Genomic DNA, 72,089 nt, shown 5'->3' with positions numbered 1-72,089 from the left:
CAGGCTTCAGTAGTTGTGGTGCATGGGCTCAGTAGTTGTGGCTCACAGGCTTAGTTGCTCCGCGGCATGTGGGATCTTCCCGGAGCAGGGATCAAACCTGTGTCCCCTGCATTGGCAGGTGGATTCTTAACCACTGCGCCACCAAGGAAGACCCCTCTACTCATTCTTAACTTTTCAAGAGGTCCCACAATTTCTAAGGCACTTAATTAAAGCTAAGGAAAGAGGATATATATAATATTTGGTGACAGTAGGTAAACAGTGAGTCAGTTAGTTGAGTGCCAGGAGGCATGGGACTTTGTATCCATGAGTCAAGTGTACTATGGGTCCCACCCACAGCTCCCACTCAAGGAGCAGCCCTTAGACATGCATTGTTCAGCCCTGTGATATCCTGCTAGCCACATATGTTTATTTTTTTAAAGATTTTTTTGATGTGAACCATTTTTTTTTGATGTGAACCACTTTTAAAGTCTTTATTGAATACGTTACGATATTGCTTCTGTTTTATGTTTTGGTTTTTTGGCCACGAGGCATGTGGAATCTTAGCTCCCCGACCAGGGATCAAACCTGCACCCCCTGCATTAGAAGGTGAAATCCCAACCACTGACCACCAGGGCAGTCCCGCCACATATGTTTAGACTGAAGGTCAGGTACTCATTTGACCCAAAAGCAACAAATTCATAAGACAGGCTAACAATTTAGGATTTCACCTGCTAAGAGAAGATTAGCTGTGTGATATTCCACTCTGAGGAGTTTAACTGGGAAATACCAAAATAATTGGACAATTGGTGGCTAAGTTGGGCCATGTGTAAGGGGAAATTACGAGAGAATAGAAACTATGAATAAGAGAAACATGAGATACTGAAATGATATAGACTGAGGAGGCAAACTGGTAGTCGGATAGAAATAAGCAGACATACGGAAAGTAGCTTAAGCATAATAAGAGCAAAGCACTAGGATAAAGGGCCACAAACTCCTGCCGTCCCTCCTGACATCTTGGATTCCTCGCACTAACCCCCAATAGATGTCCAAGGCAAATGCTCCAACACTGTGTATGGAAGGAGCTTTTTCTCTGTTCATAAACAATGCCTGAAGAAACTTTTCATTATTATGACCATAATATTTAATCCAGTGATTTTTTTCTGCTTATTTCCCAATGCAGCTAAGAACCATAAGAAGAGAGAAAAAAACTTATCCTCTTGGTACATTTCCCAGGAATAAGGAAAGGAAGCATAAGTAAGACTGACTCCTCTAAACTTCAAACCAACAAAGAGAAATATGAAAATTAAGTTTATATTATTTTGCTTCGAGGCAATTGTGTTTACTTTGCTCAGTTCTTCCCTTCTACTGACTCTTAAAGTGACAATACCCCCACAGAGCTACAAAGGGAGATTTTATGAGTTTTCCTAGCCACCCCAAGAGAGAACTCTGGCTACCATCATAATCGAAATGCCAACTGCCAAGAAGAGACAGTTGTGTGTTTGGAATACTGATTCACAAAAGAGCTGACTCTGGGCAGAGATGTGGCTCCTCTTCCCTCAAACCTTCCTCTATTTGCAATCGCCTCAGAGAGGTTGGGACAGGTGTACCTATTCAGTGATGAATCCTAGGGCCAGTCCACCCAAGTCTCCTGGGTCTTAGCACTCTGAATAACAACAGAGGATGCCTTTTGTTAATGTTAAAAATAAATCTACTAAGATTCAACAATACAATCTCACTTTCAGATTTCAGCTTAGGAAACTGAACAGGACAAAATCCTCCACTTTATATCTCCTGGAGAATGATGCAATTGTATGAAATAGAAATAGCTAATTGACCTACATACACCAGAAATTTAGGATTCTCTCAACCTGGAAAGGCAGAGGCAGAGGTAAGACAGTACTGTCAATAAGTATAGACACACACACACGCACACACATCATAAAACCACTGTGAATGAAAGGCATCTGTGGGGTAATTCAGGTTGAGGCAGGTGTCACAGGCCTCTCATTGCTTCCTCCCACTTCCTCAGGACAGGAAAAGCAGGAACCTGTGGAAAAGGAAGCTTCTGAGACTACACAGGCATGGGCTGCCCAGCTCCAGGGCCCTCTTCCTACTTCTACCCACTCTGCCCCTCAGGAGGGAATGCATCTATTTGTGGTATCATCATCTATTCATTTCCCTTGGACATCAGTTTGCTAGGGCTATCACAGCAGAATACCACAGACCGGGTGGCTTAGACAACAGATATTTATTTTCTCACAGTTCTGGGGGCTGGAAGTCCAAGATCAAGGTGTCGGGTTCCTTCTGAGGCCTCTCTCCTTGCCTTGCAGACAGCCGCCTTCTAGCTGTGCCCTCATATAGTCTTCTTTCTCTGTGCATAAGCATGTCTGTGTCCTAATATCCTCTTCTTATATAGACATCAGTTCAGATTGGATTAGGGCCCACTCGTATGATCTCCCTTTACCTTAATTACCTCTTTGAAAGCCCTGTCTCCAAATACAGTCAAATTCTGAGGACTTCAGTATGTGAATTTGGGGGATGAGGGAACACAATTCATCCCATAGCACCTTGCAAGAGTATTTATTTTGTATAAGAGGATGTCAGAAGCCTCCTGTTATCCCCTTCGTGACAAGACCAGCAGCCTCCCAACATTATGCCAATGTTCGGAAAGTCATAGCAGCTGCCCTTTATCCTGAGGCAAGAGTGTGAGGGATATTTTTGTGGCTTGTCAAAGGTAAAACCCCCTTAATACTCCTTGGTGTGTGGATCAAGTTCAGCTTTGGCTCCCTGAGATGGGTGGTTAGAGAACCTCATCGCTGTGGACCTGGGTGACTCCAATTAAGAACTGCTTGTGGGAAAGGACGCCAGTGATCCCAAAAAGGAACTCACTGGGAAGAAAGGAGAAATTGGGATGAACCCAGACCCACATTAGGATAAGAGTTGGTGAGGCCGAGGCTCACTGGTGTGGTGTTCCATCAGAGAGAGTTGCTCATATGTGAATAGGAACCACAGAGCCATAACTTTTTTTTTTTTTTTGCCATAACTTTTGAGCCCATGGGAGGGACATCACCGAAGCCTGTACAAGGATGTATACATACATGAGCGTTTTTCCAGAAAGGACGAATATCCACGGGACTGGGCAGGACCAGACTTCAAAAGCTACTCTGGGGGGTTTTGGAAACAAGAGCAGCAGGAAACTGACCCCACTTTCCAGTTCTTGCTGGACGTATCCTAAGTAGTAGTTACCACTTATTATGTAACCTTGGGCAAGTTATTTTCTGTGTTTCATTTTCCTTATCTGCAAAATGGGGATAATAAAAGTCTCTTCTCATAGCCTTTATAAGAATTAAATGATTTATTAACTTGGAATTGTGTTTGGCACATTGAGTTCAATAAGTAGTAGTTATTATTTCTATACTTGGTTTCAAAATTATTACTTTACCTAGGTTTTTGTACACAGGACTGGTGTGCCCTTTGACCAGAGCAAGCCTCAGCGTTCTTGAAAGGCTGGGAGTTGGAGTGGGGAGATTTATGGGGACAGATATTGGATTACCTGCTTATAAGGACAGAGGAAAGTTCAAGAGAACAACTGCAAAATTAAAAAAAATTTTTTAATGTGATTTTTTTTTGGATGGACCTAGAGTGTCATACAGATTGAAGCAATTCAGAAAGAGAAAGACAAATATCACATATTAACACATATATGTGGAATCTAGAAAAATGGTATAGATGATCAAAGCAGAAAGAGAGACAGACGTAGAGAACAAATGTATGGATACCAAGGGGAAGGGGGGTGGGGTGGGAGGAATTGGGAGATTGGGATTGACACATATACACTATTAATGCTAGGTATAAAATAGGCAACTAATGAGAACATACTGTATTGCACAGGGAACTCTACTTAATGCACTGTGTTGACCTAAGTGGGAAGGAAACCCAAAAAAGAGGGGATATATGTATACATATAGCTGATTCATTTTGCTGTACAGGAGAAACTAATATATCATTGTAAAGCAACAATACGCCAATAAAGACTAAAAAACAAAAACAAAAGATGTGATTTTTTTAACTTAATTTGGTAAAGCAGGTTATACCTATAATACATGCTCATTTTGATTTGGAAACTACAAATAATGAAATAGTAATCACTACATTCCTACCATCCACAGACAGCCAATTAATATTTTAACATAGTTCCTTGAACATCTTTCGAAGCTCATATAAATTTTACATTGATTTTTTGCATATCAATATGTAATTTGTGTTCTGTTTTTCATCATAGCATATACAAGTATTTTTACACACATTTTTAAAATTTTGTCAACATAATTTTAAATGCCTACATGATAGCCCATAAAATGGCTGTAAAATTCCATAAAATTCCCAACGAGCTCAAGTTAATGAATATTCAGTGTATCCATTTTCATTTATTATTAAAAATATCACAATAAAAATATTTGTTCATAGTTTTTTATCCCCATTTCTGGTCATTTCCTCAAGTCAGATTCCTAGAAATGAAGTTATTGGGTCAAAGGGAATAGACATTTTAAAAGCTCTTTTTATATATTGCCAATTTACTTTCCAGAAAAGTGATACCTATATGCCCTGCTCCATACTCTTGACAAGCCTTTGCTAATTTAGCATTGTTTTAATCTTCATATTTTCATTATTAGTGAAATTAGAATGTTTTCAATATTTAATAGTTGATGGCATTTCCAAGACTGTGCCCATTTATTTGCTGCTCATTTTAATCAAATGCCACGTATATGAAAATACTAAAGGAATGCGAGTGGGAATTTGGGAAAGAAAACAAGGGTGCTGTGATCCTGGGAGTTGGAAGACACACTCTGATTTGCCCCCAGGTAAATTTTTTCCACATTCTCTCTTCCACCAACACCTTGGACTTTGTGTCTGACTGGATAGCAAGTGAAATGTGTGTCAAGCACGAGGCAAAGCCAGACCTGTCAGATTCTATTGGTAAAGATATAACAAACCCTTTTAGATCAGACAGTTTACTAATCACAAAGACAGCGAGAGGAGGAAAGGCAGTCAAAGGTGCGGGCTCCCATGGCCCTGGAGCAGGGCAGGACCGAAACAAAAAGGGCCAAATGATTGCAACACAGATAATAGGACACCCTGTTGCTGAGCAGCCTGCAGTTGAATGTTTTCTTTGCCTGCAGCTTTGCCCTAAGGGGCACGGCAGAAAGTCTCTTACCCATCAGAACCCAGGAGACCATAAGGAACTATGTTATCCCAAATGGAAGGATGTCCTTATTTTCCATGGCTAATAGCATACACACACACACACACACACACACACACACACCACATCTCCTGTATCCATTCATTTATTGATGGGCACTTAGGTTGTTTCCACAACTTGGTTGGACCTTGAAGACATGATGGTAAGTGAGGTAAGTCAGACAGAGAAAGACAAATATTGTATGGTATCACTTATATGTAGAATCTAAAAAAGCTGAACTCATAGAAACAGTAAAATGATGGTTACCAGCGGGTGAGAGTGGGAGATAGGAGAGATGGTACTTAAGGGTACAAACTTGCAACGAGTAATAAATAAGTCCTAGAGCTCTAATGCACAGTATAGTGAATAGACACAATATTGTATCATAATCATCATACTTGCTCAGAGACTAGAACTTAATTATTCCAACCACTAAAAAGAAATAAGTAATGTGATAGGAATGCTAATTATTGCTGCAATGGCAAGCATATTATAATACATAAATGTATCAAATTAGCATATTGATTTGACAAACTTACACGATATTATATATCAAACATATTTCCATAAAAAAAGAGAAGACTTCCCTGGTGGTGCAGTGGTTAAGAATCTGCCTGCCAATACAGAGGACACGGGTTTGATCCCTGGTCTGGGAAGATCCCACATGCCATGGAGCAACTAAGCCCGTGTGCCACAACTACTAAGCCTGTGTGCTGCAACTACTGAAGCCCTCGCAAAGCAAAGAAGCCCCAACGCAGCTAAAAATAAATAAGTAAAAAAAAGAAACTATTGTATGACAGCTTCCTAAGCTGGTATCTCCCAAGGAAGACAGGGAGGTGAGTGGGAAAATGGCTTCAAAGCAGCTCCTCGCAAGCCTCCCATGCTCTCATGTTCCAGAATGATCAGAGGCATTCTGTCAAGACTTAGATCCAGCTGTGGTACAAGCCCTGACTCCCTAGCCTATGTGGATACACACGAGGTTACCAAGGCACCATGGTGGAGCCACTCCTTTACAATGTGTAGGTAAGGAGTCTTGGAATTCTGTCTAGACCTTTTTTCAACTTAACAGAGTTTTGAGAAAAGTTCATTAGTTTCAAACAGGCCACTGTCTTCACTACATACAAGAAGATCAAAGAAAAACTTGCAGCTATAGGGATTATTTTCTTGCCAGAGAGATCCTAAATGTTGTGGATCAGCAGTTGCTGAAACTGGTTAACACTATACCCTCCTCAGATCCTTCTGTGTCTTTAAAAAAAATTTTTTTTATTCAAATATAGTTGATTTACAATGTTGTGTTAGCTTCAGGTGTATAGCAAAGTGATTCAGATATATATATATATGTATATATATACACATATATATCCTTTTTCGTATTCTTTTCCTTTTAAAATATTTGTATTGAAATGTAGTTGTTTACAATATTGTATTAGTTTCAGGTGTACAGCAAAGGGATTCATCACACATATGTAAACATATATAATCTTTTTTTTACATTCTCTTCCATTATAGGTTATTACAAGATATTGAGTATAGTTCCCTGTGCTATACAGTAGGTCCTTGTTGGTTATCTGTTTTATATATAGTAGTGTGTATATGTTAATCCCAAACTCCTAATTTATCCTTCCCCCCTTTTGGTAACCATAAGTTTGTGTTCTATGTTCTATTTGTGAGTCTATTTCTGTTTTGTAAAGAAGTTAATTTTGTATCTTTTTTTTAGATTCCACATAAAAGTGATAACGTACGATATTTGTCTTTGTCTGGCTTACTTCACTTAGTATGATAATCTCTAGGTGCATTGCGTTACTGAAAATGGCATTATTTCATTCTTTTTTTACAGCTGAATGATATTTCATTTCAGATTCTTTTCCCTTATAGCTTATTACAAGATATTGAATATAGTTTCCTCTGCTGTACAGTAGGTCCTTGTTTATCTGTTTTATATATAGTAGTATGTATCTGTTACTCCCCAAATCCTAATTTATCTCTCCCCCTACCCCCTCTATCTCCTTTGGTAACCATAAGATTGTTTTCTATGTCTGCTTCTGTGTCTTTGAGCCATAATATGGCCCGGGAAGCAGGTGCATGGAGCAACACCAAGATTACCACATCGTATTTGTCGGTCTCACAAAGGCCTCTGATATTCTCACTAACATTCCTGGGTCTTAGTATGCATTGAAGATGTTAGGACTTATCTTGAAGAAGGATGGCACATATAAACTAGTGTGGCTAATGTGCTAACTGAAACATTTTTCATTATAAATGGAGTGAAACAGGACTTCAGAAGTTGAAATACAATCCCTATTCGGTGTTTGTGTTTTGGTTGGTTGGTTGGGTTTTGAGTTTTGGTTTTGTTTTGTTTTGTTTTTTGCAGGCCTGTTTCTTCAGAACTAAAAGCCAGTGTTAAGATATATTTCTTGTCCTTTGGGAAACTCTTTAAACCCAGCAGGCCAGTCTAAAAGATCCCATGACTCCTCTGTTGATAACTGTGTTCCTAACCTCTCACACGGAAAAGTACTGCATTCTGGTCACAAGCCTAAACAAAATCAAATCATCACTCCACATGATTGCAGGAAGGAAGCCCCCACACACAGCCCACATACAGCCTGTATTACTTTGCTAGGGCTGCTGTAATAAAATACCACAGACAGGGCGCTTCAACAACAGAAATTTATTGTCTCACAGTTTTAGAGGCTGGAAGTCTCAGATCAAGGTGTCTGTAGGATTGGTTCCTTGTAAAGGAAGGATCTTTCCAGGTCTCTCTTCTTGGCTTGTAGGTGGCTGTCTTCTCCCTGTGTTTCTTCACGCGGTCTTCCCTCCGTGCATGTCTGTGTCCAAATTTCCTCTTCTTATTAGGACACAAGTCATATTTGATTAAGGTCCAACCTAACGACCTCAGTTTAACTGGATTACCTCTATAAAGGCCCTATCCTCAAATAAGGTCACATTCTGAGGTCCTGGGGGTTAGCACTTCAATATATGAGTTTTGAGGGAATACAGTTCAACCCATGACATAGCCTAAGATTTTCCTGCTTGTGTTGTCGCTCAGAGCCATGGCTCAGTTTGGCTAATTTGGCAGTACACTCTTAGACAAAGAGATTAGAAGAACGAATCATGAAGTACCAATTTTTACAACTCTGAAACCCAAAGAACAGAACCAACAAGGCTTCAAACTCCAGACCAAAATTTTTGAGGGGCACACTAATGCCAAAGTGCAAGTCTTATGATTTAGCTGTAGGTTACAGGAAAATAGCAGCAATCATATTGCCTAGGAGTAGTGTTAAGAAAAATTAGACGGGGGCTTCCCTGGTGGCACAGTGGTTGGGAATCCGCCTGCCAATGCAGGGGACATGAGTTCGATCCCGGGTGTGGGAGGATCCCACATGCTGTGGACCAACTAAGCCCATGCACCACAACTACTGAGCCCATGTGCCACAACTACTGAAGCCCCCGAGCCTGGGGTCTGTGCTCCACAACATGAGAAGCCACAGCAATGAGAAGCCCATGCACTGCAATGAAGAGTAGCCCCAGCTCACCTCAACTAGAGAAAGCCCACGTGCAGCAACAAAGACCCAACACAGCCAAAAGCAAATAAATAAATAAATAAATTAATTAATTAAAAAAATTAGACAGAATGTGAAAGCAAGCAAGATAATTGCATGGCCTTTCAATGCTTTTCTAGAACACTGCCCAATAAGCCTAAGTTTCAGCTAACTCTCTAAGGGAACGTAACTTGCTTGACCTATAATTTATTGATTGGGACTCAGATATTTTATGTCTGTGAGGTTAGAGGTTAACTTATAGAAAACTGGTCCCGTGTGATGATTTTCTTTTCTGCCCATAGGAAAGATCTCAACGCTTATGGTTTCGTTGTCTCCTAGGACATTAACTAGTCTTGTATCCACGGTAGCAATTTTATTTCAACATTCCTTTTTCTTCACTGACTATCTAAAGCCCCACTTCTTATATCCTCTTTGAATCAGCTTGTTGACCTTTTGGCTTCCTCATTAATGAATTAAATCAATATTTGATACTGGCTCACTGTCAATTTGTCTAGGAATTATGTTTTTAATATTTTGAAAATTATACCTTGGTTGCACTCTTTGCATGCAAAGCTTATCAGCTAGGAGGCAGTAGGGTAAATAACTACAGAATAGAATATTGTCATTGTTACAATTAAAAGCTGGACAAGAGCTGTAAGAATTGAGTTTATTTCTGCCAGCAGGGAGGAATGATATAACAGGTTTGATAAGAACTTACACTGTCTCAACAGGAAGTATAAGCATTAGTTTTCTAAACAGTGAGAAAAAGAAAAATTTGCAATCACACTAATTTAAAATTAAAATACCAGGCCAACATATAAATTTCAAGATTCTAACTTATCCTTCTCATAGGAAAGTTTTAAAAAAGAGTTTGACCAAATTTGCACCTCTGATCATCTGAATGTCTGTTTATCTAGTTGTCTCTGTGGATTGTTAACTGGTCAGTAAATTTTGCATTAGAAATTTTGTTTTTTGCAGGACTTCCCTGGTGGCGCAGTGGTTAAGAATCCACCTGCCAATGCAGGGCACACGAGTTCAATTCCTGGTCCGGGAAGATCGCACATGCCATGGAGCAACTAAGCCCATGTGCCACAACTACTGAGCCTGCACTCTACAGCCCATGAGCCACAACTATTGAGCCCGCGTGCTGCAACTACTGAAGCCTGCACACCTAAAACCGGTGCTCCACAACAAGAGAAGCCACCGCAATGATAAGCCCCAGCCCACCACAACTAGAGAAAGCCTGTGCGCAGCAACAAAGACCCAACACAGCTAAAAATAAATAAAAATATGTAAATAAATGTTGTCAAAGAAATTTTGTTCTTTGCATATTTGACTCTAGTAGCTCATTTTTGATAGGTTTTCATCAGCCTGCACCTATGGGTTTCTCTGTTCCCGTTGAGGTTTTTCATAAATGGTGGCAAATCTGCAACATCGCCAGGAAAATATGGTCTTCTTGGTCCTGTGTATCATGTGCCGTCCTGTATACATTCTGAAGCCAATTAGTATATGAAAAATATGCAGTACGTGTGAATTTAGGTCCTGACTCCCCAAGAAGTAATATCCCTAATACTTTTGGACAAATGGCTTATAGTACAGCAAACGGAATGGAAACTTTAGGGCCCTCCATTTGCATGGGTCCTGTACACACCCCAAGAAGGGCCTTAGCAATTTTGTATTCATAATTTGTATTATTTTTCTTAGAAAGGACCCAACCTAAATTGTATAAACTGCAAACCCCACAAATCCTGGATTTCTCTCTTAGAGTGAACTGTTGTTAATTAGATGCCGTTCTTAGCACCACAAGAATTAGTGAATGAATGAAAGAAGTGCTAAAGAGATGTTTTCCTCCCTGATTCGTGCTGCTGGGTGTTTGTAGTGGGGAGGTGAGGAGGTGGGAATTGTACAAAACCCAGCAGAGCAGCTCTCAGGGAAGATTTTGTCTAGAATGAGCCCTGACTTTTGTTTTTACTTTTGTCAGGAACCGGGGGAGAAGGGTGAGTAGGAAAGAAATCCTACTCTTTTTATATATATATAAATTTACTTTTACTTATTTTATTTATTGGTTGCTTTGGGTCTTTGTTGCTGCGCGTGGGCTTTCTCTAGTTGCAGCGCACATGCTTATTCTGGTGGCTTCTCTTGTTGTGGAGGTCGTGTTCTAGGTGCGCAGGCTTCAGTAGCCGCAGCCATCGGGCTCAGTAGTTGTGGCTCTTGGACTCTAGAGCTCAGGCTCAGTAGTTGTGGTGCACGGGCTTAGTTGCTCTCTGGCATGTGGGATCTTCCTGGACCAGGGCTCAAACCCGTGTGCCCTGAATTGGCAGGTGGATTCTTAACCACTGCGCCACCAGGGAAGTCCCAAGAAATCCTACTCTTAAAGGTCTCAGGGACTTTCAGGCCAGCTTAGGTTTTGGCCATCTGTATGATATTAACCACTTCCTCATGTAAGATGTAGGAAATGTTATTAAATATCCTTTTACTAAAACTTTTGTCTTGTGGCATCAGTTTTCTTGCCCAAATCTTTCTTGTTGACTATTTTGGAATCTTATATTATACAATTGTTGATGAGTAGCAATTTTGTGGGTTGAGATCTTCTTGATGTCAGATTGAGAGCTTATTTTTTATCTACATGCATAGAGGAAACTAGGAAATAAAATCTCTAATTTACCTTGGGTAAAATGGGACGTAGATCTTTTATTAATAAAATCCCAAAGGCAAAAACAAACTTTATGAACTAGCACACTCTGATTAGCTCTGAGGTTTTAGTTTTATCACAGTTTGTCCCTTTCCTGAAAAGTATTGAAATGAGTGTTTGGAAAATGGAAGTTCCACTTGAAAAAGATTTTTTTTTTAGTCCAGAAACTATTTTTTAAAATAGTTTCCATTGGAACTGCTTTGCTGTAAAAGTTACTGGAATGATTTTTCTTTTATGCTGCTAAAACCACTCCCTTCTGAGACTCCTTTCTTGACTTTTCCACCCTCCTCATCCCTATTTGAGTTAAAAGTCTGTTTCCTCTGTTATTTCTTTTCTGTACTAACTTCCGAATATTTTTTGCTTGGCTTACATTAAGAATTTTACCAACAACAGTGAACAAGATACCCTATGCTAAGAGCAGTTGGAAAAATATACAGTCTTTATAACCTGATTACACACAATTTTTGATGCTTTTAAGAAATCATTAGAACTGGTTGATAAGAGGGTAAAAGAAAATTCGTAAGAACTACCTAAGAGTTAAAGTACAAGAAGAGATATTGGTTCAAAAATCTATTAAACTCCATGACGGGTGATGCCTTAGAGGGCCAGGACAGGGAGGGTGGGAGGGAGTCGTGGGAGGGAGGGGATATGGGGATATATGTATAAATAGAGCTGATTCACTTTGGTGTACCTTAAAAACTGGCACAACAATGTAAAGCAATTATACTCCAATAAAGAGCTTAAAAAAAAAGAAAAAAAGAAAAAAAAAGTTATCTGCTTGTACAATTTTTTTAAACCTCCCAATTCTCTTCTTCAATACATTAATACTATTGACAGAACTGACTCCCACTCTGGTAGGCAGCCTCTGAGAGGACACCCAGAAGATCTATGCCTTCCAGCATTCATTCATTTGTTTAGTCCCCTCCCTTAGGGAGTCAGGGCCAGCCCTGTGTGACCAATAGAATCCAGTGAAAGTGATGTGTGATTTCTGAAGTTATATCATAAGAGGCCTTGCGGCTTCTGCCTTGGTCTCATGGAACCCTTATTCTTGGACCCTTCAGCACGATATATGAAATCTGACTATCTTACGGCTACCTTGCTGGAGAGATCACATGGAGAGGCTCTGAGATTTCATGTAGAATGATTGAGCCATTTGAGTCATCCTGGCTGAGGCTCTGGATGCAGCATGAAACCAGAGTTGAGCTGTCCCCACTGAGCTCTGCTTAAATTGCAGATTCACACGGAAAATAAATAATCATTGTTTTAAGCCATTATGTTTGTTATGTAGCAATGGGTCATGGAAACACTCCTCTCCTCCCGTCTCCTTCACTTGTAAAGTGTTTCCTTAGGTGAGTGTAGAGTGAGCAAGTGTGTGTCAGGTCAACTCAAGAAAAGAGACTTTTCCAGCCACTGTTGCTGGGGTCATTGGCTTATTCATGCTGTGAAGATATATATCGCCAGGGCTGTCTTCTGAGAGGTAACTTTGTCACTTCTGTGGTCAGGAAACACAGGGGACCCAGACCATGTCTGGAGCCTGTGGCCGGGTGCAAACCCACAACCCCACCTTTTAATACAGATGAACATCTATGTACTTGGCTGAACACGAAGGGCAGCTTTCTATAGAAAAGAAGCCACAAGAGTATAAGTAGGAAGAGAAATGTAGGCAGAAGGAGCCACCAATTTCTGTCTGGACCCTGCAGAGTTAGGGCTGCCAGCACATGTGCCCTTTTCAGGATCTGCTCCTCACTCATGTTTGCAATACAGTACTCATCCTTGTGGCTGCTACAGTTAGACCAGGGATGTACACCTGAACAATGGGTAACCATTCTATTACTGATTGGCCAGCAGTTTATCTGATTATCTCCCTTGAGAATCTGAACTAAGATATAAAGCGACTGTAGAGGGTTGGGGAGAAATGAATTGGGAGATTGGGATTGCCATATATACATTACTAATAAGAAAAAAAATACCAAATTGTACACTCTAAATATATGCAGTTTATTGTATGTTAACTGTATCTCAATAAAAGTTCTTTAAGAAAACAAACACAAACAAAAACAAACCAAAAAAAGAGATTGTAGCATGGAGTTGGACAGAAAGGCCATGAGGAATCAGGGTGGGATGACTGTTCTCAGCCATGTGTATGCTGATGAGTAAGTAAAGAGAGCTGGTTTGCAGAAAAAAGTGGTGATGAGAATCCATTGGCAGTGGCAGGGAGGGGGGGAGAAAAGAAAGAAAAAATAAGGAAGAAAGAAAGAAAACGAAAGAAAGAAAGAAAAAGAAAGAAAGGAAGGAAGAGAGAAAGAAAGAGAGAAAGAAAGCATGAACAAGTTCTAGCAGTAGCTCTGTTCATTGGCTTTGAACATGCCTCAGTTTAAATAATTTAATTTATTAAGTAATAATAATTAAATAACTTAATTTAACTATTAAATAATAATTAGTAAAGTATTTTATTTTATTTTTGATCAGGGGTGATGGTGGGATGGGATTTAACAGAAAGGGGATTTCATCTTCACTTTCGTTTAAGGATCCCTGAAAAGATCACTGTTGGATATAGATTTTGTTTTAGGTTTAAGTTTCTCATTAATGAATACTTCAAAACTACAAGAGTTTCAGGGATTGTTTCTCTAAAATTAGTTTTGTTGTTCGTTCATTAAGAGGAACAGCATCACTATGGGATACAGCTCTCATAGGCATCAGAAGGCCTAAGCAGATACTTCTTTACTACTTTCTTTCAGATGAATCAGAAAGGAACAAATTTAGGAGGAGGTAGCACTGGACAGCACAGGCTCTGGAGTTTTCTAGATCCTGTCTAACCACTCTCATTGTGACCACAGATTCGTCCCTTCACCTCTGTGGACCTCTGTTTCCTCCACTGTAGTACATGGTGGTCACAATTTTAACCTTCTATGAATATAAAACATTTAAGGGTCTTATCTAAAACATCTTCACATAGACTTTTCATCTCACTCTGTAGAAGAAAAAGTGTGCACCGGGTAAAGACTCTATGGCCTAAGATCTGGAACTTAAATTTACAGTAATTTCTAATACTTGAGCACATGCACTTTTCTTCCTGATTGTGCAATAAAAGGCAGGAAGTGAAAAAGGGAACATTCTTAATGCTCAAGTTAAGTCAGAGGTTCATTTAGGATATACAGTAGATGTAAGTGTGGGAAAGTAGAAAGATAACCAAATCTGACCCTAAACTAATCTGCATTTGATGTCCTACCAAATGCCAAAATACTGGGCTCAGAGAAATAAACCGACAACTAACCTTTTCTATTACACAAGCAATATGCGAATATTGTAGTAAAATTCAACCTAAGAATAGCAAATGTTAATATTTTGTACATATTTTTAAAAAAATATCTTCAGACAAACCCTATACCATTTGCTGAGAACAGATCTGATAGTTTATATGGCAATGCTCGTTTCCTCCACCAGGCTATAAACTCCATGAGGAGAACCCGTTTACCACTATTCCCGCCCCCCCCCCCCCGCCCCCGCCCCACCTTTAGTCACTTTCTTTGGAAAAGAATAGGGAAAGGTTGTAAATGTTTCCTTCACTAGTGTGCAAGCATTCATTTGACAAACGTCTTACTGAGCAACTAGTGTGGAGTTGAGCGGGGCTTGAGGGATTAAAAAAAGAAAAAGACAGGCCTTTTAGTCTCAAGAAATTCACAGTTCCAATGAGGAGACGATACAAAAATAATTATTTTTCTAAGTTCTTGTTTGATTTTACAGTCATTCGTGGAAGTTCTAAGAAAGCACAGAAGAGAGGGCAAACAGAGTCGGGAAAGTCTCTGGGGAAATTTCCTGAGGGGGTGACACTGGCCGAAGGTGGGGTCGGGGAATGGGTGAGGCATGCGAATTTCATGGCCTTTCTGCGTCGGCTGGAATTCCTGTTCCCTCACCAATTGCATCATAAAACTGAAGTCTAATGTTCAGCTAGGGAGCCCTCCCACGTCTAGAACTTGGAAACTGAGAACCCAGGGCAAAAGACCTGGCTGTCAAGTCCCGGCAGCGGGACAGCCCAGCTGAGTCCTAGGAGGGGCAGGGCAGGGTTGGGGGGCGGGGTCGGCTGTGAGCTCACAGAAGCCGGCCGGGCCCGCCCCTGGGGGCTGGCGCAGGAGCCGGGCGTGGATTGGCTGTGTACATACGTCGACCTCTCTTCATAGGCCGCGCAGGGCTGCTAGCGGGACTTTGATTGGCTTCCCGGGCTCTGAGCGGTCATTGGCTGCGGTGGGTCGTCAGGGCGATTGAGAGGAAAAGAGAAGGGGTGTCGGGCCTGGCGGGCGAACCGAGGCTGCGGGCTGCTGGGCGGTGCCGCGGGGCGGTGTCCGGAGAAGTGCAGGGTCCGGACGCTCAGGGTTCACGCCACAGCTCCAAAAGGTGCCTGAGCCAGCGCGCCGGCTGGGAGTAGCGGCTAGTGAGACCCCGCAGGCCGGGACCATGGGCTGCTTCTTCTCCAAGAGGCGGAAGGGTGAAAAGGAGTCGCAGCCGGAGGGCGGGGAGGAGCAGCCGAAGCAGTACAGCTGGGACCAGCGCGAGAAGGTAACCAAAGTCCAGTAGCGGCGGGTCTCAGCCCTCCTGAGCTACTCGGTGAGGGTCCCCCGCGGCCGGGCGGCGCTGATGGGGCGGACCCAGCCGCTGCAGCTCCTGCGCGCGCGCTCTCTCCCGCGAGTAGTTGAAGTCAGAGTGAATGACTTTTGGGGGAGCCGTGAAATCGAACACTAGAGAGGGCTCCAGGGAGGGGGTGCAGCGCTGGAAGGGGCCCTAGAGCTCATTGTCCAGGCAGATGGACCCTGCGGGCTTTCCCTCCTCTCTGCATCCTGCCCTCTGGTCCGGGGATGGACTCCAGGGAAGGAAGGAGAGCCCGGAATGCCCCAAATCTCACATCTGCTCGTTTCACTCGCAGCGCCGAGCGGGGTTTTGTCCTGTCCTCGAGTTACACATGGGACTGATCTCATCTCCTTCGCGGCTTGTGTTCTTTCTGTGGCTGTTTTCTCTTTTGTCTGCCCTAGCCAGTAAATCTCTTTGGTGCCTCCTGATATATTCCACTGCTGAATTTTCTCAATGACGAAGCGGACCGTTTGACATACAGCTTTGTATGACCTCTTCCAGTTACCCGAAAGGAATAATGAAAATCGAATCAGCCTTGGAATGTGTATTAAGACTGTAAGGTGAAAATAACCAGCATAAGCCAGGCAATATTTAACTGTTGCTTTCATGAATGCAAATGCCCTTATTTTTACTTTTCTATATAGCCAGAAACGAAAAAGCTTTGAACACATCCACTAGTCTTACACAAAGCACACTTAGTCATAAATTTCATAATGCTTCCTCTTTCTGCATAGTTCTCCATTTGTGTTTAGTAAAATACTTTGACAGATCCGTCAATTATTTTTCTCTTCCAAACGAAAACATTTTAAATGAGTGTTATGAACGGTTAACTCCTTGCTTAATAAAATATATTTATCCATGATACTTTATAGTAAATCTTATTAATGTTTTGATCTCATAGACCATCCTACATGATTTCCAGACCCCAGAAGAATTTATTCACATAAACTCCATTCTCCAAGTGTCAAATTTTAAAAACTGGACGCTTTTTACAGACTTCTCAGCCCCATCTTTCTGCCCCTCTTTCACAGGGTTGCATGGTCTGTTTATTAGTTCTCTCTTATCCATACTTGATAGCAGCCTTTTATAATGTAGGAGTGGAAAGTACTGTAGTTTCTGTCTGAAAACAACCCCTTTTAAAAATCTTCTGGACTATTAGAGAAAAAGAATTACCAGCTTACATTTTGAGACAATGGAGATACCACATTTCCCAACATTGCTTTTTCTTTTGGGAATTTTTTTCTTTTTCTTTTGTAATTACTAAGAGTTCACTCTAGGGTACCTCTAATTTATGATAGCCTGCTAAATTTTATGTGATTTTAAAGATTTTTTCTAGCTCCTTACCTCTCATGAGGTCAATATGGATAGTGTGCAGATGTTCTGTATTAGTCCAGTGATACTTTTACTGAGTTTAGCATGGTCTAGCTTGCTCCTAGAAGATTTTAATTGTACCTTAAAAGGAATAAGATGCAAATGCAGCCCAGAGAACATAAATATGTTGGATGTATATTAACAGAATGGTTTGTATTAAAAGTTTAGATCTCTAAGGTGATCATGGAATATAACATCAACAATTTTAAAGTTATATCAGACAATTACTATTCAACTTGTAAGACTTAGCTACACGTAAAAACAAAGTGCCTTGCCTGAAAAGTTTCCTTGCAACTTGGAGAAGTGGTGTTTAGATTTTTCCTTAGGTTGTGTAATCAGAGTATCTTTATTGAGAGGCACCCTCTGAGTTTTGGGTTTTGAGTTGTGTAATTGGGTCAGTCTTAGGGGACTGAAGCTAGAAGAAATTGTCTCAATTAGAAAGAATGTTTGGGGACTCAGTGTTGTCATGACAACTGGTATACTGTAATCAGCAGTGTAAGAAGCTCGTTTTCTATTGCTGACTTTGAAAAAGAAAAAAGCTTATTGTACAATTTCTACATTGACATGATGAGAAATATTTTTGGATTGTAAGATCTGTGTTTAAATCATTATTTGGGGGAAGAAATGCTTTTATCCTTGTTATCTGTATGCTGCATCCCATAGCTAGGCAAATTATTCAATATATATGTACTCAAACAGCAAGGAAGACTCAAAATTATAAGAATTATTTTCCCTGCCCTTGAAGAGCTGACTGGCTTTTTTGAGTTAAAACAGGAAATATTTAAGTATGAAGGGAAGATAGTAGTACAGAAAAGTAGCTTTCATTTTCTAGTTATTCATACCAGTCCTCTTTCTAGATGATAGAAATGATGGCATAAGTATCAAAATTGTGATTTTGAGTATGGACAACACATCTTGTGTCCATTCAGGTTCCTCAGTTATAAAATGAAACCTGGTAAAGATTTCTCTACTATTTAATAAGGTAAAGGCCAGTCATGAGGAAGAGGGGTTAGACAGTACTGGTCACCTCTGAGGATAGAACTTGGACCAGAGATTGGGCAGGACAGAACCAGTCTTGGGCTAGGCAGATCATAATTCCGAGTTGTTCTTCAGTGGAAAGGGTGGCTTTGTGAAGAACTGGTCTCCGTGTTGGTCAAAACATTCATTCAGGCAGAGGGTGACCTACTAGAAAGAAGTGTCTGCATTGAGTAGGGGGGTAGATGCTGTTTTTAGCCTTTTAAGTACGTAAGGTATTCTAGTTATCCGTTGTTGTGTACCAAACCACCCCAAAACTTCATAGCATAGAATAATGGCAAGTACTTATTTTGCTCACAACTCTGCAATTTGTGTAGGGCTTAGCTGGGTTGGCTCTCTGCTTTATGTGGCATCAGCTGTACCAGCTTGACTGGGGGCTGGAGGATCTGCTTTCAATATGACTTAATCACAGAGCTGGCTGGCAAGTTGATGCTGGCTTTTGGCTGGAAGCTCAGCTGGGGCTAAGGGCCAGGGGCCTCTTCATGTAGCCCGGGCTTCCCCACAGGTGTGATGGCTGGGTTCCAAGGGTGAGTGTCCTAAGAGAGACTGGCAGAAGCTGCATGGCTATTTCTAACTAGCCTCGTAAGTGATGTAGCATTACTTCTGCTACATTTTGTTGGTTGAGGCAATCACAGATGTCCACTCGCATCCAAGGGTAGGGGACCTCTTGATGGGAGAAGTGTCAAACTTGTTGACATGTTTCAAATCCTTTACATAAAGTTGTTGTCGCTTAAAGGAAATAACTAGTTCTTTGTTTATTCATTTAAAAATAGCTTTATTGAGATATAATTCATATGCCATACAACTTACTAATTAAAAGTATAGAATTCAGTAGTTTCAGCAAGTTCACAGGGTTATGTTACTATGACTATGATTTACTTATAGAACATTTTCATCCCTCACCAAAGAAACCCAGATCCATAAGTAGTTACTCCTCACTCCCCATAGCCCCTAGAAACTACAGTTTTACTTTCTATCTCTACAGATTTGCCTATTTAGGACGTTTATCAGTGGAATCATACAATATGTGGTCTTTTGTTACTTTCATTTAGTATGATCTTGAGGTTCGTCCATATTAGAGCATATATCAGTATTTATTCCTTTTTATTTCTGAATAACATTAACATAGAGTAGATATTTCATTTTATTTATAAATAAGTTTTTATTTTACTGTCCGTTTTGTTTATCCATTCATCAGTGGATGGACATTCGGCTTGTTTCCAGTTTTGGGCCATTACAAATAATGCTGCTGTGAATAATTGTGTACAGGCTTTTGTGTAGACATATGTTTTAATTTCTCTTCAATGTATACTTAGGAGTGGAATACATGGTAACTCTATGGTTAACTTTTTGAGAATCTGCCAAACTGTTTTTCAAAGTGTCTGTACCATTTACATTTTCACCAGCAGTGTATGAGGGTTGCAATTCCTTCACTCATGTGAAGTGGGAAAAGGGGAAAAGCACATGGAGTGGAAAGTGTTTGGGACTGGGGTTTTAATTTGCATTCTGCCCTGTACTGTATCTCAGCCATTAAGCTTTCCAGCCCTCAATTTCCTAAGGTCCCTTCCAGTTCTTTAATTCTTTGAGCATCTCATGAGAAGAGGTAAGCACTGACAGAAGCTTTCAGGCAAATCTGAGTGAACAGAGGGAATGTGATAGGATGTGAAATTAGATTAAAAATCAATTAGATGATATGAAAAATCCTTTCTAATCCTAAAATTTTATAATTCTATTTTGTGATTATATATTTAGCAAGATGGTATGTTATAAAAATTATGATACTTCACCTTCTCTTGCCATCAGTGTGTATAAGATCAAGGTAACTGGTATTTGTTATTTTCACTTGTGAAATTACCTTTCAGCTATATAGCTATGTTGCCTTGAAACTGACTTAATAATGTTTACATTTTAAGTAATTTGTTTATTTTAATTGAAGTGTAATTTACATGTATACTTAGGAGTAAAAGTAAAATTTACCCTTTTAAAGTGTACAGTTCTGTGAGTTTTGACAGACAAATACAGTCATGTAACTATCACCACAGTCAAGATATAGAATATTACCATCATCCCCTCAAATTTTCTCATGCTCCTTTGTAGTCAACTCTGCCTTCAGCCTCTGATCAGTTTTTTATCCCTACAGTTTTACCTTTTTGAGAATGTCCTATAAATGGAATCATGTAGTAGATAACCTTTTGAGTGTGGCTTCTTTCACTTAGCATGATGCATTTAAGATTCATCCATGTTGTTGCACGTGTAAGGAGTTCCTTTTTATTGCTGAGTAGTAGTCCATTTTATGGATGTACCACATTTGTTTATCTATTCGCCAGTTGAAGGACCTTTAGGTTGTTTACAAATTATGGTAATTATGAATAAAGCTACCATAAACATTTGCATATGGGTTTTTGAATAAACATAAGCTTTCATTTCACTTAAGTGAATACCTAGGAGTGAGATTTCTGAGTCATGTGGAAATTGTACATTAAACTTTATAAGAAACTGCCAAACCCTTTTCTAAAGCAGCTGTGCTATTTTGCATTCCTGCCAGTAATGTATGAGAAATTCAGTTTCTCTGCATCCTCACCAGCACTTGGTATGGTCAGTTTTTTAAAAATTAAAAAAAAAAATTTTTTTTAGCCATTCTAATAGGAGTGTAGTGGTATTTCATTGTGGCTTAATTTGCATTTCCCTAATGACTAATTATTTGTTGAGCATTTTTCCATGTACTTATTTGCCATCTGTATATTTTCTTTGGTGAAGTGTTTATTAAAATCTTTTGCCCATTTTTACTGGGTTATTTGTTTTCTTATTATTGAGTTTTGAGAGTTTTTTATATATCCTGGATACAAGTCCCTTGTCATGTGTGTCTTGAAAATATTTTTTCCCAAGTAATGACTTGTCTGCTCTTAATAGTGTCTTTTTTTTTTAAAGATTCACATTTTATTTTATTTTTTTAAATTTATTTACTTTTTGCTGTGCAGCATGGGGGATTTTAGTTCCCCAACCAGGGATCGAACGCATGCCCCCTACATTGGAAACTCGGAGTCTTAACCACTGGATTGCCAGGGAAGTCCCTTAATAGTGTCTTTTTTTTAAATTTTTTTATTTTTTGGGGGGTACACCAAGTTCAATCATCTGTTTTTATACACATATCCCCGTATTCCCTCCCTTCCTTGACTCCCCCCACCTCGAGTCCCCCCCCCCCCCCGCCCCGCCCCAGTCCTCTAAGGCATCTTCCATCCTCAAGTTGGACTCCCTTTGTTATACAAGAACTTCCCACTGACTATCTATTTTACAGTTGGTAGTATATATATGTCTGTGCTACTCTCTCGCTTTGTCTCAGCTTCCCCTTCACCCCCCGCCCCCTCCCAAACCTCGAGTTCTCCAGTCCATTCTCTGTATCTGCGTCCTTGTTCTTGTCACTGAGTTCATCAGTACCATTTTTAGATTCTGTATATGTGAGTTAGCATACAATATTTGTCTTTCTCTTTCTGACTTACAATAGTGTCTTTTGAAGAACAAAAGTTTTCAATTTTGATAAAAGTCCAATTTTCAATTTTTTTCTTTCATGGATCATGTTTTTGGTTTCACATCTAGGAAATCTTTGCCTAACCAAGATTATGAAGGTTTTCTCCTCTGTTTTCTTCTAGAAATTTTAGAGTTTTTGGTTTTATACTTAGGTTCTATGATCCATTTTTAGTTAATTGTTAAATATGATACAAGGTATGGGAGATTCTTTTTATTTTTTATTTTTTCACATATAGATGTCTAATTGTTCCAGCACCATTTGTTGAAAAGACTATCCTTTCTCTATTGAATTGCCTTTGCACCTTTGTCAATCTATACATGTCTATTTTTGAATTTTATTCCATTGATTTATTCACCTAGTAAACATTAGTTTCTGTTTGAATATGGTTGAATATGAAGAAGCAGCCAAAAGAATGTACTTAGGAGCTGGACTGGCTAGGTCTGAGACTCAGCTCAAGCACTTAGTCTGTGACCTTGAGCAAGTTATTTAGCCTCTGGGTGCCTCAATTTTCTCATCTGTAAAATAGAGATAATTATAGTATACAACCCTCATAGGGGTTTTTATGAGGATTGAGTGAATGATTATAAAGCATTTAGAATGGTGCCTGGTACCTATATAGTGCTTCTTATACTCCTGAGTCTTATTTTGAATTTCTGCCCAGACCAGATTTTCATTAAAACTAACAAATTCCATTATTTCATTTCAGATTATCATTATGGATGTTTAACTGTAGAGGTGAATTTTAATTAAAAATGTGCACAACTGCTCAGTGAAAGAATAAGAAGTTCACTTTTGTTTTCTGTTAGGAAAATAATAGTTTATTAGCTGTATCTGGTAAATTCCAACTCCTGAAATGTTTCTTTGATTTCTGAGAGTATATCCACTGCCTTTCAAGGATCCTAGTTAGAAATACAGCCTAAACTAAGCTCACTTCATAAGTGATTCTTGTGAAAAAATAGTTTAAAAACTTGACCTTTTGTGTTTGTGATTTGGGGCACTTTTGCAAAATTATTATGGTACTAAGCTTCAAGTTTTTTATCATCACTTTTTGTTTTGAAGAGCTTTCAGGAATTGTTGAGAAAGTAAGTACAGCAACATAATTCCTAAGTTTCTCCTTTGTAGATTATATTAATAGTCCAAATAATTTTATACTATAGAACTCTTTAGCTATAGGATTAATTTCACCCAATGAACTATTAGAACTGAGGTGTCCAGATAAAATACATAGAATAGTAAATTACATTTAACTCCTCAGCATTGGCAGCTGTTAGGGACTGAATGTTTGTGGTCCTCCCCTCTCCAGATTCATATGTTGAAACCCTAACTCCCAGTGTGGCTGGTATTTGGAGATGGGGCCTCTAAGGAAATAATTAAGGGTAAATGAGGTCATAATGGTGGGGCCCTGATCTGATAGGATTAGTGTCCTTATATGAAGATACATCAGAAAGCTTGCTGTGCACGCACCCAGAAAAGACCATGTGAGGATAATTAAAGAGGGCAGCCATCTATAAGACAAGAAGAGAGGTCTCACCAGAAAGCAACTCCAATGGCACCTTAATTTTGTACTTCCTAGCCTCCAGAACTGTGAGAAATAAATTTCTGTTGTTTAAGCTACCCAGTCTGTATTATTTTGTTATGGCAGCCAGTCTTAGTCTGCTCAGGCCATTATAACAAGATACCATAGACTTGGTGGCTTAAACAACAGAAATTTACTTCTCAGTTCTCGAGGCTGGGAAGTCCAAGATCAAGGTGCCAGCAGATCCAGTGTCTGGTGTCAGAGATAAGTACAGCTGGACATTAGTTAAAGCAGTGAAAACAGATTTTGTTCAGTAACTACTGACAGGGGAAGGATCTGAGCTCCATTCTGATTTGTGCAGAGGTGATTTAAGCCATTTAAGGAAGAATGAGGGAGCAAGGAGAGCAGAGGCTCAGTAAGAGTCAGAGAAGTGAAAAATTACAAAGTTGGTCCATGTAAATAAGATTAGGCCAGCCGTGTTAGCTGGCAGTTTTAGAAGTTAGGATCTTATCTTCCCACAGAGACTGGTAAACAGAGGCCCTGTCCTTCATAATAATTACATTTCATAGGAATGGCTCTCAGGTCCTTGAGAAGGACCCTTCTCATTAGTAAGAGATGCAGTCACAATTGTAAGCCCTTTTTAGTAAATGCTCTAAGAGAGGGAGGCCTATCATCAGATGTTGGCTAGAACAAATAGTAAAATTTCCTGCAGGGTTGAGCTTTCTCAGGCAGGCATTTTAATGGGGACCTGGGGTCATTCTAGGGACAGAGCCTTGTGCTAGTAGAAGCTACGCTCGAGTTTGGTCAAGTCTGTTAATGCAGGGATTTGGATGGACTTGCAGTGTACCAAGAGTTCTGTAGTTCCTACTGGTGAAAGCCTGCTTCCTGCTTGTAGTCAGCCACTTTCTTGCCGCGTGTTCACATGGCCTTTCCTCAGTGCCTGTCTGCATGGAGAGAGAGATCTCTTCTTATAAGGACACTAGTCCCATCATGAGGGCCCCTCCTTCATGGCCTCATCTAAATCTAATTACCTCCAAAAGTCCCCACCTCCAAATACCATCACATTGAGGGGGGGTTAGAGCTTCAACATATGAATTTTGAGAGGACACGAACATTCAGTCCATCACACAGCACAAACAGACTAAGACAGCAGCTCAGTAATTTTAAAGTTAAGAATGGATTTTTCTTTCTGCATTTGCAAGTCTTAACTACAACTACTAATATAGTACTAATTATATTATAATTAATATAGTTGAAATTTCTGTTTAAGACTGTACATTTATAATATATATCATTTCCCATGCCAAAAAAATTAGCTGAATTCCTTTAGGTGAGAAGTATTAACTGTTTTATTTTTTAATCTTTATCCAAACAGTGATTTCTTTCCTATTTAATTCTGAGTTAAATATGCCTGCAAACTTTTGAAGTTGCTGTCTGTGTCTCAGGCAAAGATAATTTGGCCAGAATCTTGAAGCCCAAATCAATTCCCCAAGAAAATGCACACAAAATTTTACATAAAAGTTTTAAGGAGTTTCTGGTACAGTGAGAAAAATCGTAAACTGAAGCACAAAGATTCCCCTTGCTCATTGAGTTTGAGTCCTTGGTAGAGACAGGCCAACTCCTGGGCTCCTTTTCAAAAAAACCTTTTGGTGGCACTCTAGATCATCTCACTCCCACTGTGGGAGGTGGACTGGTGCCAAGAAGACAAGCTGAAGAAGACCGGAGAACATTTTTTATCCTCCTTAAGGCCTAAAGCAGAATCGACTTAAACCACTCTTGCATGTTCCTTACTAGATCAAGATCCCATTAGTCTGCTCCATGACCACATTCCCATCCCCTTCCACTGGCTCTACCAAGTGGAAGGCAGCCTCAGCTTCCTTTTACTGCAGGTAGGTACAAAAGAGTATGTAAGATGGAGAGACCCAGGACTGACATTAAAAGGAGTGCCTCTGCCTGGCTTTGTGTATAATTATCTTCCTACTCAGAAGTTGGCCAACTTGAACAGTGACTGAATGTCCCTAAAAATACCATTTCAGAGTCTCTCTTCTTTGGGGATGAAGTAGAGAGATGGGGTGTGGAGAAGTGTCTAATTATCAATCTCAGTTACCCTTCACATTTGTTTATTGAAGGATACCTGGAGACCACCTACCTCTGGTTATACCTCTTTGTTCTGGAGTAACGAAGATTAAGTAGTTAAAATGGATTCAATAAGGATGTGCGCAGGGCCTCTGTGGTGCCAGGCACTGTTCTAAGTGCTGGGGAAAATAGGGGTGAACAAAACAGATAATCCCTTCACTCATGCAGTTTATGTTCTAATGGAGGGCAGCAGGGAAACTGACAATAAATATAGTAAATTCATATATAGTGTGTTAAAAGGAAGCTAAGTGCTTTGGAGAAAAATAAAGGAGGGTAAAGAGGTAATGTTGGAGAAGGTGTTTCTGTTTTAAATAGATTGGTTACAGGGTTCAAGCCCAAAGTTTTAGGTACATCAGAGACTGTAGATTGGTTTTTAATGTCATGTAGGTACTCAGAAAAAGGAGAGCAGGCTTCTGGTTGAGGGAACTGGACAGCATCACAGGAAAAGTTTGACAGGTGGGCAAGTAGAAGAACTAGGAGAGAGCCTCCTGGGCAAGGGAGAATCAGAGGGCACAGACAAGTTACAGCAAGCGCGTCAGATCTACTGAAGAATAAAGTTCCCATAGGAGGGGTGATAGGAGTTAGGACTAAAATGTGAGTTGACATCACAATGTAGTGACTTACATTGGAAGACTGTCTAATAATGAACCATTTTTACACAACCTGAGACAAATCCAACTTGGTTGTGGTATTTTCTCTTCTAATAGGATTGATTTAATTTGCAGTTTTTTGAAACATCTATAGGCATGAGTGAAATGTACCTAAATTTTTCTCTTGTTATATCTTTGTTTTTCTTATTTCTTGCCAGACAGACTAGTAGCATGAATTAAGACTATTCTTTCTTTTTCTGTTGTCTTGAAAGGTTTGCATAAAACTGAGATGAATAGAACTAGAGTCTGCTTATAAAACCATCAGGGCCTGGTGTTTTCTTTGTGGGAACACTTTAGCCACTGCTTCTGCTTCTTTAATGCTAATAGCTTTTTATTTAAGCTTTTAACTTCTTCTTGAATTTGCTGTGGTAAGTTATTTTTTAAGATATTCATTCATTTTGTGGACAAAAGGTTTTTTAAATTGTTGGTATATAGTTGTTGATATTATTCTCTTTTTAACTTCTATTTTAATTATACCCCCCTTTCATTCATACTTTTTTTGTTCTTTTCTTGATCATTCTTGCCAGAAGTTTGCCTAATTTTTGTTTTTGTTTGTTTGTTTCTTTGTTTATTTTTGGCTGTGCTGTGCAGCTAGCAGGATCTTAGTTCCCTAACCAGGGATGGAACCCATGACCCCTGCAGTGGAAGGGCGGAACCCTAACCACTGCACCACCAGGGAATTACCAATTTTTAGTTTTTTCTCCCCCAAAAAACCTTTTTGAGGCTTTGCTGATGTTTTCTACTGTATATTTGATTTCTAAATCATTAATCTCTCCATTATATTTTATCTTTTCTCCTTCTACTACAGAAAGTATGTTTATTCTACTATTTATTGTCTATTTTCTTAAGATGGACATTTAACTCATTAATTTGAGAGTTTTTATTGTAGCTGTTTAAGCACCATTTTTGCTGCATTCCATAGATGGTGTTTTAACATTTAATCCGAAGTATTTTTAGGTTTTGATTATGATTTCTTTAACTCTTGAGTTATTTAGCAGTGTGTTTTTTAAATTTTCAAATAGGCAAGGATTTTTAAAGTATCTTTTGTTATTAACTTCTAATTCAATTGCATCTTGGTCCCATATAGTAGCCTGTAAGTTATCTATTACTTAAAATTTATTGAGGCTTTCTTTATGATCTAGTACTAGTACATGAGTTTTTAAAAATCCTTCAATGTGTGCTTGAGAAAAAAAATGTGAATATACTCTACTGGTTGGATGCAGAACTGAAACTTATTCATTGTGTGGTTTGGGTCTCCTAGATTCTTGTTGATTTTTTTTTTTTTGGTCCACTTGACCAATCAATATTGAGAAGCAGCATTAGAAGACACTCCTTAGATTTTAATTCACCACTTCTGAGGATTTGGAGCAGTCCCGAACCACTGTCAAAGTTAATCCCCACCCATTTTTCTCAGCTCTTCACCAGCACAGGGTTTCTGCCCTGCCCTGAATTTGCTCCTGAGGAAATCTGGCCCAGAGGTCTGAGACCTAGCAGGTGTAGGGAAAGCATTGTTGTCTCAAGATTTGGGAGGGGGAGAAGCAAGAGCAGAAATCTGAGTTTCCTTTTCTGTTTTATCTTCCCACACCCATCACAGGGGTTTCTCATAGTTTCCCCTTTTCTTGGTGTTTTTATTACTTGGTCCATTTGAGATTCATCTTGGGCAGTTGGGAGCCAGCAGCTGTGCTAGTTCAGCATCTTGATAGAGACCAAACTGGAACATTGTACTTTATATGTGTATCACCTGTATAATCCTAGAAATGGAATTGCTTGAACACCTCTTCCCACATGAAACCTGTGTTGCCTCTTATATTTTCTTTTTCTTTCTTTCTTTTGTGTGTGCTTGTGTGTGCGGCACTACCAACATCCAATCACATAAACCAGAGTAGTGCTTTTTCAAACCTGTAGGTGGAATAATAGATAATATTAGGGGTTTAACACAAAATGAAGGTAAGTATTATTTTGTGAACCTTTTATTTCATTGGTATGTGTACATGTGCAAATACTCATAAATATCTGTACTAGGCTGTGCCGGAGAACGTACTAATGTGGAATATAGTCAAAAAGGTTGAAAAATACTGGATTAGAGAACTAGGAATCATTTTTGACCCATCCTTCTGCCTTACCTCCTATAGCCGTTGAATTACTAAATCTGCTGATTCTACTTCCTCAATATTTCTCAAATTCATCCCATCTTCCTCTTCCCTGCTAACCACTGCTCTAGTTCCAGCCCTTTCTGGATGACTGCAGCCACCTCCCTGATCCACACGCCACTTGTCCTTGTTCTTACCAGAATAATCTTCCTAAAATATAAATTTTGCTTATTTAAATCCTTCTGTGGTACCCTGTTGCCCATGGATAACTTCCAAGCTTCATAATATGGCCCCTGCCTACCTCTGTATTTGCTCCCATTGCAGTATCACTGGTAATACCAAACCACTTCCAGTTTTCCTCACACTCCCTGAAGAGTTTTATTTTGTTTCATTCTTCTGCTTTTGCCTAATATGGGAAGGGAGGATGCTTTACTCCTACCCCTTTTACCTGGTGAACTTCAGCTTTTTCATTCTCACTTTGTGCAGGAAGTCTCACACCCCTACCTCCCCTGCCCCTGCTGTCCCTCCTCTGTATTTCCAGAATATTCTGGGCATCTCTCATTACACAGCCAGGTTGTTTTTAAATCATTTCTTAAGGTTAGTGTTCACTTCTTTTATGGAAAGAGCTGGTCATATTCATTTTGGTGCTTAAAACAATGTCTGGCACATATTGGGTGTTCAAATGACTGAATGCTTGAATGACTGAAGATCTAGAAAGTTAAAGTGCCTTTTTCATTCATGTTGCTCATAGGTGACAAAATTGAGACTAGAAAACAGGTGCCTCTTTTATTGCCTTATGCTGCAGACCAATAGTACTTCTAGTACATTGTGTAAAACTGGATGAGTACAACGTTTATTGTGTAATATTGAATGTCACTTTAAGCTAGTTTGCTAATGATTAAGATGATTAAATTATCCTTTGTAAATAATCAAGTTTTTATATACTGTACCTATGGGAGCCTGTTGCTGATACATAAAGAGTTTTGTATGAAATTTAATATTCACAAAGAGTGAAGTAGATTTAAAAGTAATTTGGAAAAATCAATATGGTCTTTTAATGACTATATTTTGAGAGGTCAGCTAAAATTTAAAAAATAATGTGACAGATTCCAGGCACACTGTTTAAAAGATACTGTGAGCTTTAGTTTAAAATATCTAAAGATGGAAACGGTGAAATTTGAAAAAATTACATTGTAGGAGTAGCTCAATAAATGTTTGAATCAAATTTGTAGATGCAAATTCTGAAATATAGTGATTCTTGTGCCCTCAGATTCTTCCATTTTCTGTAGCATATTGCAGAAATCAGTCGGGGTTTAGAAACTAAGACTGAGGCATCAATTTATGGAAGGATAGAGAGACATAGTCCAATCTGGGTGTATTTCCAAGTTCAGCAGTTTTAAAGAAGCAGAAGTTTTTTAAAAGTGAAGCATCAGAAAAAGAAAAGGGTCAAAGCTGAAATATTCCTTAATATCATCCATCCAATATGCTGTGTGTAAGTATGAGAATTTCCCCAATTGTTTCCAAAAAGTATTTTTTACAGTTGATATGTTGAAACAGGATCCAACAATGTCTACATATCATTTGGTTGGTATGTTCTTGAGTCTTTCTTTATCTATAACTCTCCCTCCCCCCCCCCATGCCTTTTATTTATTTATAAAAAAATTTTTTGTCCTGTTCATTTTCTTACTATGTTACAAAGTCAGTAAGAGTCGGGATGTATTACTTTAGCATTGAAAATAGTTTCTGACACCCAGTAGACAATTAATGTTTGTTGAATAACGTTAATAATACTCAAGGTCTGTGTTTTGTCCCTGCAGGTTGATCCGAAAGACTACATGTTCAGTGGACTGAAGGATGAAACAGTAGGTCGCTTACCTGGGAAAGTGGCAGGACAACAGTTTCTCATTCAAGACTGTGAGAACTGTAATATCTATATTTTTGATCACTCTGCTACAGTTAATATTGATGACTGTACTAACTGTATCATTTTTCTGGGACCGGTGAAAGGCAGTGTGTTTTTCCGGAATTGCAGAGATTGCAAGTGTGCGTTAGCCTGCCAACAGTTTCGTGTGCGGGACTGTAGAAAACTGGAAGTCTTTTTGTGCTGTGCCACTCAGCCCATTATTGAATCTTCCACGAATATCAAGTTTGGCTGTTTTCAATGGTACTACCCTGAATTAGCTTTCCAGTTCAAAGATGCGGGGCTCAGTATCTTCAATAACACCTGGAGCAACATTCATGACTTTACACCTGTGTCAGGAGAACTCAACTGGAGCCTTCTTCCAGAAGATGCTGTCGTTCAGGACCATGTTCCTCTACCTACAACCGAAGAGCTCAAAGCTGTCCGCCTTTCCACAGAAGCCAGTAGAAGTATCGTTCCAGTGTCCCGGGGTCAGAGACAGAAGAGCAGTGATGAATCATGCTTAGTGGTATTATTTGCTGGTGATTATTCTATCGCAAATGCCAGGAAACTAATTGATGAGGTAAGAAGAACAGAGAGAAGAGAAGCAGACATGCACCTACATAGAAACACACCACTTTTGGGAGAATGTCCATTCTTTTCAAATTGGCTATTAGAAATACAGGCAATCCTTAAATTATAGTCCTCTGCCCCCTACAGATTTATCTGTAAGCTGGTTGGTTAGGCCCCAAGTACTTCCCCAAAGAAACTTTTTAAAAACATAATTCAATTCAGGAAGCATCTGCTAAGCACTCATTATGTGCAAGTTAACTCTGTTACTGTATTTCATTGATTATAGGATGCACCTTTGTTTTCCAATTTTGCTTCTCTGAAATGCGTCTTACAATTGATGGCAGATTAGAGCTGGTGAGATATACTATATGCTGGGAGTGGAGATACACAGACAAAATTCTCTGCCCTCAAAGAACTTCCATTTTTTATCATAAATGGTTTCTATGGGAGCTCATAAAAGTAGTACTGCAAAGTAAAGCATGACCTCTTATAATTATTTAGTGGGGAAATTTATTTGGAGTTTTTAATTATTTAGGGTATGGGAAAGACATTTAGGAATACAACTTATGAAGCCCGTTTTAACTGTGAGGGCAACCTCAGCTTTACTTTCCTTTGCTCTATTGCCATGAAGAGGAAGTTGGTGTGAAAAAATGAGGTGGCAGCTGGGACAGCAGAGGCTTTGGGCTCATGAGCAGGGGCTTTTAGTGCATTCAGGAGTAGAGAAGGGTTCTGTGGGCAGCAGCTTTCACTTGAAAAATAAATGGGGATGTGGAGGTTAGAGGCTCCAGAAGCAGCAGTTCCTGTGTTGGTTGGTGGGTGCTCCAGTGCAGAGGCAGCAGTAGGCTGTATTGATTATCCATTAATTAGGCTTTCTTCAGGAAAAGTCTGTTTGAATTTAAAAATCAAACTTTCAGAAATGGAGAGGTGAATGGAAGACTCTTTTTGAATGGATTTTTTTTAAGTTGTAAGACTTCGGTCAAAAGGAATGGTTTTACAAATATCATATATTAACATATATGCGGAATATAGAAAAATGGTACAAATCAACCGGTTTGCAAGGCAGAAGCAGAGACACAGATGTAGAGAACAAACATATGGACACCAAGGGGGGAAAGTGGGGAGGGTTGCGGGGGGAATGAATTGGGGGATTGGGATACCAAATTGTACACTCTAAATATATGCAGTTTATTGTATGTTAACTGTATCTCAGTAAAAGTTATATAAAAAAAAAAAGGAATGGTTTTAGAAAAAAAAAAAACTAAAAATGACCACCTCTCTGTAGCTTATACATTCTACAATGTAGAAAACTCATGTCTGAAATCTACAAAGTATATCTGAGGTCCAGTTTTCAAAACAACAGAAGCCAAGTATAATCTTAAGACTTTGATATTTTCTTTTTTGATGATGCCAATCTGATAAAAATGTGTTATGGGTCTGGTGAGAAAAAGTGCTCTGGCTATCTAATCATATGTTAATGCAACATCTGAGGGGTAAACATTTTCATTATACTGTATGGTGATTTTTTAAAAAATCTACATACAGCTTTCAAAAGAGGTAATTATTCAGGTTAAACTCCTGTTTGGTAGATAATGAGGGAGGACATAAAGAATGTGTAGTATGTTTAAAGAAAAAAGCCATCAAAACAAACACTGTCATTCTTCATGAGTCATCAGATGTTCCTAACCTTTTAACTTTTGATATCTGATATGTGAAATGGCAGTGTTGTGTGTGCTCGAAAGCAACATGACCAGGAAAAGTGATGATGTTCTTTAGATGTCCTTCTGGATTACAAAATAACTTAAATAAAAATCCAACAATAACAAGAATGATGACAATAATAATAGCTAACACTTAAATAGTGTTTATTATCTGTCAGGCGACTGTTGTACGGTATTTAAGTGAATTAACTCACTTAATTCAGAATAACCTAAGAAATAGGTGCCGTTGTTCCCCTTTATACAGATAAGAAAAACAAGCCACAGAGAAGGTAGCTAACTTGCAAAAGGTCACTTGCTGGTAAGTCGCAGAGCCATGATTTAAATCCAGGCAGCTTGGCTTTGTAGGCCATAGTCTTAACCCTTAAGCATGATGCCATTATGCTGCCTCAGTGGTAAAGGAAAGTTGCCTCGTGGAGCAGGAATGTGACCAAAAGTGTGTGGAGGCAAGGCAGATACTACCCTCCAGCCTAGAAGGAAAAGCCCTTGGCCTTTTTGGCTAGAGTTATCCTAACTAATTCTGAAAACACAGAATTAAGAGAACACGAAGAAACGCTAAGTACATGTGAAGAGGGTATCACAACATGCTGAAAGACCAGTGACTTACATTCAGAGAGAGATTACATATTTTTTTAAAAATGAAGCTCGAGTTCCCTGGAAAATATGTGTAGAAGCTAGTTAATGCTGAGATAGAAAAAAAAAAAAAAAAAACTTGAGTCTTTTCTCGTATCATTACACAAATGTCTTAGAACAGCTTAGACTGGAACTGGGATTGTTAACTCTGGTTTTGCTAAACCCTAGGAGTAGCACAGAATTTTGTTTCTTAGTGTTTTTATAAATTAAACATATCGTAATGGTTTTTTGAGATAGGAAGTATAAAACTTGAGAGAGTAGGAAGTCCAGAAAAACTGGGTAAACCAGAGAGCGCATTCCATAGGAGTCAAGAGAAGTTACTAGGCCTCAGTTTTCTTACCTAAAAATCAGATTTCTTGCTGGCTCTTAACTACATCACAGATATGCTCAGGATAAAGTAAAAGTATTTTGAATTGTTTGGAAGTAAAGTATTGTATAACTTAAGTTGGGTAGTTACCACTATTTTCAAGTCTTTAGAAGTAGGAGAATTTTCATGAAAAAGAGTCTCTTCACATATCTGCAGTGAAATATCAAAATAAATATACTAGTTTCATAGTTCCTTATTTGTTTTTAGGTAACGGTATTTTGAATTAATCATCTTACTTCTGTCAGTTTATGTGTCTGACTATAAAATGAGAGGTAATGAGCAGTCTAGAGAATTAGAAACAGATGCAGGATTGTTTGCGATATTTTAAGTAACTTTGCAGTCATCATCTGGCAGTGATGTTTATGTAATTTTCTGCTACTTTTTTATGGATGTTTCTTTTTTTCTGAGGCAGCATTGAGGGCTCTGAAAAAGGATTTGAGTTTGAATCCAATTTGATGACATGGTATGGAATAATGTAGCCATAGAATGAAATACTATCAACCATTAAAACTGATTTTATAGTAGAATAGTTGGAAAATGTTCACAACCGAGTAAGTGAAAATTTGTAGAATATTACGTAAGTATCTGATTTTTTTTTTAAGCAGATAAGTCTGGAAAGTTATAGACACTAAAATATTAACAGTTGTGGTTCTTTTTAGGAATTGGACTAAGAGCAGGGTTTTCTTCTCTTGTTCGTAGTTCTATGGATTTTACATAAAACATATGTTATTTCTGTAATGGGGGAAAAAGAACACCGGGAAGGTAGAAGGAAGTATACCGGGACTTCCCTGGTGTTCCAGTGGTTAGGACTCTGAGCTTCCACTGCAGGGGGCATGGGTTCTATCCCTGGTCGGGGAACTAAGACTAAGATCCCACAAGCCACGGGGTGTGGCCAAAAACAAAAAAACAAAAAACCCCAAAAGTATACCTGTATAGCAGTGGCATCTTTGAGTGGGAGCACTTTAGTTGATATTTCTTTGTTTCTGTTTTTTTATTTTTTATTGAGCCTATTTGTTACTTTATAATTAAAAACTCAATAGGCTTTCATTGGTTGAGTCACTGCACTTGTAAAAACTACTTGTATAATTATTTTAAAAATTAATGTGTACTCACTGTAGAGAACTGTAGAAATAAAGAAGAGTAGAAATAAGTTTTAAAATCATCCGTAATGTGCTGTGCCTTGAAATGTCTTTGTAGGACTAATTTTTAATTTATTTAGTCTGTAATCAGATTAATTGGGTTCAAGTCACAGCTCTGTCACGTAATAGTTGTGTGACAATAAGCAGATTTCTTAACCACTCTGTGCTTTAACTTCTCATCTGTAAAATGAGAGTAATAATAGAACTTGCCTCATGAGAGGGTCAAACGTGTTATACATGTAGAGCACATAAAACTGCCTGGCGCATAGTAAGTATTCCATAAATGTTTTCTATCATTATTGTGCTATATTATATAGATTTGAATCATGATTTTTAAAATTAACATTATATAAGCTTTCCCCCTTTTATTATTTGTTATATTTAATGAACTATGGTATTTTATCTTGTGAATGTACCATACTTTACTTAACCACTGGACATTTGCAGTATCACCAAATGCCTATCTGTTAGTTTCAGTCAACAAAAATTTTTATTAATGTTTAAAATTTTGAGGGCTAATTCACATTTATTTGACCCTTAATCGTAACAGTAGGCATTGCAGTACTAATTCTTAATCAAAACCACCCATCTGCAAGACAGAATCTTGTGTATGTGAAAACTTGTTACAGCAAACACCCTGAATTGCTGTTAGAACTAAAACAAAAATGAAATTTTATTTCCCACAGATGGTTGGTAAAGGCTTTTTCCTGGTTCAGACAAAGGAGGTGTCTGTGAAAGCTGAAGATGCTCAAAGGGTTTTTCGGGAAAAAGCATCTGACTTCCTTCCTCTTCTGAGCAAAGGTACCTTCTGGATGACTGGTATACTTTTGTGGTTTTTCTCTTGACCTGCTGATTTGATTTAATCTTGCCTTTAGTATTTCTCTTACGTTGTTTTCTCTTTGTCATTTGTTTTATGTTTTTCCTATTACTATTCAGAAATGTCAAAATTTCACATCATTCAAAAAGCCATATGTAATTAACTAGAAATTAGGCATTAGGTTTTTTTTTTCTGTTCTATCATCTTAGTTCTTGAAAGTCACATTCTATCATTATGTATTTTATTATTTTAAATTATTATTTTGTTATTGTTGTATTATTGTACTATAGTGAGTGACCATTTCCTTCTCCCTGCCCAGAGCTACAAAGCACTTGATAAGGATGCTTTATGCCTTCAGTGTGCTTTGACCATACTGGAAAAAAGAAATATTAGTAAAACAGTATACTATTCTGTGTATTTAACATGATTGATCAAGTTCCCATGCATGATTAGAATTGTTTTCCCCAGTGGGCAAATGCCACCAATAAATTTCAGATACTAGAAATTTGTCTACAAACAGAGAAACTAGAGTTTGTGTGCCCTCCTGAACTGTTGCTGTTTGCCTCCATGTATTCTAGAAGACAGAATACTGTTCATCTATCAGAGCAGGGACATTGTTTGCTCAAGGCTCATCAGGCTTTTCTTGACTGGCCTGAGCAAATATATATGGTAATATGTAATGCTGATTGGATATACCCTAGAAAGAGGGCACATCTGCATTTACATGTTCTTTATGTATAAATAAGTTGTAATAAACTACAAAAACCTGTGTGAAAATATTGGAGGATTGTTAGGATAACTTTAATAACTAGTGCTGGGAGTGATTCGGCCCTTAAGTATTAATACAGTATTTCATATACCTTGGTGGTTACTCTAGTAGTACCAAGGACTGGCTCCAACCAGTGCATGAATCTATCCCAGATTATATATAGGAAATTATGACCTGGCTCCTTTGATGCAGCCATTTTGATGTGGGAAAATTTTGATGGAACCACAAAAGCAAATCTTTAAACTCTCAGCGGCTCTCAGAAATCGAAGTAAGTAGCAAGTATAATAGACATCCTAAAGTGTGAGGATTAGGGATGAAGTGAGCATATGAATAGGCCTAAATTACTGATTTATATACTCGTGTAATATTAGTGGAGTGGTTTCATAGAATTGCTCAAACCCAACCATAATATGTGTTCAAGTCACATAACATTCCACATGGAAGAAGTAAAGTGTTCTGTTCCTGCAAAAAGTAGAACTGAAACCAGTGGACAGATGTTATAGGAATTTCAGCAAATAAATATCATATAAACAGCTTTTAAAACCAGAGATGTCCAGAGGAAGTAGTCAAAGACTAATGAGGTCGTGTCAAAAGGTCACAGGAGCCAGCTTGAAGGAGTCTCAAGGAGTTTCCACTGGCCAAATTTGGGACAGTTTGAGCATCAAATACAATAGTGAAGGGAATTGATTAAACAACAGAAAATCCATGCATCTATAGTGATAATAAAAAAGAAGGGAGAGGAAATTGACACTGAGCTTTGGACCAGCATGCCCAGTTAGCTTGGAATCTACCTAACTATATGGTCTACACAGATATCATGAATGACTGCTGGACATTCTCATGATCTAGAAGCTTCCTGTCCTCTATTAAAAGAGGCACTCTTCCATTAGCTTGAGATGACCAGTTCTCCAGGACCCCAAATTGGCTCACAATAAGTTTCTCATCTAAGTAATCACAAATCATCTTTTTAAAATTTGTTTTTATAATCTGAGAAGTATATCCATAAAACTCATCAGCCCATGCTTTTTATATATTTGAAAAATCAACAGTATTTAATGTATTCAGTTAATAAATGTGTATTAAGCACCAAAAAAGGGGGGATGGGGCGGAGAGAGAGTAAGGAGAGCTCTTCTGCTCTTTACAGAATACTGTGAGCTAATAAACATAGAAGGAATGATAGACTTCAGAAATCACCATTTTCCAATGCCCGATGTAATAATTCAGACAAAGGTTATCAGTGGATGCTAAAACTATCGGGGTAAAAGTTGATAAAAAAAAAAGTAGGATACTTATACATTCTAATTCAAATAGGAAGTGTACCTTTACAGCAGAGATTTGGTGATCATCACATTAACCCAGTGATCAAATTTAGCATCACTGATGGCAAGGCAGCCTGACACTGTATTTCTCCTGATGTGATGCAGTAAGAAATACACAACATCATCTATGAAGTATTCTTGCCAAAAATATTTTACCTGAATCTTATCGAGCCAAGACTTAACTTCTAGTTTATAGGAAAGAAAGGAAATCTGGAGACATGTTAAATGGCCCCATGAGGAAACAATGAGACAAGTCAAAAATAGAAGATATTTTATAAGTAACTGGCTAGGACTCTTCAGACAATGTCCTGGAAAACAAAAACAATGGGGGATGGTTCTGGATTAAAAGGAACCTAACAACTAAATGCAAGGAATGACCCTTAATTGGATTTTGGATTAGGGTGAGGTGAACTATAAAGCTGTAAAAGTCATTTTGGGGACAACTGGGGAAGTTTGAAAATGATATTATGGAATTATTGTTGTATCCTTAAGTATGATAATGGTATTGTAGTTATATAGGAGATGCGTACTGAAGTATTATGATACCTACTATTTTCAAATGGCTCAGCAGAACAAAAATGAAGTGTGTGTGTGTGTGTAGTGTGTGGCAAAGCAAACGTGGCCAGATGTTAACATTTGATAGGTGTAGGTGAAGAGCAAATGGATGTTTGTTATTCTTTCAACTTTTCTATAATGTTTGGAAGTTTTCAGAGTAAAAGTTGGGGGAAAATTTTAAGCTGCCCAATAGTGCATTGACTGATGTAGAATAATGAACAGGCTGTCTGTGGAGATATTCCAGCAGGTGTTGGATGGATTGAGTCCTTATGTAAAAGTGGCCATCAGTCATTCTAAGGAGAGTTTCTCAACCTCAGCACTATAGACATTTTCGATAATTCTTTGCTGTGGCAGGCTGTCCTGTACATATAGTGTGCTCTTGGCACCTAGTCAGTATAGGTGCCAAGAGCACACTGCCCCAATTATAGCAATCAAAAATGTTTCCAGACATTGCCAAATGTCCCCTGGGAACAAAATTGTTCCCAGTTGCAAACCACTATTCTGAGTGGGCAGATGGACTTATTCTTTTGAAAATTCACTTTTATTTCAAATAGTTTATACTTTAGAGTCTCTAAATTTTCCTCTTCAGTTAAAGTAGTCATAATTATTTCAAGTAATGAAGCTATTTGACAGCTTAATGAGAGAATTCATTGTGTTTTTCATCTTGAGAATCTTCCAAATCTGACTGATTCTCAGAACCGTCCGGGGTGCTGTTAGATTTAAATTTCCAACTCCCACCCCAGAAAGACTGATTCAAATATCTCTGAGATATTCCCTTGGATTCTGCATTTTAAAAAGTTCCCCAGGAACTTCCCTGGTGGCACAGTGGTTAAGAATCCACCTGCCAATGCAGGGGACATGGGTTCGAGCCCTGCTCTGGGAGGATTCCACATGCCACGCAGCATCTAAGCCTATGTGCCACAACTATTGAGCCTGTGCTCTAGAGCCCGTGAGCCACAACTGTTGAGCCTGTGTGCCACAACTGTTGAAGGCCACACACCTAGAGCCAGTGCTCTGCAACAAGAGAAGCCACTGCAGTGAGGAGCCCGCACACCACAATGAAGAGTAGCCCCCGCTCGCAGCAACTAGAGAAAGCCCGTGTGCAGCAACGAAGACCCAATGCAGCCAATCAATAAATAAAATAAATAAATAAATAAATAAATTTATATTAAAAAAAAAGTTCCCCAGATGGTTCTGATGATTAGTCAGATTTGGGTTGCTTTGTTTTAGAGGGTTATTCATTCACTTATTCAACAAACATAGATGAGATCTGAGAAGTAGTAAAGGAGGAATCAGATAATATAGGGCCTTGTAGGCCAATGTAGAGACTGTGGCTTCTAGGTTCAGTGAGATGATAATCTACTAGATATTTTTATTTGCTTTTTTTAAAATAAACTCTTTATATTGGAATAATTTTAGATTTTCAGAAAAAAAAGGTAGTACATAGAGTTTTGAAACTCAGCTTCCTCTTATGTTAACATAAGCATGATACATTTGTTGAAACTAAGAAATTTACATTGGTAAAATACTATTTACCCAAACTATAAACTCTATTCAAATTTCACCAGTTTTTTTTCACTTATGTCCTTTTTCTGTTCCAGAATTCAATCCAAGATCCCACATTGCATTTAGTCATCATCTCCTTTATCTCTTCTAATCTGTGACAGTTCCTTAGTCTTTCCTCATTTTTCATAACCTTGAAATATTTGAGCAGTATTGGTAAGTTATTTTGTAGAATGTCTCTCAATTTGCGTTTGCCTGGTGTTTTCTCTGGTTAGACTGGGGTTATGGGTTTTGGATAAGAGGTGAAGTGCCCTTCTCATCACGTCGTGTCACATCACATCACATCACATCACAGAGCACATGATAGCAACATGACTTAATGCTGGTGACGTTGACCTTAGTGACTTGGTCAACTGTCAGGTTTCTTGAACACTGTAAAGTTCCTTTTTTCCCCTTTCTATACTCTTTGGAAGTTCTTTCTGTGTTCTTTGGAAGTTGAGTTGCTAAGACCAGTCTACACTCAAGGAGAGAGAATTAAGCTCCACCTACTAGAGTGGGGAGTATCTACATACATTATTTGGAATTCTATAAGAAAGATTTGTCCCTTCTGTTCCATTTATTTATTCAGTCATTTATGTCTATCAGTAGGGACTCATTGATATGTATTTTATTCTTTGGGTTATAGTCCTATACTATCAAACTGTTCCAGTTTTAGCCTTTGGGAGCTCTTTTAGGTTAGTTCTTCTGTCTCTTTGACATGCCTTTTATTTCTTTTTCTTGCATTATTATGTTGGCTAGGACTTCCACCATGATGTTGTGTAGAATAGTGAGAAGAGGACATCCTTGCCCTATTCCTGATCTCAGGGTGAAAATGTTCAGTCTCACCATTAAGAATGATGTTAGTTGTAGATTTTTTCATACGTACCTTTTATTAGACTGAGGGAGTTTCATTCTATTCCTGGTTTGTTGAGTGTTTATCACACATGGATGTTGAATTTTGTTGAATGCTTTTTCTGCATTTATTGAGATGATCATGTTTTTTAAAATTATTGAGTCATTTAATCTGGTGAGTGACTTTTGTTAACTTTGAATGTTGAAGCAGCCTTGTATTCCTGAGATGTACCCTCTTGATCATGGTGTTTTATCCCTTTAATATATTGCTGGATTCAATTTGCTAATACTTTATTGAGGATTTTTACATCTTTGTTCATGAAGTGTTTTCTTTTCTTGTAGTATCTTTGTCTGGCTTTGATATTAGTGTAATACTGGCCTGATAAAATGAGTTGAGAAGTATCCCTCCTCTTCTGTGATCTTGGAGAGATTATAGGAAATTAGTATCATTTCTTCCTTAAATGTCTGGTAGAATTTGCCAGTGAAACCATCTGGGCCTGAAGACTTGGGGGGAAGATTTTTAGCTGTATATTTTATTTATTTATTTATTATATAGAGAACTCTTCAAGATATATTTTTCTTCTTGGGTGAATTTTGAGAGTTTTTGTCTTTTGGGGAATTGTTTCATTTCATCTGAGTTAGCAAATTTATAGGTATAGAGATATATAGTATTTCCTTATTCTTTTTTTTAATAGTTTTTTTTAATTTATTCATTTATTGGCTCTGTTAGGTCTCCGTTGCTGCACACTGGCTTTGTCTAGTTTCCGCGAGCAGGAGCTACTCTTCATTGTGGTGCTACTCTTCATTGTGGTGCACGGGCTCTTCATTGCTGTGGCTTCTCTTGTTGTGGAGCACGGGCTCTAGGTGTGTGGGCATCAGTAGTTGTGGCACATGGGCTCAATAGTTGTGGCTCACAGGCTCTAAAGTGCAGGCTCAATAGTTGTGGCACACGGGCTTAGTTGCTCCACAGCATGTGGTATCTTCCTGGAGCAGGGATCGAACCCGTGTCCCCTGCATTGGCAGGTGGATTCTGAACCACTGCGCCACCTAGGAAGTCCCTCCTTATTCTTATTAATGTATGTAGGATCAGTAGTGATGTCCTTCTTATACTCCTATTGGTGATTTGAGGCCTCTCCTGGTCCCATTGGCCTCGATAGAGGTTTATTACTTTATAGTTTCAAAGCAGCCAGATTTTTTGTTTCATTGATTTTTCTCTATCATTTTTCTCTTTTCAATTTCATTGGTTTCTGCTCTAATATTTATTTCCTTCCTTTCATTTGCTTTAGGTTTGATTTGGTCTTCTTTCTCTAGTTTCTTAAGGTTTAAGTTTGGGTTACTGATTTCTTCTTTTCTAATAGAGAGATTCTTGTTATTCACGGTAGGTCTGTTCTGTAAAGTTGCTGTGAATACTGAAGCAGTGAGTACTGAACTGCTACTCCTAGTAGAAATGCAAGGCTAGGTTCCTGCAAGTCTCTGGTCACAACATTTCTTTCAACTAATCAGTATAACCTTGCTGTATGTGTGTTTCTGTTTAAAGACACCTCATTTAGTATATGTTTTTGATTTATTAACATTGAACTCACAGCCGACAGCACTATAACTTGTGCCTGAATGAAGCTTATCTAACAAATATTTTCTTTGTAAGGCACATCACAGATTTCCTAAGCTTAGGAACATTAGACTGTACTTGAGCACTACATTTGAAGGCCATTTTAAGCACTGATAAAAATGTGGCACTAAAAAAGTATAAAAATGTGACACTAAATGGACTGTGAAAAGGTCACTTGTTTACAGAATGAATGCCAAAACAAGAAGGCAGAGCATCACGTTGTTCAAACTTACCTGGGAACATGCATGTCAGGCAACTCATATTTTTTGCCACTTTGTGTGTGTCCATGAATGACCATGAAAAGACTGCAAGTACTGATTTTGTGAATAAAATATTTTGCCTATTTGGTAAAATAAATTTTACCAAGTAAGCAATTAGCAAGGAAGGAATCCACAAATAATGAGGATTGACTGTATGTGTATTTTGTGTTAGAAATTTTCCTTTAAGGACTGCTTTAGCTACATCCTGACAATTTTAATATGATGTGTTTTCATTTAATTCAGGGTTTGGCAAAGTATGGCCTACTGTATGTTTTTTAAATGAAGTTTTATTGGAGCACAGCCACACTCATTCCTCTATTTATTATGTTTTGCTGCTATTGTGCTATAATAGCAGAGATGATTAGTTGTGACAGACATTGTATGGCTCACTAAGCCTAAAATATTTCCCATCTGGCCCTTTACAGAAAAAGTGTGCTGACCCTTGATGTAGTAGTTTCCCTTGAGACTTTTCACTTGATCCATGGATAATTTAGAAGTATAACGTTTAATTTCCAAACATTTGGGAGATTGTCCAGATGGGTTTCTATTACTGATTTCTAGATTAATGCTGTTATGGTCTGAAAATGCACATTATATGATTTCTCTTTTCTTTAGTAAGAGTTTGTTTTGTGGAATAGAATATAGTCTATCTTGGTGAATAGTTTGTGTGCATGTGAGAAGAATATATAATCTGCTTTTGTTTGGTGAAATGTTCTATAAATGTCCACTAGGTTGGTTTGGCTGATAGTGCTATTCAGGTCATCTGTATCCTTACTGATTTTCTGCCTACGTGTTCTGTGAATTAAAGAGAGAAGAGTATCAAAGTCTTCATATGTAATTGTGGGTTTGTCTATTTCTCTTTTCAGATTCTATCAGATTTTGCCTTGTGAATTTTGAAACTCAGTTGTTAGGTGCATACACATCTAGGGTTATGTCTTCTTGAAGAATCCTTTATTATTATGTAATGTCCCTCTTTATTTTTGATGATCTTCCTTGTTCTGAAATCTGCTTCATCTGAAACACAGCTACTCCAGCTTTCATTTGGTTGTTAGTGTTTCATCATATCTCTTTATCCCTTTTCTTTTAACTTATCAAAGTCTATATCTCAAAAGTGAATTTTTTCTAGACAGCATGTAGTTGGTTCTTGCTTTTCAATCCAATCTGACAGTCTCTGTCTTTTCACTGGTGTGTTTGCACCACTCATATTGAAAGGGATTGATATAGTTGGATCAACATCTACCATCTTGCTAGCTGCTTTGTGTTCCATTTGTTTTTTGTTTTTTGTTACCCCTTTTTCTGTTTAATTGGGTATTTTTTGATGATTCTATTTTACCTTCTCTATTGACTTATTATTTATACCTATTTTCCTAAATCTTATTGAATGGTCACCTTCGGTTTTACAGTCTACATATTTAAATACTTTGAGTCCACCTTATAATAATGTTATATCACTTCACTTGTATATAAGGACCTAATAACATCATATTCTCCAATCTTCCTTCCCATCCTTGTGTCATTGTTATATGTTTTACTATTACATATGCTATAAACACCTAATGCATTGTTCACATTATTACCTTAAACTGTCAGTTATTTTCAGAACAATTAAAAATAAGAAAAATATAGATTATTTTACTGAATGTTTTAGAGCATAGGAATGCCATGGTCCCTTTAAAATGTAGCTTTTATCATACTCGTTACTCTAAGGGAGAAACAGAAAGACCAGCTGGGAGGCTGTTGTTGTAAATCTAATTGAGACGTGATAGTGGCTTGTTCCAAGGCCATGTTAAGTAACACAGAAGAGTTCGTTAGATAGGATATCCAGAAATCTTTTTTGTTTACTTCAAAGTCTTACAATTTTTTCATGACAGTTCATATATTTAGATTTAAAGCTACTGCAAGCTATTTGATGACAGTCACATTAAAGCACTAAAAACATGACCAGTGATCTTGTTGACCTCATAATTCAGTTTGAAATAATCACTTGAAGTAATCACTTTGAAGTAATTGTAGTCCTCATCATTAGAGAGACAAATAGAACTGCTTAAAAAGCACATTGTTGGTATTGTAGTTTTTTTAAGATTTAGGGTCCACACATATTAATCAAAACTAATGCATTGTCCACCTTTTTTGCTGATGTTTCTTTGTTGGCAAGTTAAGTCACTTATTGAAAATTCTTCATATTCTATTCAAAGGATAGCAACCAAGTTACATACTTGGGTAATTGTACCAAAATTGTATTTCTGAATTCTGCATTATATTGTCTTTGTAGAATACAGGAACTTTCAGCAATAAATGTCTGACTTTAAAAAATATATCTACTCACCAACATTCGCATTATAGGGGTCCCAGAAGGAGAAGAGAGAGAGAAAGGACCCAAGAAAACATTGGAAGAGATTATAGTTGAAAACTTCCCTAACATGGGAAAGGAAACAGCTACCCAAGTCCAGGAAGCACAGAGAGTCCCAGGCAGGATAAACCCAAGGAGAAACATGCCAAGACATATAGTAGCCAAATTGACAAAAATGAAAGACAGAGAAATGTTATTAAAAGCAACAAGGGAAAAACGACAAATAACATACAAGGGAACCCCCATAAGGTTAACAGCTGATTTCTCAGCAGAAACTCTGCAAGCCAGAAGGGAGTGGCATGATATATTTCAAGTAATGAAAGGGAAGAATCTACTACCAAGAATACTCTACCCAGCAAGGATCTCATTCAGATTCAACGGAGAAATCAAAAGCTTTACAGACAAGCAACAGCTAAGAGAATTCAGCACCACCAAACCAGCCCTACAACAAATGCTAAAGGAACTTCTCTAAGTGGGAAACATAAGAGAAGAAAAGGACCTACAAAAACAAAAACAAAACAATTAAGAAAATGGTAATAGGAACATACATATCGATAATTACCTTGAATGTAAATGGAATAAATGCACCAAGCAAAAGACACAGACTGGCTGAATGGATACAAAAACAAGACCCATATATACACTGTCTACAAGAGACACACTTCAGACCTAGGGACACATACAGACTGCAAGTGAGGGGATGGAAAAAGATATTCCATGCAAATGAAAATCAAAAGAAAGTTGGAGTAGCAATAGTCATATCAGATAAAATAGACTTTAAAATAAAAAATGTTACAAGAGACAAGAAAGGACATTACATAAAGATGAAGGGATCCATCCAAGAAGAGGAGATAATTATAAATATATATGCACCCAACATAGGAGCACCTCAGTACATAAGGCAAATGCTAACAACTATGAAAGAGGAAATGCAAGGCAGAAATAGACACAGGTGTAGAGAACAAATACATGGACACCAAGTGGGGAAAGCGGGGAGGGTTGGGGGAGAATGAATTGGGAGAATGGGATACCAAACTGTACACTCTAAATATATGCTATTTATTGTCTGTTAACTGTATCTCAATAAAAGTACTTTAAAAAATATATATATATATCTACTGGGGGCTGCCCTGGTGGTGCAGTGGTTAAGAATCTGCCCGCCAATGCAGGGGATGTGGGTTTGATCCCTGGTCTGGGAAGATCCCACATGCCACGGAGCAACTAAGCCCATGAGCCACAACTGCTGAGCCTGTGTGCCACAACTACTGAAGCCCATGCACCTAGAGCCTGTGCTCAGGAACAAGAGAAGCCCGAGCAGCACAACAAAGAGTATCCCCGCTTGCCACAGCTAGAGAAAGCCCGCACGCAGCAGCGAAGACCCAACTGCAGCCAATAAATTATAAAAAAACATATCTACTGGGGGCTTCCCTAGTAGTGCAGTGTTTAAGAATCCATCTGCCAATGCAGGGGACGTGGGTTCAATCCCTGGTCTGGGAAGATCCTACATGGCGTGGAGCAACTAAACCTGTATGCCACAACTACTGAGCCTGTGTGCCACAACTACTGAAGCCTGCATGCCTAGAGCCTGTGCTCTGAAACAAGAGAAGCCACCGCACTGAGAAGCCCCCGCACTGCAACGAAGAGTAGCTCCCGCTCGCCACAACTAGAGAAAGCCTGTGCATAGCAACGAAGACCCAATGCAGCCAAAATAAAATAAAATAATTTAAAAAATATATATCTACTGTATTTCTTTTAGTGATCCTGAATAAAAGCATATTCCATTCTACCTTAATAAAAACTTTCTGCTCTCTGCAAAACTGGAAACCCTACGTTATCAACTTTTTCTTTTTAGTTCAATATTTATTTGGCTTAAAATGCTTTTTAAACTCTCTTCCGCAAATTTCCAAATGTACTGTCTCTACTCAGAAGTAGCTTCCAATGACCCCATGTGTACCCATCCCCCAGTTTTATCAACTTTTTGCCATACTTTAAAAAATAATCTATATTCTCCTTTTTTGCTGAAATATTTTAATCAAATTTTGATATGTCTTGTCATTTCATCCCTAAATATTTCAGTATGTCTTAAACAAAGTGAAATTAAAATGAACATTTTCTTTTTTCATAGCAGTTTTAATAAGATATATTTTATATACCATAAGATTTATACCATAACAATTTGACAGCTACACAAATGTTTTCTTAAGTGGGATGTATTATCATGTCTAACGTGATTAACAATTTCTTAATATCATCTACTAACTGGTCCATGTTCAAATTTCCCTAATTGTCTAAAAGCATTTCTTTATGTATTTTTACAGTGAATTTGATCCAGATCTAAAATTGGCTTACTCATTCACTGTGGTTGTTTTGTGTTTTATATCGCTCTTAACCAGAAACAGGTGTTCCTCCTCCCCTATTTGTTTTGTGCCTTTGTCTTGTAAAAGAAACCTGGTCAGTTGTCCTGTAATATGCATGGGTTTGTTTAATTTGTTCTTCTGTAATTCTTGTAGATTAGAAGTTAGATCAAAGCCTTGTTTACACTCAGGTTTAGTTTTTTTTTTTTTGGGGGGGGGGTGGGCAAGAATATTTCACAGGTGGTACTATTTCCTATAATGAGAAGGCACATAATGTTTGATTGTTGTACTTCTAGTGATACTAAGATTGTTAGGCTCAGGTGGTGACAGTCTCTTTCTTGTAGTTTCATGTCAGTCTTTCCTGTGGGATGCTAAAGCCATTGATGATTGTTACCTGATCCAGTTATTTTATTAGGAGTTTCAAAATGATCATTTTCTAATTGTGTCACTACCTCTGCATTTATTAATGGATGTTAACAGAACTTCTTGTACACTGAGCTGTTTGGCTAACTTGAAATATGCTTCATATCAGAAAAGCAGAGTAAATGAAGGAAAAATAATTATCAATTTTCAGATTTGCTGGGTACCCTAGCAAGCTACAGTGGTGTCCAGTGAATTTTGTTTGTGTCTTTTCTGAATATCATTATGAGCTCATGACTTTATATGTTCAGTATATTTTCATAAATTGCAGTCATTATTCCTTCTGATCTCACCATGTCTCATCTTTGGCCATTAGGAGCCTCTTCCAGCTGGCTCCTATATCCTTTTGATAAAACCCTATTGGCCTTTGATAGCCTCATTGCTTTTTGGCTCAACAAGACATTCCAGGTTGATCTTACCCATTTCTTGCCCCAGACATAGAATCATCCATTTTTCTGAGAAAATATTCCCCAGTTACCTTCTTTTCTTTACTCAGTACCTGTCTTGGTCTATGTACTGTGATGTTGCAAAACTCATACTTTAACTTGTTCTCTGTATCTGATTGTACAGTTGACTGTGATATATCCTATCTTTTCTGTCTTTGTTGTCTGCATTAAACCACAAGCCTTTTCCCTCCTTCTTGTGCCTTGATCTGTGGCACATGACTATATTCACCTTAGGATTTCATTCCTTAATACTTCATTATTCTCTCTTGTTCCATGTTGTTTAATAGATTTGTGGCTTTTTTCAAGAAATTTGTAATTTTCTGGAGGTCAGGACTTCTCCATTACTGAAGGAGATAAAAAAGCAAATATTAGGAATATAGTGATAGTGGAAAAAATTTTAATTGAATTGAAAGGCTTGTTTTGTTTGGCTCATTTACGGCCATGTTTGCCAACAGTTTGACACCAGTCGTGCCAATGCTACGTTTAAATCCAAGCCAAATGGAATCACAAATCTTTACACCAGAATTTAAAGTACGGTGGTTTAAAAGTAATCAAAATAAGTATGGGAAAGGAGGCACAAATGTTCTATTCAGAGAATTAAAAAATAAAAACTTGGTTGGTTCTAGAATATAGTTTTATGGCACATTCAAGAAAAATACTTTCAGATGGTCATTACTTTTGGTACCTGGCCTCAATTCCTACTTGGCTTAGCTTCACTATTGGTGGCCCAGAACTTGGCTGCTAAGTAGGAGAGTTAGAAGCGAGATTGGCTCCCTGGCAAAATGACTTGAATAGCTTTTGATCTTATTTGTCATTTTATCAACTATTTTTTATACTGCTAAATGGGTGGACTTTTTATGGGTTTTGTAGAAGAATGAAAACCAGAAAAGCCAGACTATTTACAACACTTAAAAATGTGACACTAGTCCTATAATGGCACTGAAGCTACTTGTCATGTGATGAGGCTCTATGTTAATTTGTTTTATGATTAGAGTAGAAAGTAGCTGAAGTGACATGTCCCATCTGTCTACTCCCTTCTTTCTTTCCTCTTACCCCCAAAGAAGAGGCTGAAGATTCATCAAGAAAGAATAAAGAGATTAATTTGAGAATATATTTATATTCATGATAAGACAACACTTCTTGGCTTTGCTTATAGGTCCTGTTATTGCCTTGGAGTTCAATGGAGATGGCTCTGTAGAAGGATGTCAACTTATTGTCAACGAAATATTCAGTGGGACCAAGGTACAACACTTTATTGACTATATTTCAATCAAAGCTTTCATTTCCTTTCCTTTTCCTTACAATTAAATAGTACTTTTCTTACAATTAAATAGTATTTTCAGCACATCATGATTTTTAGAACTTACGGTAAACAATTGGGAGATAAGCTTTGGTTTTTTCTTGCCAAACTAAAATTTTAATAGCTTAAAAATTTACAAAATAAGTATCTACTTATTAAAAACCTTCAATAATATGTTTGTAAAGTAAAAAATCTCACCAAATGTCTCTTCAAGTTCTTCCTTTTAAAACAATAGTGATATGTTGAAAATGTTATATTTCTAAGACTAAGACTATATACTTTAGATGGATGATCCTATTGCCCAGTGTTCATCTTTATTTGCTTCAGTAATACTTCATCAAAATTTGAACTTGAGCTATATCTAGAAATTGCTACATGTAGGTATTTTCTAGATATGGTTGATGAGGTTGCCGTATCTGAAAATTTCAAACTTAATTTAATATAGCTTAAAAACCAAACATATAAGAGGATTAAATGAGTATATATAACTGGGTTTTTTTTTTTTTTTTAAAATACTTTAAATATATGCAGTTTATTGCATATCAATTGTATCTCAATAAAAGTTCTTAAAAAACAAAAACAAACAAACAAAACAGGGTGCTTTCCATTCCTTGCTAGGACCTCATCCCACAACACTCTTTAATTCGGAGGGTGAATGATAGGTGACTGGTAGCCACCAGGTGAGCTGCAGTTTCTCCATACAGAAAGGCCTGCAGCAGTTTCCATGAAACCTTGGTCAATGTAGGGCTTCAATGGGAGAGCGCCTTTCCATACAAATGGGTGCTTGGTTTCGCACAGGTTTCAATTCAGTGGGGGAACAGTGTGTGCGGAAAGTCTCTCCTGTGGCTACAGAGCACCCTCTAGAGACTGGGGCCCTTGAAATCACCTTTGTATACAAAGAAATGTTAAACTCAGGCCTCTCTTCCCTGCAGAGCTAGACTTCCCCAGCTTTCATGTTGCCTCAGGAACAGAGTTCTGGGGAGTCTCTGACTGCCAGGCTAGTCTGCCCAAGTGAGGAACATGAGGCTGCAGGGCGAAAAACACTGTGCTTAGAATTCATCCTGGGAATTCCTACTGGAAGTCTCTCTGCCTTAAGCAGAAACTTGAATTTGGCTCCAGCCTGAAGCAAACGAACATATAACTGGGGTTTTTTGATAAATATCTGAGAGGAAATTTTTGGTTTGGTAGTCTGATTTGGCTTATGGTCCCTTGAATTTGCATAATTTAAAGTACTTTGTCTTTTGTCTCATTTTTTCATCATAACAGTACTAAGGGAGAGGGCAAATACGGTCAGATTGAATAGAAAAGGAAGCAGAGAGAAAATGGTTTTATGATTTGGAGTTTTTAGGTCTGAATGAGTTAAAGATTATCTAATCCAGCTTTCTCATTTTATAGATGTGGAAACCGAGCCCAGAAAGGTTTATTAAATTGTCAGCATCATACAGCTAGTTTATGATAAAGCTGAATAGAACCCAGGTCTCCTCTAATTTCTGGCTGACATTTATAAAAGCTGTTTTTGAAGGGTTCTATTGAGTACTGCTTTGTTGATGTTTGGAAAATAGTTAATTCAAAATCAGTAATATATCTTTAGCACCTTTGAAAAAGATAATTTCAAGTTTTGCTTCTCGGCCTATTGAGATTCTTATTAGAAAATAGAAGAAATTCTGAGTTCTTTAAATAAACCTCTTTATTCAGTAGCTTTCATAATATTGACTGTTACATATTTTAAAAACTGAAATTCCAAGTGTAAGAAAATACAACTAAAGTATTATGAAAGCAAAGACCTTAATTATATAAGTGATTTTAAAAGAGCTCAATTTACATCATAGCTATTGAAACTATATTGCATGAATTCTACAGAAAATCTACAGATTAAATATTATAAATAATGCACTTGAATTTCTTTTAAATAGCAAGCCTGTGACTGTTCTGTAGAGAACATGGGCTTTGTAATTTGGGGATTACTAGTATGTATTTTTTGTCTCTTTTATGTTTAACCTAGATGTTTGTATCAGAAACCAAGGAAACAGCATCTGGAGATGTAGACAGCTTCTACAACTTTGCTGATATACAGATGGGAATATGAAGTGCAATGTGGATCCAAGGACTTGGTATTAAGCCCTTTTCAACTTGTGTATTAGCAATGGGTTTTTTTTGACTGATGCTGAAATTGCTAAAGTCATTTTAAAAATAAATTGTTGAATACTGCCTCATTTACTTGAGGTTCAAAAAGACTTATTTCAAATTAAGTAGTTTTAATCAGCTTAAAAACCATTTAACCCAGTTCAATGAGCTTGTAGGTTTTGTTTCTCTGCATATGATACTGTTATTAGAAAACAGAAGTGGCTAACAGTTCATGATTTTAGTCCTAATTAAATGTTCTTTCAAGTCTCTAATTTACGCTTTTCTCAATACTCCATGTTATTTTTTTGAGAATATATTCCATTGCTCAATTTCTTTTTTAATTTAGAAGGATTCGTTACTAGCTGATCAGTTAGAGTAAACCTATGTGCATTTTTTTCATGTATACATATCCAGTTAAATAGTTGCATAATATGACAAATGAGATTTCTTATACAGAGTTGACATAATACTTTGTAAATTGAATTTTTTTAATTAATAGGTATTTGATAACCAGTTTGCAAGTAGCTCTACTAACTGATGTTGGTATAGCTGTTTAAAGACTACTTTGTGAGTAGTATGATTATTTGAATAAATTCCATATTGTTTAGTTTTTTAATACAACTGCTAGATGACTCGTTTCCTGGTAAGAAAAGGTATATACAACACTGAAACTATAGAAGCCCAATCACCAGCAGTTCAAAAAGGTGATTACTGTTTTATCAGCTCTTATGAGCTATTAGAATTAAAACAAAACCATGCAGCATTTAGGTAAGAAATACTTAAGCATATTGATAAGCTATGCAGATTATTTAAAAGCTAGATAAATTTGATTTTCATTACATATGCCACTGCTATCAATCAATGTTCAAGTATGATAAAATTATTTTGGTTGTTTTAAAGCATTATTTTCCAAATCAACCTAACTGTAATAATTTACCAGGGGGCAGAGGAAAGCTACTTGTTTAAAAATCCACATTCTTGGACCAATCCTTAGGTGCATCGATTCAGTGCCCAGGGGAAACTCTGTTTTAAGGGGCTTGTAATGTAATCAGGAGATCTTGATAGGTTGATTTTAGGAGAATGGACTGAACCTGCCATCTATACCATACAGAGCAGCTAATGAGAAGTTAGCTTTCATAGGTCTATTTTTAAAATGAAGCTTAAATTTAATTCTATTTTGATAAAACTAAGGCTGAAAATAATCACTTGTAAAAATTCCTCTTATGATTGTTACTAATAATGTATTTTCGTGTCTAAACTGTTTGTGGATAGTTTCAGATTCATTTATAACTACTGCATTGAATTGTGTGTCAGTGTTCAGAAATAATACATTAAGACTTCACTTTAAATTAATAAGCAATGTTGACCACCTACCCTGTGCCTCGCCTTGTGTTAGCATTGTATCATTTCAATCTTTTTACAAGAGCATTCTGTACTACATAACCTCTCCTTTAAATCTAAATGATGTCATAAGATGCAAATAAAAATCAGTGATGGGTTTAATATAATTTTGATCATAATTTACAAATGAGCTTTGCCAAGTAGTGGTCAAGAGGACATTAATTTTTCTCATAGGTAAGCTAAGTTAAACATATTCTTTCTGATCATACTTATATTATTAAATCCCATTATTCACAGTTTTAAAACTCACAATACTTTTTGTTTTTAAAAAATGTAATACAATGTTATGCAACGCTGTATATTAAGTTCTTTATTTTATCTATGGTATTTTAGCAAAAACTCAGGAATATTACATATAAGGGAGATGTTAATTTAAAATTTTCCACTAAATTTAGTATCTACTAATCAAAGCTTAAAATTTTATACACTTCAGTTAGGTAGGAGCTTTTACCCAAGTTTAATTTGTCTTTCAGGACAGTTCTTTGCTTCTGAATGTTTGAAAAGATTTTTAAAAATAAATAGTGCTACGGTGGTTGTTTCTATCATTCTAAACCTTGATTGTAATTAGAATATTCTACATTTCATTTCTGAATAGATTTTGAAATCATGAAAAAGTATTAGGAATGAAAACTTTGTAATTTTATTGTTATATGTGTTTAGACATTATATTAGCTTATTTCTCTTGTATTAATAGTACTGCTGTTTTTGCTTCTATATATTTGTCTAGCTTTTGTATGTAATTTATCTACTGTTTATAAAATGTGATTTGTAATAAATATTGTTAAAATGAAAATGACTTAACACTTATTTTTGAAGAGCACTTCTATAACATATATTTACTCATACGTGTACCAAAATTTGATCATGACACATTTTTTTAATGATAAAAGTAAAATACAATGGTCTAATCTGTCTTATGTTAATGAGAAATGAACTGTATGCCATGTTGTGTGAACAAAGCACTCTGGAGAAATGCAAAGGAAGTAGAAAGCCTATATTAATCTAAGGAATTTCCAGTATCAATCATGCTCCCTTTGTTAAAAGATACATTTTGTTATGATTGAATACTTACTAAGATTAGGCATCTTTTTCTTCCATGTTTAAGAAAACTGTGAATTATTTGTGATATACTTTCAGGTTTATACAAATGGACCTTATTTTTAAATTACTACCAAATTTACCAGTCTTTGTACCCAGCTTCTCCCTCTCCCAGCCCATAAATCAGACAAACTGCAGGTTGGTTAGTTTTAAAAATAACACTTATTATCATTATTTCTATGTATAAAGCCTCTACGTGTACATTTAGAGTATTTGGGGGAAAAAAACAGAACTGTGCAAGAGAGTAGCAAAAATTACTTCCTATTTATTAGGTAATTCTTGCTGTGCTGAGTTTAAAATTTGTTTTACTCATTTAAAAGGGACATATTTGGGACTTCCCTGGCAGTCCAGTGGTTAAGATCTCATGCTCCCAATGCAGGGGGCACAGGTCAGGGAACTAAGATCGCACATGCCACAAAGCGTGGCCAATAAATAAATAAATAAATGGGACATATTTAACTCTGTTTTTCATAGGAAGAGAAGATATTGTAGTTAGGGTATGATTACTCCTTCAAAATCCGTTCTAGAAAATATTTTATCCTTTAAAAGTGTAACATTAAAAAAGCCACATTTCATTTGAATTTTAGTCATAACTTTTTTTGTGAAAATGGAGTCATTCATCCTTGACTTGATTTTCTTTTTTGGTAGAGTGTTTGAGGAGGGTGGCAGTCAGTCCTATTCAGCTGGAAAGGCAGTAAACCTTTATACTACTTCATCTCTCTCCTTTGACATTTTTGACATTTTGGCTTTTAGTGGCAAACTCCAGCAAGATGTTCAGAAACAGCGATTTTTTTTTTCCTTTTCTAGTGTTTTGGTGCTTTCTACTCAGGACAGGTTCTCACCTATAAATAGATGTTGAGGGAGCAGGCGCACAAGTAGCAGACAGCCCCCAGCATCCTTCTCTCAGCTCTGATCCCCCTCTGGGGCCTGCCTCCCCATTTCAGTTTACTCTGTCCACTAGTAATTGGGCTAATGCAAAGTAACTTGCAAGTGGTGTGACAAGTAATTGATATTTGTAAAGTGCCTTGAAATGGTGCTTTGTGGATGTTAAGTATTACTGTGTGCTCATGAGCAAAGTGAGTATGGTGATCTTTTACTTTTTTTTTTTTTTTTAGGAGAAAACCACGTTTAATTGAAGAATAAAGCAATACATCCCAAATAAGACTAACAACATAAACTGTAATTTGTTGAGGACTGTAAGTGGCATTCTGAAATTTAGGTAGAGTATCAATACAGTTTGCTCCCTTATCCTGACTCGGCTATATGCATATTAAAAACAAGGACTATCTCATGAATTTAAACTGTGTATTTGTAAAGCCAATCCCTATTCCTAACCCAATGACAAAAGTATGGAAGGTTTTAAACAAACATTTCCATACCAAGGAGCTCCCAGATAACAGCAAATAAAGTCAATATTTTCCTTATGGAAAAACTTATATGAAAGACACACAAGACTATAAATGATATTTAATCCACAAACTTCAAAACACAATTTCATCAAGATGATCTCTACAATTTTCCTTTAAAGAAGTTCTCAAATCTCAGAACGGTTTAACTTGATGTACTGGAAGTACTAAATTTTGAAAGAAAGTACTAAAGTTATTGCTTTAAAATGGAAAAAAACCTACTGTCGAAAGTCTTTTTAAAAAGTTCATTAAACAGCTATTCTTACAATTACACTCGTGTAACCGCAGAGAAATGTTCAAGCACATAGTAAACATCACTCTTTCGAATGACAGAACCAAGGCATATGTTAAGATGTATGGCTTTTTTGGTGATTATTATTACTACCCATAAATTACTGCTTGACTGAAAAAGGTTTTTACAAAACTCCACTTCCAAAATTAACATTTTTATTAAATCAAGTTAAAAAAATGTTCACTGTAGAAAAGTCAACAAGGGTTTTAACAAAACCAAAATATACCTTTTTATACAATATATGTATATATTAGCAGCAAACTACTTCTGAGATTTTCTTTTATGTTCTTTTAGTTATTTGTTTTAAAGAAAGCATAAACAATGTATATTAGTATGGAATGTCAGCTAATCCACTCTTCATCTTTTATTCTGTGATGTGGGCCTTCTAGTGCGTGTTTTTTTATGATTCTCATTAATGAATACTAAGAACAAACGCAGTTTTGACTAAAATGTAGTGAAACAGAGTGGCTGGTAGAATCCATCTCACTACTATAGTCCGAGATTATCTTTAAGATAACAAATGAGCACCATATAAACTGGTAATCGTGTAGGTGTGTAAACTCGATTTTTACGGTGTAACAGTAGCCAAGTAGATGACTTAGCATTTGACTATTACTCTAAAAATTTGGTGACGTACAAAAGTTCAATCAAATCAGATAAATACTTCAATCCCATATTGCTTGTCCATTTTAAAAATCTTAACAGAAATTCTGTATATAACCTGACAAATTGCATGCATACATGTGTATATACACATACAAAAGTGTATGTATATATACATATATACATTTCTAGCTTTGAATGAATTTCTAAACTGAGATGAAGTCAAACCTCTCATTTAAATATATGTATAGAATGTAATATTACCAACCGAAAGTTTCTAATAAAAGTTTCATCTTAGCTAATCTGCAATTCTGCTACTGAAAATTCTGAGGCCAAAGAGCTGTAATTCAGCTTACTGTATTTTAGGCTTACAAATTAGTCAGCCAAACAAACAGGATTTGAAATTACCAACTGCCCACCAAAGAAATAAATTTTTCTCTTGATATCTCCTTCTAATAGCAAAAAGGAAATATCTATACAATGAACTTTCACTTTTTAAAGAGTTAAAATTATTAAAGAAGTCTCACTAGTCTTCAAAAATACTAAACGTTATATAAATACAATTTTCTTATAGCTGAATTCTTCAGCTAGAATCTGTATTTAAAAAAGTTTCCTTTGGATTGTTTCATTTAGCACTTCAAGTCTCCATTCTGCAACTCAGATAACTGGCTCAGATTTGTTAGGTTTACATCAATCATGTCTTTCAGAATTTGGTACTGTGTTACCTGTGTACAATAACGTCAATGGGGGAACTGCACCAAATTTCAAAAGCAAGGTAAAATTCAAGAATGTGTAATATAAAAAAGATAAGTACAACAGGGATTTCCTTTTCACCATTACAGTAATGAAATAAATCTTTTTAATACTTTTAATGATAATATCCTAACTTTTATCTGTTAACTTATCAAGAGAATGATATTTTTAGATGGCCCACCTTTATTTTTCAGTTAAAAAACTAAAACAATGGACTGAGTTACTTTTATTAATATACACAAGTTATTGAAACGGTGACTTCGTGTAGTTTTCTCCTTAAAGATGGCACTTGCAGGTACAAAGATGCAGAGATGTCTACAGCCTTCAGATGTTTACTTGAAAAGATTCTTCAACAGCAGTTTGATATTGGGTTTCCTCATCTAGCTGAAGATTCACAAATTCTCCATAATCAAACTGATGTCTTTGATTTAGATGACTAACGAAATTTCTAGTAATCTGGCTAGGATCTCCCCAAGGAAGAGACACACAAATAGGTCACGTCACAGGAACTATCTGAAATAGGTGATTACTGTTACAGTGATCCAGTAAACGCTGTCTGGTAAAATTTGATTCTTGACACAAGGGACACTTAAAGGTGGGATGCCCAGAAGAACTTGTGTTTTCTTGATAAGTTTCTGTGTTATCAGATGTGGATGTTTCACTCCTATTACTGTTCCCTACTGAATCTTGAGAGATCTGAAAGTTTGGAATGATAGAAGAAACACCGTATTCATCTTGATACTTCTTACAAGATTTGTAATGATGTCTCATGAGATAGAATTTAATCTGTTTTGCACAGCATCTGCAGCTACCAGAAAACTTCCTCATGATGTTTTCAAGGTCTAAGGCCCGTTCAGGACATGCTCTCTCTCTTCTAGTCACATTTCCACGACAGAGGGGACAATGTATTTCACTTTCTCTCATTGCAGTCAGGAAACATTTTCTACAGAAAACGTGCTGACAGGCCGCGGTCCGCACGGGCGTTTTGAGCACCTCCTGACAGACGGGGCAGTGGAGATCATCTTCAGTGTAGGACGTGGTCGCGGAGAGGTCCTCGGCCATGGCGGGGGATTGGGGATCCAGGCGATGGCGGCGGCAGTGGCTGAGGTGGCGGTGGCGGCAGCAGCGGCCCGGGGCCCGACTCCCTGGCCTTGCTGGGCAGCCGCGACTCCGCCCTCGGCCCTCTTCTGCGCCCCCGTCTTCCCCACCCCCCTCCCTGAGCCCCCCCCTTACTTTTTTTTTTTTTAAGTATTTATTTATTTATTTGGTTGCACTGGGTCTTAGTTGCGGCAGGCAGGCTCCTTAGTTGTGGCATGCGAACTCTTAATTGCAGCATGCATGTGGGATCTAGTTCCTTGATCAGGGATCAGACCTGGGCCCCCTGCATTGGGAGTGTGGAGTCTTATCCACTGTGCCACCAGAGAAGTCCTGGTGTTCTTTTAAAGTAATTCAGTTGTGAAGCCATACACCCATCTACAAATAGGCAACTGAATAAGAGAAAACACATATAAGAGGCTATTAAGACTTAAGTGCTGTTTTCTTATTGATTGATGTACTCTCATTTGTCAATTGTTAGGCTCATTAACAGAACCTTGTATACTGTTTCACCCTAACTTCTAAACTGAGCATATATTAAGTGATTTTAAAATTTATCATGGGACTTCTCTGGCAGTCCAGTGGCTAAGACTCCGTGATTCCCAAGGGGGGAAAGTGGGGCAGGTTGGGGTGGGATGAATTGGGAGATTGGGATTGCCATATATACATTACTAATAAGAAAAAATATCAAATTGTACACTTTAAATATATGCAGTTTATTGTATGTCAAAAAAAAAAAAAAAAAAAGACTCCATGATTCCACTGGGGGCACACGTTTGATCCCTGGTCAAGGAACTAAGATCCCACATGCTGTGCGGCATGGCCAAAAAAAAAAAAATCTCTTTAGAGTCATCTAGTTTTAGGACTGTGAAGCATCTGGACATTTTCAATTCCTCATTTTACAGATGAGAAAATTGAGGGTCAGAAAATTTAGACGGCCTGTCCAACTCAAACCATAGTCACTGAACTACAACGTAGACCTCTTGACTTTTTCCCTGCAATCACCCAGAGAACAAGGCTCAGCTCATCAGGCTCCTTCCGTATGAAGCCTGTTCTCTCACCGAGGCGCAGCCCCTCTTTGGTGCTCACACAGTACTCTGTAGAGATTTCCTGTAACACTTTATTCTATTTCTTTATCCATGCCTCCCTTGCTACTCAAAGTGTGGCCTGTGGACCATCAGTATCAGCATCTCCTAGAGCTTGTTAGAATATCAGGCCACACTCCAGATCTGTTGAATAAGCCTGTCAACTGAAGAAAAACGTACAGCCTAAAAGTTGCGAGTCCTGTTTCATTCAGACTCTAATCCAAAAAGATACATGCACCCCTATGTTCACAGCAGCACTATTCACAATAGCCAAGATATAGAAACAACTTAACTGTCCATCAACACATGGATGGATAAAGAAGATGTAGTATACTGGGACTTCCTTGGTGATGCAGTGGTTAAGAATCCGCCTGCCAATGCAGGGTTTGATCCCTGGTCTGGAAAGATCCCACATGCCTCAGAGCAACTAATCCCATGTGCCACAACTACTGAGTCTGCATGCCTAGAGCCTGTGCTCCACAACAAGAGAAGCCACTGCACCACAACAAAGAGTAGCCCCTGGTCTCCACAACTAGAAAAAGCCCTCACACAGCAACGAAGACCCAACGCAGCCAAAAATAATAAATAAATAAATAAATATTTTTAAAAAAGATGTGGTGGCAGGGGAAAAAGATGGCGGCGAAGTAGAGGGACGTGGAATGCATCCCTCTCCACAGATGCATTGGGAATGCACCGAAGGACGCAATAATTCCCACAGAGAACCAGCTGAACACCAGCAGACGGCCTCGGACACCAGAAAGGACCGCAAGGAGCCTGACATAACCGGTAGGGAGGCATCTACGAGGGCTCAAAGAGGGTGAAGCGGCGGAGCTGTGGCAGACGGGAGGGAGTGAGAAACATACAGAGGGTCCGCAGCGCAGCTTAGCGTTCCCGGACAGAGACGTGGATTCACAGCTGAACAGAGGGTCCGGGAGCAGGAGCGTGGGAACCGGAGAGCTGGTTCAGGGTGAGAAACATTGTTGCCAGTAAGGTGACGGCCCGAGAGGACAGGAGGGAAGAGGTCCACAGCGAGGAGTGCCTGCCCCTGAGAGCTGCCCGTCCATGATGGCGGCTGGAGGCTGCAGGCTCACGGGCAGGGGGGAGGAGCCGCGCGCGTAGCCTCTCTCTCTCTTTTGGGGCCTCTGCAACAGGCAGTGGAGAGACGCCCGGTGGGCCACCTAAGGCGCTCAGGGATGACAAGGACCCTCAGGCACTCGGGCAGGGCTAGATTAAAACCCCTTGGAATGCCGGGAGCAGGGAGGCTGCCGAGAAAAACAAAAAAAAACAAAACCAAAAAAAACCCGAGAGAGGCCCAACTCTAAGACTTTCTGTTTACGCCTGAGCCACCAGCGTCCCCCTGCAACAGGCACCTCCAAGCCCGACTGAAACAACAGTGCGCCACTGCTCACTCACTCCCAGGAGAAGGAGCCACTATTGTACCCTCTCCCTCCCCACACACCTACGCTTACAGACGAACAATAAAGGAACCTCTGCTGGTCACAGAATAATGCAAAAAAACCCAAGGCAAGGAGAAGGACACTTACAGCTGAGACACTAAGGAAACAGAAATATTAGTATCAATTCCTATTGAACTGGTCCATTCTGGGATCAGTTCTGGATTTTTTTTTCTTTTTCTCACTCTCTCTCTTTTTTTTTTTTTCCTTTATTAAATACGATCTTAGCCCTAAGGGATCTACAAGTTTTATAAAATAATTTTTTAATGATATTTTTTATTCTTTTTTTTTTTTTGCCTTTTTATATACTTCTATATCTAGCTAAGTTTTTGGTAGTATGGACAATATATCTCTCATACTTTCCTTTCATCCCTAACTTTTATACATTTCTATTCCTTTCTTTTTATTTGCATATTTCCAACCACAATACGCTCTTCTGTTCCCCTTTCTTCCAGCCATTTTAAGTTTATTTTATCTTAACATACTTATAAGCAACACTGTCGATCTGCTCAGACTCCTTGCTCTATTCTTCAGATGATGCACCGCCTTGGTATTTAATATTAGGTTTTTGTCTTTATCTTAGTTCTTAGTACAGTTGTCTAATTACATTCTGAGAATCTCCATTCTCTCTGGTGGTACTCTGGCTCTTTTCTATATTTGATCCTAGCTTACAAAATCTCCCTGGATTAATGTTTGTATGTGTAAGTTGTTATTTGTTTGTTTGTTTGCTTTTGCTTTTGTCTCTGATTTGTTCTGTTTCAGTTGTCAATTTCTGCTGGGTTTCTCTTTGAATATCTGATAGCACACTGGGGTTCTGTCAGGTCTTTCCTGAGTCTTATGTCCTAATGGATTCAGTAATTGTGTGTCTTATACATGTATGTGTTTCCCAGACTTAATATTTGTTTAATCCAATACTTGGACATTAGTCTGAGGCTTGGACAGTCTTCTATAAACACCTCTATTGCCAGGACAAGCAACCCCAAAAGTTTGGACAACCATGAGGAAACAAAGAAACACCATGCAGGCAAAGGAGCAGGAAAAAAACCCACAAGACCAAATAAATGAGGAGGAAATAGGAAAAATGCCTGAAAAAGAATTCAGAGTAATGATAGTAAAAATGATACAAAATCTCGATAACAAAATAGAGAAAGTACAAGAAACAGTTCAAAAGAACTCAGAAAAATAAACAGCAATGGATAACAAAATAACTGAAATTAAAAATACTCTAGATGCTATAACCAGCAGAATGACTGAGGCAGAAGAACGAATAAGTGAGTTGGAAGATAGAATGAGGGAAATAACTGCCACAGAGAAGGAAAAAGAAAAAAGAATAAAAAGAATAGAAGACAGTCTCAGAGACCTCAGTGATAACATTAAGCATACCAACATTCGAATTATAGGCATCCCAGAAGAAGAAGAAAACAAGAAAGGGTCTGAGAAAATATTTGAAGAGGGTATAGTGGAAAACTTCCCCAACATGGGAAAGGAAATAATTAACCAAGTCCAAGAAGCACAGAGAGTCCCATACAGAATAAACCCAAGGAGAAATACACCAAGGCACATATTAATCAAACTAACAACAATTAAACACAAAGAAAAAATATTAAAAGCAGCAAGAGAAAAGCAACAAACAACATATAAGGGAAAACCCATAAGGATAACAGCTGACCTTTCTACAGAAACTCTGCAGGCCAGAAGGGAGTGGCAGGATATACTGAAAGTCCTGAAAGAGAGAAACCTACAACCAAGAATACTCTACCCAGCAAGAATCTCATTCAGATTTGAGGGAGAAATCAAAAGCTTTCCAGACAAGCAAAAGTTAAGAGAATTCAGCACCACCAAACCAGCCTTACAACAAGTGCTAGAGGAACTTCTCTAAGTAGGAAACACAAGAAAAGGAAAACACTTACAAATACAAACCCCAAACAATTAAGAAAATGGTAATTGGAACACACATGTCAATAATCACCTTAAATGTAAATGGATTAAATGCTCCAACCAAAAGACACAGACTGGCTGAATGGATACAAAAACAAGACCCTTCTATATACTGCCTACAAGAAACCCAATTCAGACCAAGGGACACATATAGACTGAAAGGAAAGGGATGGAAAAAGATATTCCATGCAAATGGAAGTCAAAAGAAAGCTGGAGTAGCAATACTCATATCAGACAAATTAGACTTGAAAGTAAAGACTATTAAAAGAGACAAGGAAGGACACTACATAATGATCAAGGGATCCATTCAAGAAGAACATATCACAATGGTAAATATCTATGCCCCCAACATAGGAGCACCTCAATACATAAGGCAAATGCTAACAGCTATAAAAGGGGTCATCGACAGTAACACAATAATAGTGGGAGACTTGAACACCCCACTTACATCAATGGACAGATCATCCAAACAGAAAATAAATAAAGACACACAAGCTTTAAATTGCACATTAGACCATCTCGAGTTAATTGATATTTATAGGACATTACATCCAAAAATGACAGAATACACTTTCTTCTCACATGGAACATGGATCATTTTCCAGGATAGATCATACCTTGGGTCACAAATCAAACCTCGGAAAATTCAAGAAAATGGAAATCATATCAAGCATCTTCTCAGACCACAACGCCATGAGACTAGATATCAATTTCAGCAAAAAAACTGCAAAAAATACAAACACATGGAGGCTAAACAATTCACTCTTAAACAACCAAGAAATCACTAAAGAAATCAAAGAGGAAATCAAAAAATATCTAGTAACAATTGACAACGAAAACACAACAACCCAAAACCTATGGGACGCAGAAAAAGCAGTTCTAAGAGGGAATTTTATAGCAATACAGTCCTACCTTAAGAAACAAGAAAATTATCGAATAAACAACCTAACCTTACACCTAAAACAACTAGAGAAAGAAGAACAAAGAAACCCCAAAGTGAGCAGAAGGAAAGAAATCATAAAGATCCGAGCAGAAATAAATGAAAAAGAAAGGAAGGAAACCATAGCAAAAATAAATAAAACTAAAAGCTGGTTCTTTGAGAAGATTAACAAAATTGATAAACCATTAGCCAGACTCATCAAGAAACAAAGGGAGAAGATGCAAATCAACAGAATTAGAAATGAAAAAGGAGAGGTAACAACGGACACCTCAGAAATACAAAAGATCATGAGAGACTACTACAAGCAACTATATGCCAATAAATTGGATAACCTGGAAGAAATGGATACATTCTTAGAAAAATACAATCTTCCAAGACTGAACCAGGAAGAAATAGAAACCATGAACAGACCAATCACAAGTATGGAAATTGAGGCAGTGATTAAAAATCTCCCAACACACAAAAGCCCAGGACCAGATGGGTTCACGGGCGAATCCTATCAAACATTTCGAGAAGAGCTAACACCTATCCTTCTCAAACTCTTCCAAAATATTGCAGAAGGCGGAACACTCCCAAACTCATTCTACGAGGCTACCATCACCCTGATACCAAAACCAGGCAAAGATGTCACAAAAAAAGAAAACTACAGACCAATATCACTCATGAATATAGATGCAAAAATCCTCAACAAAATACGAGCTAACAGACTCCAACAGCACATTAAAAAAATCATCCACCATGATCAAGTGGGGTTTATCCCTGGGATGCAAGGATTCTTCAATATACGCAAATCAATCAACGTGATACATCATATCAACAAATTGAAGGATAAAAACCATATGATCATTTCAATAGATGCAGAAAAACTTTTTGACAAAGTTCAACATCCATTTATGATAAAAGCTCTCCAGAAAATGGGCATAGAAGGAAATTACCTCAACATAATAAAAGCCATATATGAAAAACCAAAAGCCAACATTGTTCTCAATGGGGAAAAACTGGAAGAATTCCCTCTAAGAACAGGAACAAGACAAGGGTGTCCACTCTCACCATTATTATTCAACCTAGTTTTGGAAGTTTTAGCCACAGCAATCAGAGAAGAAAAAGAAATAAAAGGAATACAAATTGGAAAAGAAGAAGTAAAACTGTCACTCTTTGCAGATGACATGATATTATATATAGAAAACCCTAAAGACTCTACCAGAAAACTGCTAACACTCATTGATGAGTTCAGTAAAGTAGCAGGATACAAAATCAATGCACAGAAATCTCTTGCATTCCTATACACTAACAACGGAAGAGCAGAAAGAGAAATTAAGGAAACTCTCCCATTCACCATTGCAACAAAAAGAATAAAATACCTAGGAATAAACCTGCCTAAGGAGGCAAAAGATCTGTATGCAGAAAACTTTAAGACACTGATGAAAGAAATCAAAGACGACACAAACAGATGGAGGGACATACAATGTTCCTGGATTGGAAGAATCAACATCGTGAAAATGACTGTACTACCCAAAGCAATTTACAGATTCAATGCAATCCCGATCAAATTACCAATGGCATTTTTCACAGAACTAGAGCAAGAAATCTTACGATTTGTATGGAAATGCAAAAGACCCCGAATACCCAAAGCAATCTTGAGAAGGAAAAATGGAGTTGGTGGAATCAGGCTTCCTGACTTCAAACTATACTACAAGGCCATAGTGATCAAGACAGTATGGTACTGGCACAAAAAGAGAAAGGAAGATCAATGGACTAGAATAGAGAACTCGGAAGTAAGCCCAAACACATATGGGCACCTTATCTTTGACAAAGGAGGCACGAGTATACAATGGAAAAAAGACAGCCTCTTCAAGAAGTGGTGCTGGGAAAATTGGACAGCAACATGTAAAAGAATGAAATTAGAACACTTCCTAACACCATACACAAAAATAAACTCAAAATGGATTAAAGACCTAAACGGAAGGCCAGACACTATAAAACTCCTAGAGGAAAACATAGGCAGAACACTCTATGACATACATCAAAGCAAGATCCTTTTTGACCCACCTCCTAGAACAATGGAAATAAAATTAAGAATAAACAAATGGGACCTCATGAAACTTAAAAGCTTTTGCACAGCGAAATAAACCATAAACAAGACTAGAAGGCAACCCTCAGAATGGGAAAAAATAATTGCCTATGAAACAACAGACAAAGGATTAACCTCCAAAATATACAAGCAGCTCATGAAGCTTAATACCAAAAAAGCAAATAACCCAGTCCACAAATGGTCAGAAGACCTAAATAGACATTTCTCCAAAGAAGACATACAGATGGCCAACACACACATGAAAAGATGCTCAACATCACTCATCATCAGAGAAATGCAAGTCAAAGCCACAATGAGGTATCACCTCACACCAATCAGAATGGCCATCATCACAAAATCTGGAAACAACAAATGTTGGAGAGGGTGTGGAGAAAAGGGAACTCTCCTGCACTGTTGGTGGGACTGTAAGTTGGTACAGCCACTATGGAAAACAATTTGGAGGTTCCTTAAAAAACTACAAATAGGACTACCATATGATCCAGTAATCCCACTCCTGGGCATATACCCAAAGAAAACCATAATCCCAAAAGAAACTTGTACCATAATGTTTATTGCAGCACTATTTACAATAGCCAGGGCATGGAAGCCACCTAAATGCCCATCAACAAATGAATGGATAAAGAAGATGTGGCATATATATACAATGGAATATTACTCAGCTATAAAAAGGGATGAGATGGAGCTATATGTAATGAGGCGGATAGAACTACAGTCTGTCATACAGAGTGAAGTAAGTCAGAAAGAGAAAAACAAATATTGTATGCTAACTCACATATACAGAATCTAAAAATGGTACTGATGATCTCAGTGACAAGAACAAGGACGCAGATACAGAGAATGGACTGGAGAACTCAAGGTTTGGGAGGGGGTGGGGGGTGAAGTGGAAGCTGAGACGAAGCGAGAGAGTAGCACAGACATATATATACTACCAACTGTAAAATAGTCAGTGGGAAGTCGTTGTATAACAAAGGGATTCCAACTCAAGGATGGAAGATGCCTTAGAGGACTGGGGCAGGGGGGGTGGGGGGACTCGAGGGGGGGGAGTCAAGGAAGGGAGGGAATATGGGGATATGTGTATAAAAACAGATGATTGAACTTGGTGTACCCCCCAAAAAATAATAAATAAATAAATAAAATTAAAAAAAAATGATGTTGTATATATATACATGATGGAATACTACTCAGCCATAAAAAGGAATGAAGTAACACCATTTGCAGCAGCATGGGTGGACCTGGAGGGCATTATGCAAAGTGAAATAAGTCAGACAGAAAAAGTCAAATACTATACAATATCACTTATATGTGGAATCTAAAATATGACACAAATGAACCTATCTATGAAATAGAAACAGACTCACAGACATAGAAAACAGACTTGTGGTTGTCAAGGGGAGGGGGTTGGGGGAGGGATGGAGTGGGAGGTTGGGGTTAGCAGATGTAACCTATTATATATGGAATGGATAAACAACAAGGTCCTACTGTATAGCACAGAGAGCTATATTCAGTATCCTTGAAGAACCATAATGAAAAAGAATACTTTAAAATGTTGTTTTATTCAGGGACCTTACTGAGGACTATAGCCTGGAAGACAGCCTCTGAGATATCTCTGAGGAACTGCCCCAAAGAGGTAAGGGAGGAATCAGGATATATAGGAGTTTTTGTGGAAAAAAACAAATATGTAGTTGAACATCAAAAGATTACTGCTAATCACAAAAAGCTGACATCTCAAGTTAATGATTTTAATGCTTTTCTATGTATGGGAAGATGCAAGAGTCTGGGCTCATAGAAATCATTCCTTAGATATGCATCTCAACTATCTAGGGCCAGTATCCTGTTTTCTCCATCCTGAATTCCCCTAGGGCACACCATGGAGTGGGAGGCAGCTGCAGTGGCTACTGGCTTGATAGTGGACAACACTGTTTACTGAAAGGGCAGGCAACATTTTTTGTCTGCAAGCGTCTACCTTTTAACAGGGTGTTCAGGGGATTCATATACACATTGAAGTTGGAGAAGCTAGGCTGTTAGTTCCTCAAGCACTAAAATCAAGGCTTAGAAACCTTTGTATTCATGGAGAGTAGCTTAGGGTCCAGTAATGTGATCTATAGTTAATAAATATTTTTGATTGAATGACATAATCCAGTGCTTCATTCTACTCTATCAGATTTTAGTCTTTTCTGTAATTAATTCCTCTCTTCATGTACTCTCCTTGATTGGCTTTGGAATAAAAATATTCTACAATATTTACTCTCCCCCACCTCGTTTTGTGTTGAAATAGTAAACAGGGTCTCTGCCCACTGAGGCTCCTGGGGAGCTTTAAGAACATCAGTGGTATGCGTTGGAAACAGAGAGAAGAGCAGAGCAGTTTCCTACTTAAATTTTCTTCTGGTGTGTTTTCGTATTCAAGTTTGTTTTATTTAGTGAGGAAAAGTGTTGCATAAGCCAGAGTAGTGCTTTGTTGATGCTGGGGCTGAGTTAAAGTAAAACAGCAGTCAACTACTTGCTTTGGGCTTGTAGGGAAAGTTAGTCACTTAGTCCCTCTCAGATGTTATCCTCCCTCTTTATCTCTTGACATCTTCCCACTTCGAGAGTTTAGGGATGAGCTTGGCCATCATCATCAATAGAACATGTGCAGGATTGTCCAGGGAAGTGGGGGAGAAGAAGATTAACCCTGAGTTTCCTTTCCCCTAAAGACCAGAATTATCATAGCAAGTAGGTGGTAGAGCTGCGGTTTAAATGGCTCTCTGTTAACCACTATTCCAGAGAGAGGGGCATATCAAAATCACTTGTGGGTAGGGACTTCCCTGGTGGTCCAGTGGTAAAGAATCCATCTTGCACTGCAAGGGATGCAGGTTCGATCCCTGGTCAGGGAACACATGCCACAGGGCAACTAAGCCCATGCGCCACAACTACTGAGCCCGAGCACCTCAGCTAGAGATCCCATGCACCCAGGAGCCCACGCACCACAACTAGAGAAGAGAAAACTTGTCCACCACAATGAGAGAGAAGCCTGCGTGCTGCAATGAAAGATCCCACGTGCCACCACTAAGACCCAACGCAACCAAATAAATAAATAAATAAATATTTTTAAAAAAATTACTTGTGGGTATTTTTTAAAATATACATAGCCTTTTAGGCAGTTAGCCTAAACAAGGTGACTGTACAAAGCATTGAAGGTGGGGGAAGAAGATCAAAGATGGACAGAGAAACAACATTCAAGTAGCAAAAAAACAAAGATCTGTCTTTATGTACTCTGGACAAAAAATGCTGCCTGCCATTCTAGTAAACAACAATGTAACCTGCCATTAAGCCATCAGGCACTGCAGCCCCCCACCCTCACTCCAAGGTGCACCCTCAGAGGAATTCAGATGGAGAAAAACAGGATACTGGCCCTGGATAGTTAAGATGCATATCAAAGGAATAATTTCTATGAACCCAGACTCTTGCATCTTCCCATACATAGAAAACTACTAAAATCATTGATTGGAGAGGTCTTTTTTGTGTGTGATTAGCAATAATCTTTTGATGTTCGACTACATTTTTGTTTTTGTTTTTCAAAAACTCCTGTATATCCTGGCCCCTCCCTAACCTCTTCAGGACAGTTCCTTAGAGCTATCTGAGAGACTGTCTCCTCAGCTATAGTCCTCTCTCAGTAAGGCCCCCAAATAAAACTTAACTCACAAATTTTAGGTTGTGGGCTTTTCTTCAGTGGGTAGTCCTGATAAGGAGAAATGTTACTTGTAAGTTACAAAACCAAGGTTTACAACAGTGTACCCACTATGCTACGTTATGTGAGAAAAGGAGAGATAATAAGTACATGTAGAGTCTCCCTGATAGTACAGTAGTTAAGAATCCGCCTGCCAATGCAGGGGACACAGGTTCAATCCCTGGTCCAGGAAGATCCCACATGCTGCAAAGCAACTAAGCCCGTGCGCCACAACTACTGAGCCTGCACTCTAGAGCCCACAAGCCACAACTACTGAGCCCACATGCCACAACTACTGAAGCCCACGTGCCTAGAGCCTGTGCTCTGCATCAAGAGAAGCCACTGCAATGAGAAGCCTGTGCACCACAACGAAGAGTAGCCCCAGCTCGCCACAACTAGAGAAAGCCTGCATTCAGTAATGAAGACCCAACACAGCCGATAAATAAAAATTAAAAAATAAATTAATTAAAAAATAAGTACATATATATGTAAGCTTAATTTTGCATAAAGAACCACTGAAAGGACGACTAAACAAAATTTCCCATAGGAGGCAAGAGAAACCAAGGGGGATGAGGTCAGAAGCGGGAATAAGACTCCTAAATTTATACCTTTTTACAGCTTTGATTTTTGAACTTTGTAAATATATTATCTGTTTTTAGATCCAAGTTGGGGGTAAAGAAGCAGAAAGAAGGTGGTTAGAGAGTAAAAGAGAAAAAGAATAAGAACAAATAGAAAAAATCATAGGGATACCTTTCCCAAAAACTAGTTGGTGATTTTTTTTACTTGGGATAGAATTCAGGGAAAGCAAAAAAAAAAAGTTAGTACCGAAAGAAGGCTGGAAAGAGACAACCTTTGGCTTGATACCTTAGACCAGACCTGGGGTCCAGGCAGAAAAGATGTTTACTGAGTGATCGAGAGAGCTGAGGAAGAATTCAACTTGATGAAGGGATAGGAACCGAGTAACTATCGAGTCAGTGGCTCATCTTCTATTGCTATTCATGTGCATTGCAACCCTCTTTTTACTGTGTCAATGCCACTTATATTTCAGAAGAGTGCCTCTAAATCTCATCAAGATCCATAGGTGGTTGTTATTTGGGGGGGAGGGGCTGTTTTGTTTTGGGGGGTTTGTTGTTGTTTGGTTTTGGCCACACCACGCAGCTTGTGGGATCTTAGTTCCCTGACCAAGGATTGAACCCACGCCCCCTACAGTGAAATCTCAGATTCCTAACCACTGGACTGCCAGGGAATTCCTTGTTGTTTGTTTGTACCACACTTTGTTCCCTATAGCATTTGTCACTAATAATCATTGTCTTCTTCTTTAAAATTTCTCCCATCTTGGTTCCTGTGATAATGAATGTGGTTATCCACCATCTGCGAATTCACTGAGCACTGCTTCTTGGGCCAGACACTGTGCTAGACTCAATTTTTCCTACTCCTTTGAGACAGTCTCTTTGGTTAGCTCCTTGTTTCTTTTTTTTTTTCTCCTCTGCCCTTCCTTTTCCCTCTTCCACGTCAGCTGTCATCATGGTACAAGGGTCAGTCGTGAGTCCTCTGCTTTGATCTCTGTGTCCTTTCCTTTAGGTCCATGAACCTTTCTCACAGCTTCAACCAGCACTGCTAAGGACAGCCGTTTATCTGGCTGCTGTTGCTCAATCTTCAACTCTATCAAATATGTTCACTCAAGAAGTTAAATTTTAATTGTTCTCCTGGTCTCACCATGTACTACATTGATCTCGTCACATTCCTCCTTCCCAGATGGTCTCCCTGTCCTGGCATCCTTGTTTCCATTGATGACATGAAATTATCTCAGTTATACCATTGACATTTTGGGCTCATCTTAGAATGTTCTTCCCTCACCCACCGCAGCCCTTGCTAGGCAGCTCTTAACTAGCCTGTTGTTGAAATGTTTCTCTTCTCTGTCCTCTCCTTTTCATGCCCATACTCATCAACCTAACGTAGCCACATGGTTGCTACATCAGCCTCCTTGCTAGGATTCCTACTTAAGACCTCTGCTCGCTTCCTCCCATGCATCCCATACACTGTGGGGTTTTGCTCTGCGTAGTAGTTAAGAGCATGGCCTTTGAAGGTGGTTTTGTTATCATTAATCTCGCATCATCTTGTGACACTTCCTACTGTGGAACTCAAGTAATTTCAGTCTCTCCCAAGCTAGATTGTCAGCTTTTGGAGTAATTCAAATGATGAACACCTTTGTTTTCAAGTCTGGGACCATTTTCTTAAAGAACAGAAACAATATCAAAAACTGAGTGGCAGGGAGTGGAAGGGATGGATTGGGAGTTTGGGATTAGCAGATGCAAACTGGTATTTATAGGATGGATAAAAAAGGTCCTACTGTATAGCACAGGGAACTATATTCAATATCCTGTAATAAACCATAATGGAAAGGAGTATGAAAAAAGAATATATATATGTATAACTGAATCACTTTGCTGTACAGCAGAAGTTAACACATTATAAATCAACTATACTTAAATAAAATAAATTTTTAAAAAAACTAAGCGGCGACACATGCCAGGTACTTTCACAGAATTAACTTTGGTATAGTCCACAGCAGCTATCACAGGATGTTGAGATAAGTCAACAGTTACTCATTTGTTTGAAGAACTCAGTCCTCCACTTTAGCCGTTTGATTTTCTGACTGTCGAATAGTCATGATCAATGAAAACTGGTCTTTGCTTACGTTCCTCTCTATGCCTGGAATTCTTTGATCACTCTTCTGCCTTTCCCTCCCCCTTACCCCAAAGCTTCAAATTCTGCCCTTGCTTCAG

General features: G+C 38.1%; 1 protein-coding gene and 1 pseudogene across 3 annotated transcripts; one reads left to right on the top strand and one right to left on the bottom strand.

Annotated features, from left to right (window-relative positions):
- Window positions 1-15,712: 15,712 nt before the first annotated feature.
- RP2 (RP2 activator of ARL3 GTPase) lies at window positions 15,713-55,379 on the top strand. Of its 3 annotated transcripts, XM_057719341.1 has the most exons (6): window positions 15,713-16,006; window positions 30,217-30,882; window positions 35,413-35,527; window positions 49,176-49,261; window positions 51,322-51,430; window positions 55,058-55,379. In XM_057719341.1, the coding sequence occupies exons 1-5, from the start codon at window positions 15,905-15,907 to the stop codon at window positions 51,403-51,405; spliced, it is 1,053 nt and encodes a 350-aa protein (XP_057575324.1). In that variant the 5' UTR covers window positions 15,713-15,904; the 3' UTR covers window positions 51,406-51,430; window positions 55,058-55,379. The 3 variants fall into 3 exon arrangements, with proteins under 3 accessions (XP_057575324.1, XP_057575325.1, XP_057575323.1); XM_057719342.1 differs by lacking the exon at window positions 55,058-55,379 and having other exon boundaries at window positions 51,335-51,532; XM_057719340.1 differs by lacking the exon at window positions 55,058-55,379 and having other exon boundaries at window positions 51,322-51,532.
- Window positions 55,380-57,320: 1,941 nt separating this feature from the next.
- On the bottom strand, window positions 57,321-58,058 carry LOC130842661 (E3 ubiquitin-protein ligase RNF138-like; annotated as a pseudogene).
- Between the last annotated feature and the right edge of the window lie 14,031 nt (window positions 58,059-72,089).

Source organism: Hippopotamus amphibius, chromosome X (genome assembly GCF_030028045.1).
Source record: "Hippopotamus amphibius kiboko isolate mHipAmp2 chromosome X, mHipAmp2.hap2, whole genome shotgun sequence".
Taxonomy (NCBI): Eukaryota; Metazoa; Chordata; class Mammalia; order Artiodactyla; family Hippopotamidae; genus Hippopotamus; species Hippopotamus amphibius.
Note: the sequence above shows the minus strand (reverse complement) of the source record. Positions and strands in the feature narration are given on the sequence as shown.

Coding starts and splice junctions, on each gene's coding strand:
- RP2 (XM_057719341.1), top strand. CDS start 15,905: ATGGGCTGCTTCTTCTCCAAGAGGCGGAAGGGTGAAAAGGAGTCGCAG. Junction 16,007..30,216: donor GCTGGGACCAGCGCGAGAAG/GTAACCAAAGTC, acceptor TTGTCCCTGCAG/GTTGATCCGAAAGACTACAT. Junction 30,883..35,412: donor CCAGGAAACTAATTGATGAG/GTAAGAAGAACA, acceptor TATTTCCCACAG/ATGGTTGGTAAAGGCTTTTT.